The 72,089-nt window shown below is 47.8% G+C and overlaps 1 protein-coding gene across 1 annotated transcript; it reads right to left on the reverse strand.

The window, feature by feature from the left end:
* Positions 1-5,281: 5,281 nt before the first annotated feature.
* On the reverse strand, positions 5,282-56,082 carry LOC138365866 (protein apterous-like). Its single transcript, XM_069326480.1, has 4 exons — positions 55,853-56,082; positions 54,132-54,390; positions 31,143-31,348; positions 5,282-8,533 (listed from the first exon to the last, which is right to left on the reverse strand). Exons 1-4 carry the CDS (start codon positions 56,027-56,029, stop codon positions 8,318-8,320), a joined length of 858 nt encoding a protein of 285 aa, XP_069182581.1. The 5' UTR covers positions 56,030-56,082; the 3' UTR covers positions 5,282-8,317.
* Positions 56,083-72,089: the final 16,007 nt, after the last annotated feature.

Here is a 72,089-nt window from a genome sequence, read left to right on the forward strand (position 1 = left end):
GGTTAGTGATGTTCCTAATGAAAGTTCAAGCTAATAATTCCTATCCTTCGCCAGTTCGTCGGAGCCCAGACATTCACTTTCTCTCAGTATTTGTATCTGATACATTTTGGATGTACACGTCTTCGTTCCAAAACACACACACACACACACACACACACACACACACACACACACACACACACACACACACACACACACACACACACACACACACACACACTATGAAAGTAGGAATGAGCTACGAGGAAAGGCTAAAGGAGCTGAACCTCACGTCCCTGGAAAACAGAAGAGTAAGGGGAGACATGATAACCACCTACAAAATTCTTAGGGGAATTGACAGGGTGGACAAAGACAAACTCTTCAGCACGGGTGGAACACAAACAAGGGGGAAACAGGTGGAAACTTAGTACTCAGATGAGCCACAGAGACATTAGAAAGAATTTTTTCAGTGCCAGAGTAGTTAGTAAATGGAATGCACTAGGAAGTGATGTGGTGGAGGCTGACTCCATACACAGTTTCAAATATAGGTATGATAGAGTTCAATAGGCTCAGGAATCTGTACACCAGTTGATTGACGGTTGAGAGGCGGGACCAAAGAGACAAAGCTCAACCCCCGCAAGCACAACTAGGTGAGTACACACACACACACTCACTTCTGAAGCGTCAACACAATCAACTCAATTAGGTGAGTACACACATACACACACACACACACACACACACACACACACACACACACACACACACACACACACACACACACACACACACACACACACACACACACACACACTCTCACACACACACACTCACACACACACACACACACACACACAACACACACACACACACACACACACACACACACACACACACACACACACTCTCACACACACACTCACACACACACACACACACACACACACACTCTCACACACACACACACACACACACACAACACACACACACACACACACAACACACACACACACACAACACACACACACACACACACACACACACACACACACACACAACACACACACACATCTGGAGCGTCAACACAATCAGGAATATAGAGGCAAACTTTCTCGCCTCTTCACTTATCTTAAGCTAATGTATACACACACATATACCCCCCTCCCTCCCCCTGCCCTCAGCATACACTCCATGATCTCAGTACATATACAGAGGGCAAGAGTATTGGAAGTGAAATGGGTGGCAGAAAGTGAGAATGAGAAGAGATATTAAGGTGGGAAAGGGAGGAAAGAGAGAGAGAGAGAGAGAGAGAGAGAGAGAGAGAGAGAGAGAGAGAGAGAGAGAGAGAGAGAGAGAGAGAGAGAGAGACTGCATAGTAGTATAACACAATATATGAAGGATAGCATTTAACACCTTATGTCTCGCATGGTTTTCAAGACCAACTAGTCGAAACTCCTTAGCATCTCGGTATTACAGTCGGGTTCGTTTGCATATTTTGTGTGTGTACGTATTTTTATGTGTGTTTTATATAGGTAAAGGTTTCAGAGTATGTTATTTTAGGGATTTCTGAACACTTTTAAATAGGGATTTATGTGTATTTTATTGAGATACTTCTGAACTTATTTATGTCTGTGTATCTTATTTGGATATTTCTAAGGGAATTACATAGGTATTTGTCACCCTGCAAAGCTTGGTGAACCTAGCGGCAAGAATCTGCCCCCAACGACAGAGACATTATATATATATATATATATATATATATATATATATATATATATATATATATATATATATATATATATATATAATGTACATATATATGTACATATATGTAGTTCAAAATAATATTTGGGAATATTGTATACAGTACAGCTGCACAAGTTGTTGATTGTGTTGGAACTGAGGAAATATAATTGTTCATTTCAGGCACATCATCTCTCCTGCTCCTAGTAACTAGTGTACAAGTAGTTACTGCTGGTCACATGATGTACACAGGGTTACTGCTGGTCACATGATGTACACAAGGTTACTGCTGGTCACATGATGTACACAGGGTTACTGCTGGTCACATGATGTACACAAGGTTACTGCTGGTCACATGATGTACACAAGGTTACTGCTGGTCACATGATGTACACAAGGTTACTGCTGGTCACATGATGTACACAAGGTTACTGCTGGTCACATGATGTACACAAGGTTACTGCTGGTCACATGATGTACACAAGGTTACAGCAGGTCACATGATGTACACAGGGTTACTGTTGGTCACATGATGTACACAGGGTTACTGCTGGTCACATGATGTACACAAGGTTACAGCAGGTCACATGATGTACACAAGGTTACTGCTGGTCACATGATGTACACAAGGTTACAGCAGGTCACATGATGTACACAAGGTTACTGCTGGTCACATGATGTACACAAGGTTACTGCTGGTCACATGATGTACACAAGGTTACTGCTGGTCACATGATGTACACAAGGTTACTGCTGGTCACATGATGTACACAAGGTTACTGCTGGTCACATGATGTACACAAGGTTACTGCTGGTCACATGATGTACACAAGGTTACTGCTGGTCACATGATGTACACAGGGTTACAGCTGGTCACATGATGTACACAGGGTTACAGCTGGTCACATGATGTACACAAGGTTACAGCTGGTCACATGATGTACACAAGGTTACAGCTGGTCACATGATGTACACAGGGTTACTGTTGGTCACATGATGTACACAGGGTTACAGCTGGTCACATGATGTACACAAGGTTACAGCTGGTCACATGATGTACACAGGGTTACTGCTGGTCACATGATGTACACAGGGTTACAGCTGGTCACATGATGTACACTGAAGGAAGCACATCTTACAAAAATCAAAGAAACTCAAGGTAAAATTAGACGATTTATTGACTTTGAAAGATAGAGAATCATTTGTACAGATCAAGGGCAGAGACTTAAGTGAGTCATAGCAAGCAGTAATTAGAGACCGGTCTTATAAACTAGACAGTTGAAGATGCTCTTGGTAGATAGCTGATCTACTTTCTACAGGTGGCTCAAAGCAGATAGCTGATCTACTTTCTACAAGTCTCTTTGTAGATAGGTGATTTACTTTCTACAAGTGGCTCTTGGCAGACAGCTGATTTACTTTCTACAAGTGACTCTTGGTAGATAGCTGATCTACTTACAACAAGTGGCTCTCGGTAGATAACTGATCTGCTTTCTACAAGTAGCTCTTGGTAGGTAGATGATCTACTTTCTACAAGTGGCTCTTGGTAGATAGCGCATCAGCTTTCTACAAGTGGTTCTTGATAGATAGCTGATCCACTTTCTACAGGTGTGCCATAGACCAATACGCAGAACACAGTATGTTGTTCTACACCGAATTCCGAATTTCGTGAGTTAGTGTGTGTGTGGTGTGTGTATGTGTGTGTGTGTGGTGTGTGTGTGTGTGTGTGTGTGTGTGTGTGTGTGTGTGTGTGTGTGTGTGTGTGTGTGTGTGTGTGTGTGTGTTGAACAGCGGTTGGCATCCCTTGAGAACGTGTACATATGAGCGACTCTGTTGCTTCTTGTTGCACAAGGTTGGTAGAAGGATTCACATAGTGAAACAAAATTTTTGTTATCTCTGTCGACCTCCAGAGAGGAGACCTGCTGGGCTCGACAGGATTGGTGTGATTGGGGTATATGATGGTCAAATACAAAAAAAAAAATCGATTTTATGTTGACCAGACCACACACTAGAAGGTGAAGGGACGACGACGTTTCGGTCCCTCCTGCACCATTCTCAAGTCGATTGTGATCTACTTTTCACAATCTACTCGCCTGCATACCGATTTTATGTTGATTTATGTTCTCGGTTCCATGCAAAATATTTGATCCTGGTAAAAAAATCCTATTTAACTTACCTAGAAAATCTCGTGTTTAAATTACTGAAAATCTCAGATAAACGAGTGAGTATTCCAGGAAAGATGAGGTGATATTATAAAAAAGATTGAGCATCTAAGACCAGGAAACATGAGAGAGGAAGGAGGGATCGTTAACCTCCGGGTGATAACAGGGGAAACGATGCACTAATAAGAATATATTAATATTCATGATATAAGAGAGAGAGATCATTAGCGATTAAAAATAGATAATATACTGAACTCCTGTCTTCTAATAATTGTGGTTTTATTAACAACTAGTGCGTAAGTAACAGGTGAAAGAAATTAAGTATAAAACAAAAATGATGTTTTGTTAAAAAAATGGAAATATCCAGAATAGAACCTGTGTAATTCACCAGCTAGGCCTACCATGTTATATATATATATATATAAAAAATATATATATGATGATGCCCTAGCACTCAGGGTTGCCAACCGTTTGTTTACATCAGTTAATAAGTTATTCCGCCATGAATCAAAAAGTCCGCTTAATTGAACTCGCTAACAACAGCAAATAAGATCCACATACAAGCCAAAGAATCAGGGTGGGTCAGCTTTTTGCGCTCCATATAACCGGTTTTCCTCAGGGGGGGGGCAGGGGGGGGGGGACACCAACGAACATTTGGCCAACACCTTTTGTTTGGGCGAATATTTTCTTGCAATAAATTCTTATTGTTTACCGGGAATGAATTAGTTTCACTATCATTTACAGCTTTTTTTAAGACAGATTTTTTTTTTAATTTGTTTAGTAAATATTAAACAGGAATCATAACCAGCGCTAAATAACGACATTAAAACCAGTTATTAGATTCACAAAAAGTCAACGTGATTGTCACAAATATATATATATATATATATATATATATATATATATATATATATATATATATATATATATATATATATATATATATATATATATAAGCCTATACTTGCATAAACCACAAGTGAAGATTAATAATCTTTGGACAACACCCACCCAAAGGTGTTGTCCAAAGATTATTAATCTTCACTTGTGGTTTATGCAAGTATAGGCTTATAAGCTGGACACGAGTTCTCTCGCATTGACAGTGGCTTGACGAAAAATGCAGACTAACCTCACACTCATCTGGTGCCCTCGGGAAGTGGAGATATTTGAGATGTATATATATCTCGAAGTCTCTACTTCTTTTGTAGGGTCTGATGGTGTAGTGGGTTAAAGCATACTAGTTATGGCAGCTACTGGAAGGTAGTTGTGCTTTCTGGGTTCGAGTCCCACTGGTGGGTGTTGTCCAAAGATTATATATATATATATATATATATATATATATATATATATATATATATATATATATATATATATATATATATATATATATATATATAATATATATATATACTGTGTGCTTACAGTCAGAAGACACATCCAACATGGATGAAAACAGATCAGTTGGCATCGTTCATGCGAGTGGTGGCTGTATGACACCGCTGGAGGGATGATTACATACCGGCACTGGCGTGGTGGCTGTGTGTGTGTGTGTGTGTGTGTGTGTGTGTGTGTGTGTGTGTGTGTGTGTGTGTGTGTGTGTCATCAGTGGAGCTCAACAGTGTTCTAATACCAGTAAATGAATTGAGGGGTTGTACTACGCAAACCTGGCAGAGACCTGTCTAACACTGCAGGACTCGTCAACACCGTGTAGCTCCACCGAAATGAATGAGGCGTGAATGGACATGATGTAAATGGGGGGGGGGGTGTATGATATCTTTGGGGGGTGTATGTGTGTGGGGGGGGGGAGCATGGGTGAATGAGAGGGGGAGCATGGGTGAATAACATCTCTGGAGTTGATGGGGCGACATTTTGTGGCAGAGGGAACTGTATGACACCACAGGAGCCAGGGGGGGGGGAATATTGCTATGTCCTTTATCACTGTGCTGATAACTGAGCTCACCGGCCAGGACTGTTACGCGGATCTAGGGGTGGGAGGGTGAGGGCGTGGGAAGGGCTGGCGACGACACTACTGAATATCCTTTTTTTCAGTTGATAACTGTCACACCTCGCCGTTCAGATCGTAGTTGGTGCTGTTCACTACTCCGGCGAAGCCAGAAAGGTTTACCAATGACATACACGTGTTGCTGCAACACTTCCCAGCTCACCGGCGGGCTTAGTATATGCTAGCACAGCTAAACCAACCCGAAGCGACTGATAGTACTGTCCAGTTCAGTGACGTCTGAACGCCCAAGATAGCGTTGCGAGATTCACTGCTGACGGAGGCCTCAGCGTTCACGACAGAGAATGCGTTAGATGTAAAGGTGGGTGCTGAGCGCAGCGCCTCTCTTTGTGTTTACAGAGATCTGGACCTCAGAGACCAAAGTGTGTTTTGCAAGTGGGAGCATATGCAGAGGCAGCAGACTCTGAATAAGCCTGAAACCGAGAGAGAGCGTGGGAAGGCCTTGCGTTTAGAGGTCGCAGGCTAGGACAGCAGACCTACTAGGAACCGCTAGCAAAGGCAGCAGACCTACTAACAGCCGCTTGCTAGAGCAGCAGACTTACTAGGAGCCTCTAGCTGGGGCAGCACATATACTTGGACCCTCTAGCTGGGGGCAGCAGACATACTAGGAGCCGCTAACTAGGGCACAAAACCTAGAAGCCCCTGGCTAGGGTACCAGACCTAGAAGCCGCTAGCTAGGGCACCAGACCTAGGAGCCGCTAGCTAGGGTGACAGAGCTGGCAGATACTGATAGGGCACCAAACTTAGCTAACACTACTAGTTAGGGAAGAGGTGATGCAGAGATCGATAGCAAGAGCAACAGAACTATTAGCAGTCGCTAGCTAGAGCAAGAGACCTACTAGGAGCTGCTATCTAGAGCAACAGACCTACTAGGAGCTGCTATCTAGAGCAACAGACCTACTAGGAGCTGCTATCTAGAGCAACAGACCTACTAGGAGCTGCTATCTAGAGCAACAGACCTACTAGGAGCTGCTATCTAGCGCAACAGACCTACTAGGAGCTGCTATCTAGAGCAACAGACCTACTAGGAGGCTCTGGAGCAGGAAGGAAAAGAACTATCAGGGGGAAAGCACCAAGCCATTACAACTATATAGCACTTGGGAGGGGTCAGGATAAGGACTTGGGATGGGACGGGGGAAAAAGAATGGTGCCCAACCACTTGGACGGTCGGGGGACTGAACGCCGACCTGCATGAAGCGAGACCGTCACTCTACGGCCCAGCCCAAGTGGATGGGCGACCTCTGGAGCAACAGACTTACTAGTTGCCTCGAGCAACGGGCACCAGACCTACTGAGAGTCGCCAGATAGGGGCGGCAAACCTTGCAGAGATCACTAGCTGAGATGGACAGAACTATCACAGACCACAGGCTGGTTCAGCACTTCTAGCAGAGGCTGCTATCAGCTAGCACTAGCAAAACTGCTAGCAGAGGCCGCTATAACAGCTAGCACTCACAGGACTATTTAACATATATCCCCCCCCCCCACTTGTACGTTAAATCAATTTCGGGATGGGTGAAAAGAATCTTCTTTGAAGAACGTAGGAAAATGTTTAGCGTGACAAAGCGTGTTGACGCTCGTCGTATTAAATACTACGGTATGTTTAAACGCTGGAATCCCCCACCCAGGCCTGGGGCGGCCGGGCGGGCGTGAGAACTTCACAGGGAAGGTGCTACACTGGCGTACTTCAGCAATAAATAGACTGGCGATATAAAGAACTATGTATAGTGCGCGGCGCCGAAGTCAGCGTCCAGGACCCCGTAGGTCAGCACGACTGCGGCGCCATGCGGTGTTGCGGATTCACAATGTGTTCGTTAAAATCGTTTTGAACTCCATTAATCACAACTGGTGTTCAGAGTGCACTTTGTCCCCCCCCCCCCCCCACAACACTTAGGGGGCCAGACACCCTCAACACTGCCTAAGTCCGTCACTGTGAGTGTCTCCAGGGTGTTCAGGGCCCACCCCGGAACTAGAATAGTTCTTGGTATGTGTGCTTCCTGGCGCCGTCTCCCTGGTGCCCGTCTTCATCCTCCTCCTCCTCCTCCTGGTGGGGCTCCTCCTTGAGGGCGTGAGACTCGCCTCCTGGAGGAGAAGATGAGGCGCCGCCGTCGAAGAACATGTGGTCGTCTTGACTGGAGGACTGGTTGCCCACGCTGCATGTGTCGTCCTCTTCACTCATCACTGAGAACGACGACGACGAGTGCTCCCTGATGCCTGGGTGTCCCTCGCCGAAGAAAGAGCTGGCGGCCATCATGGCGTGTGAGAGGTGGTGTCCGGGCGGCGTGGACGACGAGGCGTGGTCTCCCAGGGCGTGTGGGCGTGGGGAGAGAGACTGCTGCAGGGAGAGGAGCGTGGGCGGCAGGAGCATGTGTGGGGGCGGCTGGTGCAGATGTGCGTCGCTCTCCGAGAGGGACAGGTGTCAGAACATCTGCTGGTATGCGATCTGCGAGCTGTTGGCCTCCTCGGGACTCATGGCGGAGGGCGGGACGGTGGGCGTGTCAGGGTACTCCCCCGCCGACCCCTCGCCCGGCCCGCCCTCGCCCAGGCCTCCGTCGCCGCCTCCCGCAGACAACGCCTTCGGGTCTTTAGAAACCATTTGTCGCCGCCATTTCGCTCGCGCATTTTGAAACCACACCTGAAAAGATGTAACAAATAATTAGGCATATTAAAATTTAGTCATTGCGTATTGTCACAACTCAAAAATTAAGTAAATAACATGAGTGTAAGAAGGAATATGTGAATAAATTTGTTTTTTAATAAAGTTTGCAAGAAAACCATCATTGCATTCATTAATTTATTATAAATTCACGAAACAATTTATTCTATTTGTTGTATGATGCTGGGGAAGACAAGAGGAGAGTAGAAGGTATGTGTAGTGTGTAGTGTGTAGTGTGTAGTGTGTAGTGTGGAGCATGAATAGCGGATCAGGACAAAGGTGGAGGCAGCTGTGTGGTGACGAGGAGTGGAGACATGATAATGGCGGACACGGGGACCACCAGGAGCCACTCAGCCAAGCACTAGGCTAAGACCAGTCAAGAGACTGTCACACACCGGCCTGGGGGACAGTCACCAACCAGTCACGGCTCAACTTGATGCTTGTCACCTACCAGTTTTGGGGACTATGACCAGGCCGGGGCCAGGCCGGGGACCAGGCCGGGACCAGGATGGGACCAGGCCAGGGCCAGGCCGGGACCAGGATGGGACCAGGATGACCGCACACAACCAACCCAAAACTTCGACGTTAACCTGAATCTCAAAATCAGTGGAGCGAATACTCCTTTCGCAGGGGCGCGGCCGTCCTCTCCTTCAACCCCAAGTAGCCACTCACATGCGCTCTTCCACGTCAAAATAAATGAGTTGTTTTCATTCCACGAGGCGTCCTCTCAAAAAACAACAATACTTCAGCGGCCGCTACTCGTCTCTGGGCAGTAAGCAAGTCTCGCCTCTGTGTCACCCGGCCCCTCGGCTCACTCTCCCAGGCGCTCCACGACCACCAAAGCGGGAGCCTTCCGACTCACTGGCTGTAAATAAGGGCGCATCCCTGAAGGCAGGGCGCAGGCAATATGGTTATTCTGCGCTCGAACACGAAGATTCTGTTTCCTGTGTGTGTTATTCATGTTGGTATTATCATCTTTGTTTCTTGCTTATTTAAGCACAAACTCTGCCCCCCCCCTCCCCCTCCCTCCCCCCCACCCCCCTTTCACAATATTCAAATGATGGGGGGTTACATGTACGTTGTACAGAGGCAGAATTAAGTTACGCAAAGGCAGTTATAAGGAATAAAGACGAGGCAGACTCAATTAGACCAATATATTGCGACAGAAAAACAAGTGAGGGGCGCGCACGCTGACGGCCGAGGACAGTTACGGGAGTCAATCCTTTACAAAAACTGCTCGAACCACATGTGCAGCCCAGACCTGTGGTGGTGGTGGTGGTGGTGGTGGTGGTGGTGGTGGTGGTGGTGGTGAGCCTCTCCTTACCACACAAACTCTCTTCTGTTTTTTCCCCCCTCGGTGTTTATACCCTATGAATTTATATTGTTGCGAAGACTGAGAAAACAATTGACGACGATTTGAAGTCTCCGGATCTGACTAGGGGAGGGCTAAAGAGGACTGTCTCCCTAGTTGTTCATTGGTCTCTTGTAAGGCAGTTACTCATAGGTAAAGGACGTGCGTGTGTGTGTGTCTGTGTGTGAGTACAATTTACACTTTGTTCAACATGTATAGAGGCTTTAAGTGTTCTAGGGGACAAATGTCCACACCACACCCTCCCCTCCCTTACACACGTGTGTGTGTGTGTATGTGTGTGTGTGTGTGTGTGAGAGGGAGAAATAATAAGTAAACTATGATAGGAGGAATATAGGTCGGGCGCCAGTAAATTAGACAAACGACTAATAGAAAGGCAGGGCCCAAGAGCTAACAACTCGATCCTGCAGGCACAAATAGTAAATACACACACAAAGACTCATTCCTCTCAATATTTGCCGATAATGATTAAATTATGAGAAGGATTAAGACAGGATAGCAAGATGCTATAGGATAACCTGGACAGATTGAATGAATGGTCCAACAAATGGCTACTAGAGTTTAACTCAAGCAAGTATAAAGTAATGAAGATAGGTGTAGGGAGCAGGAGACCAAACACAAGGTACCAGTTGAGATTTGAAATCCTTCAAGAGTTAGGAAGAGAGCGTGATATCAATCTAGGGATTGATATCACGCCAGGCCTGTCCCCTGTAGCCCACGTCAAAAGGATATCAGCGGCATATGCAAGGCTGACAAACATAAGAACTGCATTCAGAAACTTGTATACCTTAAATGTCGGACCAATACTGGAGTATGCGGTTCCAGTGTAGAGTCCATATCTAGTCAAACATAAAAAGTTCAGAGATAAGCCACCAGACTAGTCCCCGAACTGATAGGCATGAGCTACGAGGAAAGGCTATTGAAATTAACCCTCACGACATTGGAAGATAGAAGAATTAGGGGAGGCATGATCACCAACTTTAAAATTCTCAGAGGAATTGACGGGTAGATAAGACATTGTTTAGCACGGGGGGTACGCGAACAAAGGAGGAACACAGGTGGAAATTTAGTACCCAAATAAGGCACAGGGTCGTTAGAAAGAACTTATTCAGTGTCAAACTAGTTAACAAATGAAATGCATCAAGGAAGTGATGTGGTGGAGGCAGACTCCATACACAGTTGCAAATGCAATTATGAAAGAACCCAGTAGGTTCAGGAACCTGAACACCAGTTGACTGACAGTTGAGAGGCGGGACCAAAGAGCCGAAGCTCAACCCCCTACAAGCAGAACTAGGTGAGTACACAGACAATGGATCAAAAGACACTGCATAACCAGTCTGGACGTCAGGGTGTACCAACGTGTTGATGCTCCCCTCTCAAAGCATCCAATATCCAATGATAGCCCGCAATAAGCGCCATTATCCCTAACCAAACACGAGGGTGTTTAGGTCCCTGCTCGTCCTGAAGGGGCTCTGTCCACCGAGCCTGACAAATTCCAATGGGAGTCAAAAGAGTGGTGACAGTGGTGACGGTGGCCAGGCAGGAGGGGGAGGAGGAGGAGGAGAAAGGACCTGTCGAAGGGGAGAATGTCGAGAGGATAAAGATCAGAGTCATTTTTGTGTAAAGTTCACCGTTTTGCTTCATTGTGAGTTCATCAGTCGGTGGCGGTCTCTCTCTCTCTCCGATGTGACACACTTGGCCAGCTCTGCCCAAGCCCCTCTTCTCCACCACACACACGCATACTCACTCACTCACTCACTCACGCACACACACACACACACACACACACACACACACACACACACACACACACACACACACACACATCAATATATAGACAATAGTCTATATAATAGAGTCTATGTATTCATAGAGTCAATAGTCTAATCTATATACTTTAACAGATCAAGCCCAAACATATCTTTTGTTATAGTGAAGGATTGGGAAGCTCTGTGTTTGTGTTGAGTACACTGGCGCCACTATCACCTTCACCACTAGTTCACCATCAACGACGCTCTTCCCCCCCCCCCTCCCGTCTCCATAACTGACACCGTAATTGTCACCATCACAATCAACATCACTACCACCATCCTCACAACCACCACAACTATCGTCACCATCACTACCACCATCCTCACAACCCCTACGACCATCATCACCATCACTACCACCATCCTCACAACCACTACCACCATCGTCACCATCACCATAAAACCAACGCGTATGCCACATTCACATAAAATGGACTTGTTTTATCCCAAGCTATCCACTATCATTTGAACATAAACCAATTCTTCCCTTTAGCTTAAAACAAAATCATTTCAGCGCCTGCTATCCATAATGCTTTTTCCTCTGGTTGACTAATGGTTGCTTTGAAGTGGGCGCCATTAGTCAAGGGAGCGCTACACTCTCTGCTGCTGATATTTCTACCTACCAAAAGGCTCCCCCTCCAACAGGCTCCCCCTCCAACAGGCTCCCCCTCCAACAGGCTCCCCCTCCAACAGGCTCCCCCTCCAACAGGCTCCCCCTCCAACAGGCTCCCCCTCCAACAGTGTTAAAGAATTGAAATATTGGAACAAAATAAAAAGGCGCCGTAATATGGCAGTTGGTTGAGAAGTTTACTGGATTGCTCCCATTAATTATTTCATCCGGCTTCTTGGCTTGCTTAGATGTGCTTGCAGGGCAAAGCACTATGGCATCTAAGCACCCCTTTTTTTGCAGCTATTGGTCGTTTAGTCAAATGAGCTCCTTTATGTTTATCGTATTTGAGATTAAACCTGTGTGTTGAGGGGGCGGCATCGGACGCTCTGCCATATATATATATTTTTCGTTAATTCACGACTCTTGCAATGAAGTTTCCTTTCTGAAACTTTCGTGTTTCGTGTTCGTACCATTGTGGCAACATTAGGCTCCTCTCAGCTCAGGAAAGAGTCTTGTTGCATACATTTTCTAGTGCTTGATGGGGTTCAGGTGGGGTTCCATGCCGGGCCTGCATATTTGTCACATGCTGGCTCTTCTCATCTCTCCTCTCTCACACCTCTCCCCCTCTCCCCCAACAACTCTTTCCCCTCTCACCTCTTTTCCACCCCTCCATTTGTCTACCCTCCCCCCCCCCTCACTTCAAGCCGAGAAGAGGGCTTCAGGTAGGCCTTATGAGGCAGTAGGCAAGATGCACGCCTTGTGAAGTGGTGGTTAATATACACAAACCTGGTAATACTCATAATGAGGGGAGGTAAGAATATTAATGAAGGGGGGGGGGGGAGGGGGTAAGTTGTTGTTGTGAGGAGAGAGGGGAAGTGGTGGCGGAAGTGGCCGATTTTGTGAGGAGGGGGGAGAGTAGAAGAGAAGGAAGTGGTGGGGGAGGGTAGAGACCATAGAAGCGAGGGGTTGACACAATATTATTCGGAGAATTAGAGATTGAAATGAGAGGTTCAGGTTCATTGCAGTCATAGCGTAGAAATATGGTGGTACAAACGGTGGTGATGGTACAACTGGTGGTACTGCTAGATAAACTGAAAGAATGATCCAAGAAATGGTTGCTAGAGTTTAACTCAAATTAGTGCAAGTCAATGAAAATAGGTATAGGGAACGCCTAGCAGGAAATAGGGGATGAAATCTTTCAAGAATCGGGAGGAAAGACCTGAGAGGAAATGGGGTGATATCTCACCGAACCTCTCCTGAAGTCCACACCAAAAAGATATCAACAATGGCGTATACTAGGTTGGCGAAAATAAGAAATATCTTTAGAAATTTGTGTGAGGAATTATTCAGAACTTTGTATACCACATATATCAAACCAATCCTGGAGTATGCGGCTCCAGCATGGAGTTCATATCTGATCAAATACAAGACTAAATTAGAGAAAGTTCAGAGGTATGCCATCAGACTAGTCTCGGAGCTGTGAGGTATGAGTTACGAGGAGAGACTACAGGAATTAAACCTCACATCGTTGGAAGACCGAAAAGTTAGGGGAGATATGATTACCACACAAAATTTTCATATGAATTGATGGGAAAGATAAAGACAAAACTATTTAAAACTCGTGGTACTCGCACAAGTGGAAATAGGTGGAAATTGGGTATCCAAATGAGCCAAAGAGATGGTAGAAAAATTCAGTCAATGTAGTTAACTAATTGAATGCACTAGAAAGTGACGTGGTGGAGACAGACTCATTTTCAAATGCAGACATGATTGAGCCCAGCAGGCTCAGGAACTTGTGAACCAGCGGTTTGACAAATGAGAGGCAGGACCAAAGAGCCGAAGCTCAAGGCCCACAAGCACAATTAGATGAGTACATGTTCCTTTAATCCCTCTGCAATAATCCTAGCAAAAAAAGTAAAGAAACAAGGATAAAACAAACAGGACGAGAGAGCGCGGCCGCCATCACGGGCTCAGGAGAAGCCCGCCATAACAGTAAGGAAAAAGCCCGCGAAATCTGATCCTTTGATCCACGAACAAGTGGGACGAAAAAAGGCTTGCAGGAGAAGGTCGGGACGCGGGAGGCTGTCAGTTGCTGTCGAGAAAGTGAAAGGGATCTAGGGCCTGCACAGCCGCCTTTGCCAATACCGGGTTATGTTGTGGTGCTGGGGAAACTAGAGGGTCGAGGCGGGTACCGTGGCTCTACCCAACGTCTCTCAAGATCGCTGCAACTCGCGATATATTTTAGCGTCATTAATCTCTGATTTTGTATTGTTGCCGCCAGAGGCGGCTAGTTTATTGTGCACCCCATACTCATCCTGTGAGCGGTAGCGCAAAAAAAGTATTACAGAGGGCACAAAAAGTCTTTATCAGACCTCAACGGAGATTATTACATTAACAGTTTCATCTATTCTTCACATCTTATAATTATAATGACAGCTAGTTACAGAGAATGTTCAAGAGCTATGTATTTACAGTAAGTCATTATACATTAATGATAGGTCTTATCGCTAATACATAATTGAGCAATGCAGATATTACAGAGTCATAGGGGAGCTTCTGTTTATTATTAGTCTTCATAATACACTACCTGTTTCTTAATCTCATATATCGTTTATCTACTGGAAGCGAAATATGGATACAGTGCAAGGATTTCAGGAATTTTATCCTTAGTAATAAGATGGTTTGCCATTTCATACAGCGTGAGTTTGGATTTATCTCGAAATGGCCCAGATTTATTACAGTTCAGGATATAATGCTCTGCAAGCACAATTCAAAGGAATATAAGAGTTATTAACTGGATCACACACAGAGATCACACTAACGTGATGCATCAAATGAACAAAGGGATGCTCCCGGACGCAGGTTCGAATCCTCGTCACGGCCCTTGTGGATTTGTTCGTTTGTTTGTTTGTTTGTTTATTAACTGGACATCCACAATGCAAGCTGAATTGGTAGCACTCGAAATTATTGACAACACTGACGTAGACAGCTTAATTATTTCTGACTCCCTTTCTTTACAACGAGCAATAAACAGTTTGCAATCAAGTGATAACGTCCAATAATGTCAGAGGTTCGCAAAATCCGGGAAGTATACTGATTGATTGATGGGTTGATGAAGATTAAGCCACCCCTAGAGGTTGGCACGGGCATGAATAGCCCGTCAGTGGTGTACTGTGGCGTGTGGCGTGTCTTAAGGAGGTCAGGAGTCCGGGTCATGTTGTGGGGCAGACATTTTATGTGCATCAGAAAACGTTTTCAAAGGAGCCGCACCTTGATATAACGATTGGAAGGTTCTGTTCCTGAGTTGTTTTTCTTATGTGCGGGCGTCGTGTGTGTGTGTGTGTGTTGTTTGTGTGGATGGTGAGTCGTTTGTGTGTTTGGGACGTGTGTGTGTGTGTGTGTACACCTGTCTGTGATTCAGTGCACCTGCGCGCCTGTGCATCTGTGCCCTGAACTGCCGAACTGCGTGGAAATTAAACCAATAATTTTTGCTACACCATTTGTAGGCGGTGATTAGATTTTGGTACATCTCTGACAAGAGCAAGTTCCAGTTTACCGAGGAGCCAACCGGTTTTCTGAAGTGGACAAGGTTTACTACATCAAACTAACTGAAATTCGGCGTAACTATGTGTGTATTAAAATGCTCGGTAACCTTCCCAGGTCACGTTCAGTTACCTGTATCAAACACAGTGACGGAATTTTTCCAATTTAGTGTACTTGATAATATTTTGAAATTGACATTAGACTCAAATTTTAAGATACTAGAGGACGTTATTGTTTGATGAGGAGCATTAGTGGAGTATTCTCAGCGTGCGTGTGTGTGTGTGTGTGTGTGTGTGTGTGTGTGTGTGTGTGTGTGTGTGTGTGTGTGTGTGTGTGTGTGTGCGTGTGTGTGCGTGTGTGTGTGTGTGTGTGTGTGTGTGTGTGTGTGTGTGTGTGTGTGTGTGTGTGTGTGTGTGTGTGTGTGTGTGTGTGTGTGCACGCGCGTGTGTGCACCTCTCCCATGAGGGTGGGAGACGGGAAGCTTCAGACCTGGCCGACACATGTCTTCTGGGGGGGGGGGAGGGAGGTATCTCTATATATTTCCTAATTTTTAACCTTGGTTTCAGCCTACCACCGACATCTACCAACACTACCACCACCACCATTTATCACCACCACAATCTATCACCACCACCTCCCTACACCACCACCACCACTATCTACAGCACTACCATCTACCACCACCACCACAACCACCACCACCACAACAACAACAACCCACCATCAACGTACAACATTTCTGCCAACCTGAGCGAGTGCCAGCCAGGAGGCTCACGTGACGGGCAGGGCAATATGGCCCTCATGCTCTACTGCACTTGAAGCTAAAATCCCTTGACAAGTAGGCGGTGAGACTGTCCTCTCCGATCGCTATCAAGGAGTGAGACGTCACGAGAGAGAGAGAGAGAGAGAGAGAGAGAGAGAGAGAGAGAGAGAGAGAGAGAGAGAGAGAGAGAGAGAGTAATAATTATTTATAATACCAGGGGGACACTTACGCCGGTGTTTAGTCCGGGGATTTGTGGATTTAGGGGGCGCTTGTAAGGGGGCGTGTTTGTGTAGACCACAACGTTGGTGTGTGGGGGTGGTGGGGGACTTTGTGGGGTGAGTCTTGTGTACTCCCTGTGGTGGGGGACTTTGTGGGGTGAGTCGTGTGTACTCCCTGTGGTGGGGACTTTGTGGGGTGAGTCTTGTGTACTCCCTGTGGTGGGGGACTTTGTGGGGTGAGTCGTGTGTACTCCCTGTGGTGGGGACTTTGTGGGGTGAGTCTTGTGTACTCCCTGTGGTGGGGGACTTTGTGGGGCGAGTCTTGTGTACTCCCTGTGGTGGGGGACTTTGTGGGGCGAGTCTTGTGTACTCCCTGTGGTGGGGGACTTTGTGGGAGTGTACTCCCTGTGGTGGGGACTTTGTGGGGTGAGTCTTGTGTACTCCCTGTGGTGGGGACTTTGTGGGGCGAGTCTTGTGTACTCCCTGTGGAGGGGACTTTGTGGGGTGAGTCTTGTGTACTCCCTGTGGTGGGGACTTTGTGGGGTGAGTCGTGTGTACTCCCTGTGGTGGGGGACTTTGTGGGGTGAGTCTTGTGTACTCCCTGTGGTGGGGGACTTTCTACGTCATGTTCGCCTTGTATTTACTTTGGTAGGAATTAATCACATGTCTTTGGAAATAATATTAAGATCTTTTGCTTTGGTACCTTTTATCGGTAAAGTTACAGATAATACTCTACCCCGTAGGATCAGTAAAGTTGCCGATTAGGCCGTGAGAAGAAGCCAATGAGGAAATGTATAGGCTTAAGAAGCTCTCTGTTTCCCCGGTGGGAGTGGTGGGGTGGTGGTTGGGGAGGGAGGGGGGGGAGCACATGCCACACATACCTCAGAGTCATCTGGCGGCCACCGTGTGAAGTGTTGGCTTTGGCGCCCAAACCAATCACGTCAGATTTCGGGAGTTTTCCCATTACGGAACGTTTTCTGGCTAGAACATTACAACCACGCCACCGGCGGGGGAGGGAGTCAACCACGCCACCGGCGGGGGAGGGAGTCAACCACGCCACCGGCGGGGGAGGGAGTCAACCACGACACCGGCGGGGGAGGGAGTCTACCACGCCACCGGCGGGGGAGGGAGTCAACCACGCCACCGGCGGGGGAGGGAGTCAACCACGCCACCGGCGGGGGAGGGAGTCAACCACGCCACCGGCGGGGGAGGGAGTCAACCACGATATACTACGTGAACTCTATAACGCAGGTATACACTGCATTAAATCGCTGGTAAACTAGAACCCGACTGAGAAAAAACGAAACGGCCTGAGAGAGGGGAAAAGATTTATGGGTAATGTCCTCCCAAACATGTCGGAGGGTGAGTGTGGCACACCGCTGATGTCCCCTCTCTCCCCACGCCCCTACCCCTGTACCCCCCACGCCACCTTGTTTATTTTTCCGACTTGTGTTACTGTCTTTAAACGACACTGAGAGTCCGGGCGAGGTGGTGGAGGCTGTGTTGGGCGCCTAAACCTGCCGCCGCAACCCGTTCTCGCACTTGCTTATAGTCAATATTGGCTTATTTAATAAGTGCATATGTGACATACTAATTGATTGTGAATATTTTAGTTTACCTTGAAAAGCTTCATAGAAAACACCGATCTCACCTAACCTTCTTAGTATGTTAAGATAAGCATCTTATTGCTTCTTAATTACAATTATTACTTAACCTATACCGTTGATAGGTTAAGTAATAATTGTGAATAAGAAGCAATAAGATGCTTATCTTAACATACTAAGAAGGTTAGGTGAGGTCGGTGTTTTCTATGAAGCTTTTCAAGGTAAACTAAAATATTCACAATCAATTAGTATGTCACATATGCACTTATTAAATAAGCCAATATTGACAGTAAGCAAATGCGAGAACGGGTTGGCCCTCCACCATCCCTCACAACACGAACACACGTGTTCCAAAAAATTAGGAACGCTTGGTAGCTTGACTCGGTTACCTTATATCAAGACAGCACGGAGTTCAGGGACGGGGTTTCGATCCCACCGTATGACCTAAATATTTTCACTCACTGAATATCTAATGCTATTATTAGAAACATACAAATTAAAGACATTAATTCAGATTTAGAAGAACTAAGAAATGCCCAGAGACCTGAAAGCTGCAGTATTAAAAGTTATGACAAGTTTTGTAATAATAGGTATTTGTATGGTCAGCACAGTACCCGGACCAGGCAATGTGATGTAGTCATTGCGCGAATTCGCCTTGGCTATAGACACATCTGGCAGGTTAGTGAGGCTGAGCCACTGCCAGAATATTCAGATTGTAAACTCTGTGACAAACCTTTAATGCATTCACTAGAACACTATATTGATGAATGTGAAACCGTAAAAGGCTTCAGACCTCCTGGCCTATTGTACCACCAAATGTGTAACTATTTTATTGACTCAGGTGTTCTGGACGACATCCTAACAATTTATCCAAAATTTGCTTGTCCGTTTTAAAGAGTGAAGAACAATTTTACTTATATTACTTCTAAGCTGCATCACTTATAAACCCCTCCCTTCCCTTGTGTGGCAGTGCATAATAAAAATGTGCACATATTCATCTACATATTCATACATTAAAACATTGATTGTAACCATGATATATATGTGCTTCAGCCTACAGTTTAGACCTATAGTCTTGTGTATGACCCTCTGTCCTGCGTGACAGTGAATACCAGCATTATCCTCACTTTAATAAGACTTAATTGAAATCCTCAGATTAGGCAAAATTGTAATTAATTTTGTTAATAAAGATGTTAATAATAACCGAATCACGCTTTTGTGATATTAGTGCGCTCTAACCTAAGGACTCGGGGAAACTACTTTACAGTCACCGGTCACGCCTTGAGGAGAAGACCGACGAACTGATGAAGAAAAACAAAACTCCAACAAAAATCTCCGACGGTGATTACCTGTCCAAGAGGGAGTCAGACAGAAAGAGTGGAGGTAATCCGGTAATAAGAGCGTGTGTGAGTGCGCCCAAGAGTCGCTACCAGCCAGGGCAGCCGGATTACGTCCGGATTACTACATTTAAGGGTATAAGCCGACATTTATCATAGGCAGCGAGTTATTTAACATTGTCCAGCTTAGTTCCCCCTCCTGAGTGTGTCAGCTGGTGAACTGGAAATGTTGAGGCGAACACAAGAGGAAAAAGAGCTGTGAGAGAAATATAGCGGAGATAGTGAGGAACAAAGATGGAGTAGGGAGATAAAGATAAAGGTTATAGGAAGAAAAAATAGATAACAGGATCTATTTATCACCTTCCTCATCACAATCTATTTGAGAATGGTCCAGGACGGACCGAAACGTCGTCGTCGTCGTCCCTTCACCTTCTAGTGTGAGGTCTGGTCAACATAGATAACAGGAATACGTAAGATCATAATCATAAACTGCAGAAGGCCTATCACCCGCCTGGTATTTGGTAACACTGTTATCATCACCTAGGCCTAGAGACCTACAGGGAGAGGGAGTTCATGGGCCCCGGCTTTTAGCAAACCTTCGATTTTTTTTTTTAAGGTGGAATTGCAGAAGGGGGGGCGCTGCATGTTTTAGTGCTGGTCTAACATAGGTTAGTGCCTAGCATACTGAAATTAATCCCTATTCGGATGCTTGTGTGTGTGTGTGTGTGTGTGTGTGTGTGTGTGTTACACCCACCGAGCTCCCTCAGTGACCCCGGCGCCACCCCCCCCCCCGGAGCAAGGTCAACCAGAGCCAATAACTCCCAGCAGAGACAGTAAATTTTCCCTGGTGGTCAGAGGTCAGAGGTTCAAGGTCACGCCACGACCTGACAAACGAAAGACATTTGAGGGAAATGTTGTGTCACGCCGCGTTACTGGTGGGGGGGGGGGTCACTGGCACGAGGGGAGGGGGATGGAAGAGGGGAGGAGGAGGAGGAACGATAATAGGAGGGGCGGGGGGATTAGGGAACGAGGGGAAGAGGGAGAGGAACGAGAGGAGAGATAAAGACGGGAGGATCGAGTAACAGAGAGAGAAAGAGAGAGAGACAGAGAGAGAGAGAGAGAGAGAGAGACAGACAGACAGACAGACAGCAAGAGAGAGAGAGAGAGAGAGAGAGAGAGAGAGAGAGAGAGAGAGAGAGAGAGAGAGAGAGAGAGAGAGAGAGAGAGAGAGAGACAGACAGACAGAGAGAAAGAGAGACAGAGACAGAAAGAGAGAGAGAGAGAGACCTACAGATAAACACACATAAACTTTGAGGATGGGAGAAATTTCTCTGAAGACTTCTAATTAGAAACATATACATAGGGTTTAATTCGACATAAACTGGTTAACCGGCACTTTAGCCTTTCAAACATACGCTCGCCAGACTTAAGACTGATACCGTAAAGCTTGAGGTTGACTGATGAAGATGTAGGACTCCTGGTTAGTACCTAAGAATAGAAGGAAAGTCTTGTAACCGGTTCAGAGGGAGAGGGGAAGTGTTGTAACCGGTACAGTGAGCATAGAGAAGTGTTGTAACCTATTCAGAATAGAAAGGTTATGGATGGGAGTGGATAGTTGTAACATATAAAGAAGGCAGAGAACGGCAACTGGTCACTGGAGTGAAGAGTTGTATCGGGCCAAGAATCATTTGCAGACTTCATCCACATAATTCAACACGGTGTTGAAGGATTGCAACCAGTGGGAGATGTAGCCCCATCTCCCCCCCCTCTTCCCTCCGCCCCCCCCCCCCCCCACCCCACCGGTCGTCCCTACTAGAGAGGGGAATGTAGTCAACCCCCCCCCCTTTCTACTGTCTCTACTTGAGGGGATTGTAGTTCCATACCCCCTCCCTCCTGTTCTTACTAGAAGGAGTTGTTGTTCCATTCCCCAAGTTGTCCAGTAGTTACCGAGCTCAGCGATAAGAGAATCACACTTACAAAAATCTAGCCCAACAGAGGAAGGATACAGCCTGTATTGTGCTAAAGTTTCTAATAAAACTGCCAGATAACAGCTGTTATCATATATCAGCTCATCTGAAGCGTGTTCCTAGAAACAACTAATTTTTGGTGAGGCCTTTTATTTAATATTATATATAAATACAATTTAATGCTAAATAACAATCAAGTAAGGAACACGATGTTTCAGGAGCCAACTGTGTGTGTGTGGCTAAAGTCTTCGTCTGGTCACTTGTCTTCATTCACCGTGTATCTATACAAGTTGGGCAAACGGGTTCCAAATGCGAGACAATGAAGGAACGAATGATCGCCGGTGGAATGCAGTTCTTGAGAAAGGCATAGCCAACACGAGGCTCTTGATGGCTGAGCGCCTTGGGTTGTGAGTGCCAACTTCTGGTCGTCCAAGAAGTGGCAACAGATAAGGGGAAACCTGGAGAACATTTGCCTTGCCTCCGTCTCTCTCTCTCTCTCTCTCTCTCTCTCTCTCTCTCTCTCTCTCTCTCTCTCTCTCTCTCTCTCTCTCTCTCTCTCTCTCTCTCTCTCTCTCTCTCTGTGCACCTGTGTGGTGTCTACCAAGTGGTGAGAGGTGAAAAGATGAGCGGGTCAACACTCACCAAGGGGCAGCTACAGCACAGGGAGGTGAGCCTCCCTGTGCTGTAGCTGCCCCTGGTAAACAAACCATAACTCGGCTACTTAATGTTACCTGCGTCTCCAGTTTACATTTCCTGAGCTTTTCCAGTGTGTATATTTACTATTTGTGTCTGCAGACTCAAGTTATTAGCTCTTGGACCCCGCGCTTTTCTAACTAATCTATTTTTCCTCTTAAATCTACTACATATTTTTCTCTCTAACACGCCCGCGCGCGCACGCACGCGTGCACACACACACACACACACACACACACACACACACACACACACACACACACACACACACACACACACACACACACACACACGCACGCACACGCGCACACGCACATACAACCCCAGGAAGCAGCCCGTAGCAGGTATCTAACTCCCAGGGACCTATTTACTGCTAGGTGAACCGGGGAATCAGGGTGACAGAAACTGCCCATTTCTGCCTTCGCCGGGAATTGAACCCGGGCCATTAGAGGACTACTATCCCACAAGCGCTGTCCACTCAGCCGCAAGGCCCCTGTGTGTGTGTGTGTGTGTGTGTGTGTGTGTGTGTGTGTGTGTGTGTGTGTGTGTGTGTGTGTGTGTGTGTGTGTGTGTGTGTATGGAGACGGGGAACCCAACGGAGGCTACAAGACAGTTGGCGCAGCTTTCTAACTCTCATAAAAGTGAAAGCTATAAAATATAATTCGTCCTTTAAGTGTGTACCTTATGGGATGGTGAGGGAGGCAGGGAGAAGAAAGAGACAGATAGAGAGTTGAGAGAGAGAGAGAGAGAGAGAGAGAGAGAGAGAGAGAGAGAGAGAGAGAGAGAGAGAGAGAGAGAGAGAGAGAGAGAGAGACAGACAGACAGACAGACAGAGAGCAAAGGAAGGGGAGGCAAATTAGAGGGAAAGGGATTTTGGAGAGGAAGACTAGAAGAGGAGAGAATATCATACAAGAGAGGTTCAGGAGGAGGGGAGAGAGAGAGAGAGAGAGAGAGAGAGAGAGAGAGAGAGAGAGAGAGAGAGAGAGAGAGAGAGAGAGAGAGAGAGAGAGAGAGAAAGAGAGAGAGAGAGAGGGGGTTAGCAAAGACGGAGGGGAGGCATTACCGATAAATAAAAGTAAAAGCCTAATAAAAGAGGGGAGAGCAGGTAAGCGGAGAGGGGAAACACAAGAGGCCTGAGGGGAGTCAGAGAGGGCAGTAACGAGGCAACTAATTGGGCTAAAAGTCGGCATTAACGAGCGGCTGTGATCCCCCATAGCCGCCCCTGCTCTACTGCGGTAACTAACTCACGGCATTAACCAATAATAGCTGCCCGCGGTCACTCATTCACCCTCACCCACGGTCACTCATTCACCTACACCCACGGTCACTCACCTACACCCACGGTTACTCACTCACCTACACCCATGGTTACTCATTCACACACAACCACGGACACTCACCTACACCCATGGTTACTCACTCACCTGCACCCACGGTCACTCACTCACCCTCACCCACGGTCATTCACTCACCTACACCCATGGTTACTCATTCATCTACACTCACGGTCACTCATTCACTCACACCCACGGTCACTCACTCACCTACACCCATGGTCACTCACTCACCCTCATCCACGGTCACTCATTCACCTACACCCATGGTTACTCATTCACCCACACCCACGGTCACTCATTCACCTCACCCACGGTCACTCATTCACCCACAGCCACTCACCTACACTCACGGTCACTCACTCACCTACACTTATGGTCACTCACCTACACCCACAGCCACTCACCTACACCCTCAGCCACTCACCTACACCCTCAGCCACTCACCTACACCCACAGCCACTCACCTACACCCTCAGCCACTCACTTACACCCACAGCCACTCACCAACACCCTCAGCCACTCACCTACACCCTCGGCCACTCACCTACACCCACAGCCACTCACCTACACCCACAGCCACTCACCTACACCCACAGCCACTCACCTACACCCACAGCCACTCACCTACACCCACATCCACTCACCTACACCCACAGTCAGTCACTCACACCCACAGCCACTCACCTACACACACAGTCAGTCACTCACTCACACCCACAGCCACTCACCTACACCCACTACTGACTCACACCCACCGGTGAAAAAATGAGGGCCCTCAACTCATGACCTCAGAGTGCCACAGCTAATCACCGAGCTAGCTGGCACTAGATGAATGCACCCTGAGTATTCATTATACTCAGGGTGTATATTCACCCTGAGATTTCACATTATATTCATTCATTAATTATAATATTCATTATAATTCACATTATATTCCTTAACTGAGTATTCTGAGTTACTCGTTGAGTAACTCTCACGAATCAAAGATTTCCTCAATATTGTAAAATGTGGTCACTCACTCGACACACACACACACACACACACACACACACACACACACACACACACACACACACACACACACACACACACACACACACACACACTCACTCACTCGACACACACACTAACACACACAAACACACACACACACACACCAGTTGATTGACGGTTGAGAGGCGGGACCAAAGAGCCAGAGCTCAACCCCCGCAAGCACAATTAGGTGAGTACAATTAGGTGAGTACACACACACACACTCACACGCACACACACACACACACACACACACACACACACACACACACACACACACACACACACACACACAAATCTTCATAACAACAGAAGTTTTAATTTCATCCACAAGTTTTTATATCAATAAAAATTATCACTATTACTATTCTTATTGACATAAAAAAAATAAAAAAATATATAAAACAATACTGAGTGTATTATTATTATTAATATTATTATTATTATTGTTATTATATTTAATACAGTCACTTCAAGCTCATATTTAAACGACAGTATCTATAGTTACTTTAAAAAGATAAATTACTATAGGGAGCTGAAGGCACAAAATGAGGACTGTTGCAACTATATTAAAAATAACTGTTTTCTGCTGATGGTTTCGAAAATATACTGAAAAAAGGAGGATATACCCGACATGTATTATACCCCATTATACCCCCCTCCCCCCCCCCGGGGGTAAAATGGTGATGCTGTAACAACGAATCAACGTTGATTCTAGGTCGATATTGTTGATCCTGGGTCGATATTGTTGATCCTGGGTCGATATTGTTGATCCTGGGTCGATATTGTTGATCCTGGGTCGATATTGTTGATCCTGGGTCGATATTGTTGATCCTGGGTCGATATTGTTGATCCTGGGTCGATATTGTTGATCCTAGGTCGATATTGTTGATCCTGGGTCGATATTGTTGATCCTGGGTCGATATTGTTGATCCTGGGTCGATATTGTTGATCCTAGGTCGATAACGTTGATCCTAGGTCGATAACGTTGATCCTGGGTCGATTACGTTGATATCCTAACGTGTTGGGAGATCCTGCCTACGGCGGCGGTGTCGCCTGAGAGGCGCAAGTGTTGGGCTGGATTATGAGAACCATATATCCTGCTGTCTCTATGGCTACTCGTGATTCTCTTCCTCATTATCCAATCCCAATCCTCATCATTCTCCACATCTTCATTATCCGTGTCTTCGTTATCCAAATCCTAATTATTCCGATTTTTCTTCATCCAGTTTCTCATCATTATTATTAGCCTCATAATCTTCGTCAATGTTTGGTTCCTCATCTCTCTCTCTCTCTCTCTCTCTCTCTCTCTCTCTCCCCTGCGTGTTCACAGGTGAGGGAGGAGGGGTGAGGGATTACTCGACGCCCCAGGTAACGCAAATATAGGCCTATGATGAGCAGGCCTCTCGTATGCAAATACTGGGAATGAGATTAATGAGGAGGCCCGGCCGAATGGAGCTTTTATGATGCAGTAATTGGTTGTGTGTGTATATTTGATGTCCAATTACCAGAATGTCAAGGAACTTTATCTTCGTGGAGGGGTATTTCCCCCCCCCCCTCATTGTGTAATACACACACACACACACGCGTGCACACACGCACACACACACACACATACACACACGGGTTCTCCCTGCCAGACACCTGTGTCTCCCCTGCCTAGTACAGGTGTCTACCTACTAGATACTTGTCATTCCCTACCACTAACTACCCCCATCAGTACCTCACGCCCTCTCCCATCAGTTCCCCCCTTCCCCTCAGCCCCCCCTCCCTCCCCCTCCCCCTCAGTCCCCCCCCTCCCCCAACACCCCCCTTCCCCCCCCCCCCCCCAAACAACAGTAAGTCAGTGCGTCATCACTTACCAGACACTTACCTTTTTCCCAGGTGATTAATAGCGTTATTTCTGTGCGGTCCTGTGCAATAACTCATTACCGGGGGAGGGGGGGAGGGGAGGTGATGGATGGATGGAGGGGGGATAGATGTGTGTGGGGGGGGGGAGAGTCGGTTTAAGGAAGGGGGGGGCGGTTGTGACGGGAAGTGACGGTGAGAAAGGGGGGGGGGGAGCGAAATATGGGAGAGGGGGAGGGGGGGGGACTGGCATGGGAAGGAGGTATTACAGGGGGAAGGAAAACACAGGAAAGAGTACGTGGGAGAGAATACGAAGGAGGGAGAAGACACACACAGGGAGAGAAACATAGCTGAGAATGAGAGGAACAAAGAAGCGATTTGTTCTTTGAAGAAGAACACAAGAGTTCTGTCAATTGCGTCAACACACAAGAGCTGCATGTGTCACCCCACAAGAGCTGCATCAACTACAGTATCACCCACACAAGAGCTCCATCAACTACAGTATCACAGTATTGAAACCCTATCCAATGGCCGTCACAATGTACTGCAAGTCCTGTGTGTGTGTGTGATGTGCCACCAACACCTCTTGAAAACCAATAAATAACCTTAACCCTAGCGTTAACCAGTCGCCTCCGCCGCTCTCCCGCCACGGGGTGACATCAAGAAGACCATCTTGAGGCCCTCCGAATAACTTGCCGGCCGACCGTGGTGCCACAGCCACCACAAACACCTCCCCTCCTCGAGGTATTGGTAGTTAAGAGGAGACGTGGCCCCGGAGGCTATAAACTGGCATACAGACGAGTGCGAGGGCCATCACTCGCGAAAAATGCCTCAGGTTGGGCCGCTCCCGTCGCCTATTTGTCGTAAACCTTTGGTGCTTCACGCCAACATCGACTCGTATATCTGTCAAAAATCCCCGCGACTCATCCCTCAAGGCAGACTGGGGGGGGGGGGGGGGGGAGGAAATAGTCAGAACCTACGTAACTGCAAAATAAACGTTGATTCCGTAGGCAGCCCCGGAAGATAAGAGACTAGCCCGGCCTGTCTCAGTGGAGAGTAATGGGCAGCTGTGGACGGGCCGCGAGAGGCGTCGTAAAGCTGTGATACTTGGCGGGTCTACTGCCCTCCGCCTGCCTTTCTTACTATATATATATATATTCTTCACACACACACACACACTCTTCAGCATTAAGTAACTCAATGCCGAATTGTCAATGATTTCGGACCTCGTGGTATGAGGTAGGTGGAGCCACGTCCCCCCTGTTTGCTTCCGGATACTAGACAATATCTTTATAATCCGGTCAAATATTGGTAGTACAGTTTGGTGGAGTGGTCTCACAACCCACGGGGTGGGGGGGGGGATACTGGGGGTGAACATGGTGGGGGTGGGGGGATACTGGGGGTGAACATGGTGGGGGGGGGGGTTCTGTGTTGACCCGCACTCTGTAGCCCCTCAAATAGACCAGAGTTGCCGCACTCTTGCTCTGTACCGTAAGCGTGTTAAATAATATAATGAATATAATATAATGAATAATATAATAAATAATATAATATAATCCTCTCTCATTTGTCGCCCCTCCTCCTCCTCCTCTTTCTTCTCTTCCTCCTCCACCTTTAATTCCTTCTCCTCTTCCCCTCACCCGCTCCTCCTAGCTGCACCCCGCCCTCTCTTCAGACAATACAGGCAGACAAACATAGAAGCAATTCCCCTCATGTTTCCTCCCGCCACACCATATAAAATGCTTTCCCGCTCCTGTTGAACCCCCAAAACCCCTCTTCCTCTCCCCCCTTGTCTGAACCCCAGAATCTTCCTCTCTACCTCCTCCCCCCCATTCCCCCCTTCCCCCCTCCTCCTGGTTAACCAGGAGACACATCTCTCGCTAGTGTCTCCTGTACACGCCTGTTATCCATTTTTCTTCCTGTTATCTTGTTCACTTTCTTCCCCCTGTTTCGATCTTTTTGTCTCGTATATCTCTCTCTCTCTCTCTCTCTCCGTAGCGGGGCCCACTGATGCTTTCTCTCGCCAATTTCTTATCAAAAAGATTAGTCCTCGTGTCAGAATTGTTCGTTTAATGGTGGAGAGGGTATGGGAGGGGGTATGGAAAAAGGGAGGGGGAGGGGGGTATGGGGGGAGGGGGAGGGGGAGGGGGGTATGGGGGGAGGGAGAGGGGGAGGGGGGTATGGGGGAGGGGTGGGGTGTAGAGCAATAAGGGTACATGAATCAGTACTTGTCATGTGTTGAGTCCGTCTATACGGAGGCAGGTGTGTGCTGGGTGTCGCTTGTGCTGACAGGTGTGTGTGTGTGTGTGTTGGTGATGTATCGCGTTGGCAGGCCTGTACACTGTTGCTGGTGTGTTGGCAGGCCTGTACACTGTTGCTGGTGTGTTGGCAGGCCTGTACACTGTTGCTGGTGTGTTGGCAGGCCTGTAAACTGTTGCTGTTGTGTTGGCAGGCCTGTACACTGTTGCTGGTGTGTTGGCAGGCCTGTACACTGTTGCTGGTGTGTTGGCAGGCCTGTACACTGTTGCTGGTGTGTTGGCAGGCCTGTACACTGTTGCTGGTGTGTTGGCAGGCCTGTACACTGTTGCTGTTGTGTTGGCAGGCCTGTACACTGTTGCTGGTGTGTTGGCAGGCCTGTACACTGTTGCTGGTGTGTTGGCAGGCCTGTACACTGTTGCTGGTGTGTTGGCAGGCCTGTACACTGTTGCTGGTGTGTTGGCAGGCCTGTACACTGTTGCTGGTGTGTTGGCAGGCCTGTACACTGTTGCTGGTGTGTTGGCAGGCCTGTACACTGTTGCTGGTGTGTTGGCAGGCCTGTACACTGTTGCTGGTGTGTTGGCAGGCCTGTACACTGTTGCAGATGATTGATTGAACATCATTGATTGATCAATGATTGATTGGTCGATTGAACTAACCTAGAGTTTGTTTTCTACACAGGTGGGTACGGGAACAGATGACTGCTGACTCCTGTTAGGAGCCTGAGGGGTCTTTCCCATCCCATAGCTCATGGTAAGCCTTGCCCAATAGTTTCCCCCTGGAATACGACCCGCCAGTCGTCTAGGCAACCAGGTACCCCATTACTGCTGGGTGAACAGAGGCGTGCTGTTGAGCCCTGACGCCTAATCAATCCTGCCCCGCCAGGATACGAACCTATGCCAAATCGCTCGCGAAGCGCGAGGCGGGTGTGTTACCACTGCTTGCCGATCTGAGGTCGCTAGTAACTGATGGAGTTGCGTGAGTGTGCGTGCATGTGTGCGTGTACGCGCGAGGCTCTGTCTCAGATAACCTCAAGATCACTACACTGCCTCTTACTATTAGCCAGAGCGTCGCACAAGCCGGCCAATTATAGGCTGCCGATCTTGCAGAGCTGAGAGGAACACCGCTTTATGGCCTGCTGATGCGACGGCTCGCTTCGATAACAACTCAACTGCCAATTAATTAGTGTTCAAACAAATTAAAACAAAGACCACATCTGGGCCGGCCGACGTGGGAATGCATTCTCTTGACCACTTCGATAAATCGCTTCCAAATATCGCCCTTGAACTGATGCTCTGTCTTATCGAGGTGATTGGACAAGAAATACACACACACACACACACACACACACACACACACACACACACACACACACACACACACACACACACACACACACACACACACACGCACACACACACACACACACACACGCACACACACACACACATATGGCGTGTACTCCAACGTAGAAGCAGCCAGGAAGCCGTTCCCTTCACTATCACCCTCCAGACATGGCCACCACTGCCACCCTTCACTATCACCCTCCAGACATGGCCACCACTGCCACCCCTTTCACTATCACCCTCCAGACATGGCCGCCACTGCCACCCTTCACTATCACCCTCCAGACATGGCCACCACTGCCACCCCTTTCACTATCACCCTCCAGACATGGCCGCCACTGCCACCCTTCACTATCACCCTCCAGACATGGCCGCCACTGCCACCCTTCACTATCACCCTCCAGACATGGCCACCACTGCCACCCCTTTCACTATCACCCTCCAGACTTGGCCACCACTGCCACCCTTCACTATCACTCTCCAGACATGGCCTCCACTGCCACCCTTCACTATCACCCTCCAGACTTGGCCACCACTGCCACCCTTCACTATCACCCTCCAGACATGGCCGCCACTGCCACCCTTCACTATCACCCTCCAGATATGGCCGCCACTGCCACCCTTCACTATCACCCTCCAGACTTGGCCACCACTGCCACCCTTCACTAACACCCTCCAGACTTGGCCGCCACTGCCACCCTTCACTATCACCCTGCAGACATGGCCACCACTGCCACCCCCTTCACTATCACCCTCCAGACATGGCCGCCACTGCCACCCTTCACTATCACAACCCACGCCTCCTCACCCACACCACACTAGACAGACGAGAAGCACCCACATCGACGCCTTACCTGCAGCACACGTTTCGACAGGCCGGTCTTCTGCGACAGTTGCTTCAGGTCCTTGGCGTCGGGGTTGTGGTTGAGAGCGAAGTAGGATTTCATGATTCTCAGCTGGTTGTGTTTGAAGGATGTCCGGATCCTCTTGGTCCGTACCGACTGGCAAGGGGTTCCTAGAGGCCCGTAGGAACCCTCCAGGTCGTAGCCTCCGGGGATATCTGTAGGAGGAGGAGGAAGAGGACAGCTTGAAGTGTGGAATTATATGACGTTGTTCGATATATATTACAGCACATCACTAGAGAGCCTCAGGGTGTGTACTCGTTCAAATGGACTGGTAAGGGTGGGCGCTAGTCTCCTGTATTCTCACCTGGGGAAGCTTTGTGAGCTGTATTCACCTAGTTGTGCTTGCGGGGGTTGAGCTCTGCTCTTTCGGCCCGCCTTTCAACCGTCAATCAGTTAATTGTTACTAACTACTAATTTTTTATTTTTTTCTATCTCACACACACACACACACACACACACACACACACACACACACACACACACACACACACACACACACACACACACACACACACACAGGAAGCAGCCCGTAGCAGATATCTAACTCCCAGGTACCTATTTACTGCTAGGTAACAGGTGCATTAGGGTGAAGGAAACTCTGAGTGCTGTATGGTCCTGGAACCCACATGCTTCCCACCATGTTCAATGAGTTAATGAACAACTGTACCCAGTATGGCCCACGAGTGTTGCCGGGTAGTGGATGGTCCTGGAACCTGCGGGGGGAAGCACGTGGTTTTCGAGGACAATCCATAACTTTTAGGCAATCGATGGTGAAGTGGTATTACCACTGGGTAGCCAGTGGGGTGTCCCCTGGCCGTCTAAGGTTCGAATCCTTGAAGGGTCATATAGTTTTTTATATATATATATATACATATATATATATATATATAATATATAATATATATATATATATTTATATATTTATATATTTATATATATATATAATACAGTGTACCCCTGGAGGGTACTACTAACGTCACTCTCCCTTTAGGGTACTACTTAAAACAGACGTTGACATTAGTTAAGGTGGTTATTACTCTGGAGATAGAGAGAGCCGGGCAGAAGCCGAGCGCTGACAACGCCCCCGCTGCGGCCTTCACACGTGGAGGACGGGAGTGACTGTGGCCCTCGGGACAGGCGGGCAGCGGGGGACATTAAACCTCAGCAAATCCATCATAACCTGGCCGGAAAAGCTCGTCCGGTGGTCAAATCCCCGATGGCTCGATGGCCGGAAGTTCGATGGTAGTTCCATACCCCATTGATCGATAGCTAATATGTCCATACCCGATTGTAGCATACTTGATGGCTAAATAATCTATTTATATAAAAAATAGATTATTTATAATTCTATAATTCACTATAAGTCACTATAATTCCATTCATGGTGGTTCCATACACGATAGTTCCCCATTCCCCATCCCCTGAGGAGGGGGCCTGACGGCTGATTGAACATCGCTCGGGATTCGTACTCCTAAGGTTCCGGGTTTGATCGTCGGCGGAGGCGGAAAGAGTTGGGCAGAGTTTCTTTCACCCCACTGCCTCTGTTCACCTAGCAGTAAATAGGTACCTGGGAGTTAGACAACTGCTACGGGCTGCTTCCTGGGGATGTGTAACTAAAAGGAGGCCTGGTCGAGGAACGGGCCGCGGGGACGCTAAGCCCCGAAATCATCTCAAGATAAGATCCCAATGGTTCTATACCCGATGTTTTCACCCTGTGACTTCCATGCCCAATGGTTCAGTGCCAGGTCGCTCCACGCTCATTTGTTTGCCCTAACCTGGAATTCTTCAGCTTCCGTAACAGCTCAACCTGCTCATCGAGCTGCTACACCGTGTACTCACAGTACCTAACAAATGAAATGCACTGGGAAGTGATGTGGTGGAGGCAGACTCCATACACAGTCTAAAATGCCGCTATTCCAGAACCCAATAGGCTCTGGAACTTACACACCAGTCGATTGAGGTTTGGGAGGCGAAATCCAGTAGCCTTGGCTCATCCCCCGCCAATACACCTAGATGAGCACATTCATCGCTCTTCATCCAAGAAGAACTTAAACTCACTAATCTCCAATCCTCTTGAGCCATCGTGAGGTAAGGTGGTGGACGTGACAAAGATAACACAACACTCCACACTTGACTGAAGCAACGCCGGCAAATTTTCCCCGTGGGCAAATCTGTCTAAGAAACGTTGATGTGACATTGAATCAACGCTGATAACCTTTGTTGATTTAACGTTCCTGGAGCGTATTCTGCCCGCTGGGATAACATGACTGTATATATATATCCAGCCTTCTCAAATGAGCGCGTTATATGCCAGTGCAGTCAACCCATACTTGGCCAACCTAGCAATAATTCTTGAACATAATGACGCTTAAAAGACGCGTCTATGAGAGGTAAAGATATCATTTAGGACGGTCGAGGACGACGTGCCAGGGAACAAACTGTCCCCAGCGCACGTATAGCCAGTGTTCGCATGACGACCGTGGCTTCCAGGATGGAGACAAATAAGAGGATGTTCTACCACTTATTTAAGTACACTTGAGGGCAAATATAATACGAGAGAGGAACTCCTCGTACTTCACCATCCACATACTGCCTAGTTCTTGTACCACGTATAAACAGATATTAGTATATATATATATATATATATATATATATATATATATATATATATATATATATATATATATATATATATATATATATATTGGTGTATACTGGCAGCAGGTTTTCTTTCACACATGTTTCATTGAATATGACCTTATATTCTGTATTTATTATTTTCTGGTTTAGGGATATATATATATATATATATATATATATATATATATATATATATATATATATATATATATATATATATATATATAATTACACCAGCTCCAATATTCCTATTTTGCAGGAGATTGTAAACTGGAGCAATAAGTCAGGAAATAATTGTAAGGATGCGCAAGAGAGGCAAAAACACACACGCACCTTTATAATGAACACCTGGACAACGTGGGGCGTCATTAAGGTCTGGGAACAGCAACAGTTGCCACAAAACAAGGGGCCCCAGCACCTCGCCTGGCCGGGACCTGCAGCAGCTGCACACACACACACACACACACACACACACACACACACACACACACACACACACACACACACACACACACACACACACACACACACACACCCTCCCACGCTATCTCCCCCAGCATCTTCCTGCTTCACTAACGCCCCCCCACACCTGCGCCTACGCACCCACCACCTACGCCCACACATCCCCACCACCTACGCCCACACATCCCCACCACCTACGCCCACACATCCCCACCACCTACGCCCACACATCCCCACCACCTTCCACCAACAGTGTGTGTGTGGGGGGGGGGAGGGAAAGTTGCACTGTCTGCACTTCGAATGTTTGCGACGTTTCAAGTCACGTATTTGCAATTTTTGCAATCGAGTATATTCGCCGTTTTGCTGCCGCGATGTGTTAATTGATGCGTGTTCACAGTCGCTCGGGTTTTTGTGTGCTGAGCGACCCCACCTGCCGCAACTGTCTCGCATTCTGACACTTGCGGCTGCATGATCCACCAACCTCACTTTGTGAACACTTGTCTTCATGTTGTAGCCATACGTTCACTGGCTACTGTTGTTCCCATACCCTCACTAGCTACTGTTGTTGCCATACGTTCACTGGCTACTGTTGTTCCCATACCCTCACTAGCTACTGTTGTTGCCATACGTTCACTGGCTACTGTTGTTCCCATACCCTCACTAGCTACTGTTGTTGCCATACGTTCACTGGCTACTGTTGTTCCCATACCCTCACTAGCTACTGTTGTTGCCATACGTTCACTGGCTACTGTTGTTCCCATACCCTCACTAGCTACTGTTGTTGCCATACGTTCACTGGCTACTGTTGTTCCCATACCCTCACTAGCTACTGTTGTTGCCATACGTTCACTGGCTACTGTTGTTCCCATACCCTCACTAGCTACTGTTGTTGCCATACGTTCACTGGCTACTGTTGTTCCCATACCCTCACTAGCTACTGTTGTTGCCATACGTTCACTGGCTACTGTTGTTGCGATACGCTCACTAGCTGCTGTTGTTGCCATATGCTCACTCGCTACTGTTGTTGCCATACCCTCACTAGCTGCTGTTGTTGCCATATGCTCACTAGCTACTGTCGTTGCCATACGTTCACTGGCTACTGTCGTTGCCATACACTCACTGGCTACTGTTGTTGCCATACGCTCACTCGCTACTGTTGTTGCCATACCCTCACTAGCTGCTGTTGTTGCCATACCCTCACTGGCTACTGTTGTTGCCATGTGCTCACTAGCTACTGTCGTTGCCATACGTTCACTGGCTACTGTTGTTGCCATACGTTCCCTAGCTGCTGTTGTTGCCATACGTTCACTAGCTGCTGTTGTTGCCATACGTTCACTAGCTGCTGTTGTTGCCATACGTTCAATGGCTACTGTTGTTGCCATTCGTTCACTAGCTGCTGTTGTTGCCATACGTTCAATGGCTACTGTTGTTGTCATACGTTCACTGGCTACTGTTGTTGCCATACGTTCACTAGCTGCTGTTGTTGCCATATGCTCACTGGCTACTGTTGTTGCCATACGTTCACTAGCTACTGTTGTTGCCATACGTTCACTAGCTGCTGTTGTTGCAATACGTTCAATGGCTACTGTTGTTGCCATACGTTCACTAGCTACTGTTGTTGCCATACGTTCACTAGCTACTGTTGTTGCCATACGTTCACTAGCTACTGTTGTTGCCATACGTTCACTAGCTGCTGTTGTTGCCATACGTTCACTAGCTGCTGTTGTTGCCATACGTTCACTAGCTGCTGTTGTTGCCATACGTTCACTAGCTGCTGTTGTTGCCATACGTTCAATGGCTACTGTTGTTGCCATACGCTCACTCGCTACTGTTACTGTGGTACTCTCACTAGTCACTATTGTATTAGTGGTCACAAAATCATACATTACGGGTGTTATGGTTGTGGTGCAGATATCACCACATTCGTATGGTGATATCTTGTCGTTTTGTCGTATTGTTGAGAGATTGTGTTCCGTCATAGTACCGCTAATTATGTTGTATCACTTGTCACAAATAAAGTGTCTAAGGTGAACAGGAGCATCAGATGAAAGGGAAACTTATCAAACCGTTTCTGTTCCGCTCGGGTCCCTGGGTTGTGAGCCGAGGACGTAGGCCACTGCGCCACAGGGCATAGTATTTGCGCTACAAGGCCTCTTTTGAGGTCACGCTAGGTCCTCTTGTGAGGTCACGCTAGGTTCTAAGGAGAGGGTCCCAGCCACCGTCCCACTAACGGATCCCAGCCACCGTCCCACTGACGGATCCCAGCCACCTTCCCACTGACGGATCCCAGCCCCCGTCCCACTGACGGATCCCAGCCACCGTCCCACTGACGGATCCCAGCCCCCGTCCCACTGACGGGATCCCAGCCACCGTCCCACTGACGGATCCCAGCCCCCGTCCCACTGACGGGATCCCAGCCACCGTCCCACTGACGGATCCCAGCCACCGTCCCACTGACGGGTCCCAGCCACCGTCCCACTGACGGATCCCAGCCCCCACCTCACCACCACCACTATTCACCGCCGAAGCCTTTACATCAATTGTAACATCTCTTTTTCCTGGGCTGTCGAGCCGTGATCCCAAAGTCTCCCCCGGCCCCTAGTTTAAGACTATTATAGTATCACAAATAATGGGATCTATGCACACAAAATACAGTGGTCCCTTTCAGGCTGTTTCTGTTGTGCGGGTCTGTGAGGGGCGCGGCGGGGGGCGTGGGGGGGTAGGGTAGCAGGGGCCCACAATGGCGCCCCGGGGCACACCGACACTACAATATTCACACGAACTTTGAATTATTTTCCTTATCTTTATAGATTTTTTTGAAGCCAGTAGCAACGTTCCTTGACCTTCCACGCTCTCAGATCTCAACATATTTTAATTTGCACACAGAAGGGGTTAAAAAAAAAAACACACACACACACACGAAGGACAGGCGCAGGGGGGGGGAAGGGGGGAAGAAGCAAGGCTGTCTTGGCTGACAGGAACAGCTGCTAATTACAGGTTCACTGTAAACATTGCCTATTTACTTGTAACTCACTGATCCCATAATCCGTTATCATCTCCCGTGACGCGTCGCGGTAAGACACCTTCACCAACACCGATATTCTCTCCTCAGAAATCACCAATCCACACGGGTAATGTATCCACCAAATTCGCGCCTTATCTTTCACAAAGAAATAGTTGAAATGCCTGGAGCATGTACATACGTGGGTCAACACGCACTGAAGCCGGTTATACAAGCACGGCATGCGTGTCGGGGAGCAGCAGCAGCAAGCAGCATGGCCAGGAAGCAGGGAGCAGCTTCCCAGTAGCGCCCCAGCAAGCAGGGAGCAGCTTCCCAGTAGCGCCCCAGCAAGCAGGGAGCAGCTTCCCAGTAGCGCCCCAGCAAGCAGGGAGCAGCTTCCCAGTAGCGCCCCAGCAAGCAGGAAGCAGCTTCCCAGTAGCGCCCCAGCAAGCAGGGAGCAGCTTCCCAGTAGCGCCCCAGCAAGCAGGGAGCAGCTTCCCAGTAGCGCCCCAGCAAGCAGGGAGCAGCTTCCCAGTAGCGCCCCAGCAAGCAGGGAGCAGCTTCCCAGTAGCGCCCCAGCAAGCAGGGAGCAGCTTCCCAGTAGCGCCCCAGCAAGCAGGGAGCAGCTTCCCAGTAGCGCCCCAGCAAGCCAAGCAGCCGCCAGCTTTTCAATAGTCGCCGCGGATTTTTTGGTGACACGGGCGCGGCGGGGTGCCACGGGCGACACAGTAGCGCCGAGGCGCCCCGCTGCCTCGCCTTCTGCCTTTTCACTCTCATTCTGACCAGCTTTTTCCCAGAGAGTGAGAGAGAGAGAGGAGTGAATAAAAAGCTAAGTCTGGGCCGGCGACAATGCCTCTTGTGCCGCGCCTTCCTCGTTACAGATTTGTGGGTAGTCTCGTGGTGTGCTGCTGTCGGAGATTAGTGGCTTATTGCATGCTGTATGTGCTCGCTTGAGGCCATCAGCGAGGGCTGTCATGCGCTCAGGAAGGTGTGAGTGTGTGTGTGTGGCGGTACACAGAGAACGGGTGTTGCATGTAAGGTTCAATTAGCAGAGATGCGCGTTAATGATGGTGTGTGTGTGTGTGTGTGTGTGTGTGTGTGTGTGTGTGTGTGTGTGTGTGTGTGTGTGTGTGTGTGTGTGTGTGTGTGTGTGTGTGTGTGCTTGGCAACTCCTGACGTTACTAATGATGTGTGAAACTGACGGCCTGTGTAGTGGAGGTGACACAATCACCGCCGCCTCCATCAGTAGCGACGGTCGTCCCCCCCCCCTCTCCTTCCCTTCCCTCCCTCCCCTCCCTTCCCCCTCCTTGTGATCTTTTCACCCCCTCCTGTGTGTTGCCCTCACTCCCCCCTCCCCCACCCTGTGTGCTGCCCTCACCCCCTATGTGCTGCCCTCACTTCCCCCGGTGTGGTGTCCATACAGTGTGAACACTCCACACTCCACAATGAACACCCCCCCTAATGCACAGTTCATCACCCCTTAGCATAGGGAGGGGGGCTTCACTCCTCACCGTACGACTTTTCACCCCACCCCCTCCCCCCTCTCTCTCTCTTAAAGTCCGGGGGGAGGGGGGGGGGACACCCCTACTCTTGCCAGACGACTCACACGATTTCCCGACGAACAACTACACGAAATCAAATTCGTGCAGCACACTTGTGGCTCGTAGCACGCCACCGATTTGCATACATGACGTCTAGCGAATGTTTCATGCAACCCACGAGGCATTAAAGCTGTCCCTTTATTGCCTAATCTGCATATTTTTCAATCTTTGCTGCAAATGAAATCGTCCAGTTGTGTAATTTCTCATTCGTTTCATTTAATATGCCTTGTTAAGATAACATGTAAATGGGACTTTTAGCAGTTTGTGTACACGGTGTGACGGGTGTTATCGCCGCGACAATGACCGGCATATATTAATATGTGATGGAGCCTTTATTTCCTGTCACTATTATTTTGTATAATGGATATTATTCTGTATAATGGGGGGAGTGTGTCTTGTGTGGGGCTCCCACGTATGCATGCATATTGTCTTCTCTTACCACCCCGTGTGTGTGTGTGTGTGTATATATATATATATATATATATATATATATATATATATATATATATATATATATATATATATATATATATATATATATATATATATATATAAGTCCCTGGCCGTCTCCGGAGGATGGAGCAAGTCCCTGACCGTCTCCGGAGGATGGAGCAAGTCCCTGACCGTCTCCGGAGGATGGAACAAGTCCCTGACCGTCTCCGGAGGATGGAGCAAGTCCCTGACCGTCTCCGGAGGACGAAGCAAGTCCCTGACCGTCTCCGGAGGATGGAACAAGTCCCTGACCGTCTCCGGAGGATGGAACAAGTCCCTGACCGTCTCCGGAGGATGGAGCAAGTCCCTGACCGTCTCCGGAGGATGGAACAAGTCCCTGACCGTCTCCGGAGGATGGAGCAAGTCCCTGACCGTCTCCGGAGGATGGAACAAGTCCCTGACCGTCTCCGGAGGATGGAGCAAGTCCCTGACCGTCTCCGGAGGACGAAGCCAGTCCCTGACCGTCTCCGGAGGATGGAACAAGTCCCTGACCGTCTCCGGAGGACGAAGCAAGTCCCTGACCGTCTCCGGAGGATGGAACAAGTCCCTGGCCGTCTCCGGAGGATGGAACAAGTCCCTGACCGTCTCCGGAGGATGGAACAAGTCCCTGGCCGTCTCCGGAGGATGGAGCAAGTCCCTGACCGTCTCCGGAGGATGGAGCAAGTCCCTGACCGTCTCCGGAGGATGGAGCAAGTCCCTGGCCGTCTCCGGAGGATGGAGCAAGTCCCTGGCCGTCTCCGGAGGATGGAGCAAGTCCCTGACCGTCTCCGGAGGATGGAACAAGTCCCTGACCGTCTCCGGAGGATGGAGCAAGTCCCTGACCGTCTCCGGAGGATGGAACAAGTCCCTGACCGTCTCCGGAGGATGGAACACGTCCCTGGCCGTCTCCGGAGGATGGAGCAAGTCCCTGACCGTCTCCGGAGGATGGAATAAGTCCCTGACCGTCTCCGGAGGATGGAGCAAGTCCCTGACCGTCTCCGGAGGACGAAGCAAGTCCCTGGCCGTCTCCGGAGGATGGAACACGTCCCTGGCCGTCTCCGGAGGATGGAACACGTCCCTGGCCGTCTCCGGAGGATGGAGTGGGTCCCGGTGGGAAAGGGACTGATCCTCACGCCTGCGGGGAGATGCATAAAGCGATAAGGTCTCTTAACAAATTCTCCAAGATGGAGGATAAAGCCTTGTGGACCTCGCCTCAACGCCACTATATGCACCGCCTTCTTTCCTTCCCGTGAGACCTTCATCGTCCCGCAGGTCCTTGAGCCTCGTCGCTCCGGGGTGCGTGGGAGAGCCCCTTCAAGCTGCCCATGTAGAATAAACCTCTGGTGTAGACGAGAGAGGGAGGGGACGTCTTCTGGGTGAGGATTAAGAGGTGCTGTAGCTACGTCATTCTTGAAAAAGCCTCCGAGGTGGCGTCAGTAAGGACGAGGATTTCGGGGTGACCGAGGGAGACTATCGCCCCTCGAGCACGCTAAGTGAGGCACTTGTCCAATGATATTATCTCCCCCGACGGCCGGTGTTGTCAGGAGGGGCATATTGGCCGTGGTAAAAAGAGAAGATTGAATGAGGAGCTTCCAGTTACAGCCATCACGAGAGGCGTCGACTGGCCACACAGCTGATGGACTGTTTAACGTCTGGAGGCTCGCGGTGTTTATGTGGCTGGCCGCTCCACGCCTGGTGTTAAAACGTGGTCTGCTCCACGCCTGGTGTTAATACGTGGTCTGCTCCACGCCTGGTGTTAATACGTGGTCTGCTCCACGCCTGGTGTTAATACGTGGTCTGCTCCACGCCTGGTGTTAATACGTGGTCTGCTCCACGCCTGGTGTTAATACGTGGTCTGCTCCACGCCTGGTATTAATACGCAGTCTGCTCCACGCCTGGTGTTAATACGCAGTCTGCTCCACGCCTGGTGTTAATACGCAGTCTGCTCCACGCCCGGTGTTAATACGCAGTCTGCTCCACGCCTGGTGTTAACACGCAGTCTGCTCCACGCCCGGTGTTAATACGCAGTCTGCTCCACGCCCGGTGTTAATACGCAGTCTGCTCCACGCCTGGTGTTAATACGCAGTCTGCTCCACGCCTGGTGTTAATACGCAGTCTGCTCCACGCCCGGTGTTAATACGCAGTCTGCTCCACGCCCGGTGTTAATACGCAGTCTGCTCCACGCCCGGTGTTAATACGCGGTCTGCTCCACGCCTGGTGTTAATACGCAGTCTGCTCCACGCCTGGTGTTAATACGTGGTCTGCTCCACGCCTGGTGTTAATACGTGGTCTGCTCCACGCCTGGTGTTAATACGTGGTCTGCTCCACGCCTGGTGTTAATACGTGGTCTGCTCCACGCCTGGTGTTAATACGTGGTCTGCTCCACGCCTGGTGTTAATACGTGGTCTGCTCCACGCCTGGTGTTAATACGTGGTCTGCTCCACGCCTGGTGATAATACGTGGTCTGCTCCACGCCTGGTGTTAATACGTGGTCTGCTCCACGCCTGGTATTAATACGTGGTCTGCACCACGCCCGGTGTTAATACGTGGTCTGCTCCACGCCTGGCATTAATACGTAGTCTGCTCCACGCCTGGTATTAATACGTGGTCTGCACCACGCCTGGTATTAATACGTGGTCTGCTCCACGCCCGGTGTTAACACGCAGTCTGCTCCACGCCTGGTGTTAACACGCGGTCTGCTCCACGCCCGGTGTTAACACGCAGTCTGCTCCACGCCTGGTGTTAACACGTGGTCTGCTCCACGCCCGGTGTTAACACGCAGTCTGCTCCACGCCTGGTGTTAACACGCAGTCTGCTCCACGCCCGGTGTTAACACGCAGTCTGCTCCACGCCCGGTGTTAACACGTGGTCTGCTCCACGCCTGGTGTTAACACGCAGTCTGCTCCACGCCCGGTGTTAACACGCAGTCTGCTCCACGCCCGGTGTTAACACGCAGTCTGCTCCACGCCTGGTGTTAACACGCAGTCTGCTCCACGCCCGGTGTTAACACGTGGTCTGCTCCACGCCTGGTGTTAACACGCAGTCTGCTCCACGCCCGGTGTTAACACGCAGTCTGCTCCACGCCCGGTGTTAACACGCAGTCTGCTCCACGCCTGGTGTTAACATGCAGTCTGCTCCACGCCCGGTGTTAACACGCAGTCTGCTCCACGCCTGGTGTTAACACGCAGTCTGCTCCACGCCTGGTGTTAACACGCAGTCTGCTCCACGCCCGGTGTTAACACGCAGTCTGCTCCACGCCTGGTGTTAACACGCAGTCTGCTCCACGCCTGGTGTTCGTCTGAGACACGAACACTGGAGAAAACGTCCAAGACGTCACTCGTCTTCCTGTGTTTACTGGAGACTTCCTTCTGGCCGTAACAGCTTCTCGGCACACAGTAACACAACGTCATTTGCTCACTTCAGCGGACGCGGTCATCTTGAAAGTTCGATCAGCATCAGCAGTCGTCTTAATTTGTCGGTCAAATAAACTTTATTCCAAAGATCAGAGAGAAATTACCACTGCGTTAGCTGGTATGTTTACAAACATGTTAACTCTGCCCCCATGATATATAACCAACCATAAATCTAGAGTTGGAACCCGAGCGCAGGAATCGAAGCCCGTGAAGCCTCAAAGGCTTCAAGTGGGCTTCCAAGCCTGAACCCCCATGACTCCAGTATCTCGAGCTCTCAACAGAATATTGAGATCCATTCTGCTAACCACAAAACAAAATGTTTGAGTTTGTTTATGTTAAATGTAAATAACCGGCATTTCACGACAAAATCACTCCCAATATTTTTACCTCCTAAGAAGCAAGCAACTCCTTTACCTTCTCTCCCACCCCCCCTACCCCGCCCCCACCCCTTCTCGTCTCCTCCAGCGGCCCTTAAAAGACGCGGCAAAGCCCAGGGACCCTTGAAGACCCTGAAGTTCGTGCAGCGACCAGAGGGGCTGCTGAAGACGGGGCCCTCCTCCTCCTCTCAAACGACACTGTGGCCGAAAGCATAACAGTGGCTCGGGGAAAACAGTGCCGGGCCACATGGCAAACTGATCTCATAATCCCCATAAAAACCCACCGCAGTTCGACCGTCGTCAATTGGGATGGTTGGATCGGTGCTCCGGGCTGGCCGTGTCCTCCTCTTGGGGGCCCGGAGTTTCCGCTAGGGTGACCTCCGATAAATACACCATTGGACCCGCGGTGGGCCCTCCACGGCGCACCCGCCCGGAAAATCTTGATACTAGATATCTTTATTGAGGATTTTTACTTATGCAGATGTAGGGCAGCTTTTGTGTGGCTGAGTGCGTGCTTTTGTCCGGCACACCATAACAGTTCGTCTCCTCAAGGGGGACTCTTTTTTTTTTTTTTCTTTTTTAACTGCTTTATTTACCTTTTCTATTACCGCCTAACACGGTAAAAAAGACAAAACTGACTACTGACACTTAGCGAATGGTATTTGGCACTGTGTGTGTGTGTGTGTGTGTGTGTGTGTGTGTGTGTGTGTGTGTGTGTGTGTCTGTGTGTGTGTGCGTGTGTGTGTGTGTGTGTGTGTGTGTGTGTGTGTGTGTGTGTGTGTGTGTGTGTGTGTGCGCGCCTGTCCAGCATATATTCCCTAACGTTCCCAAACACAAATTTCATTGAACCTAAAACCGAAGCAAATTCAAATGTAAAATAGCCACATTTACACACACAGACAATAACACGAGATCAGACGCAGCTCAAATAAAAAACAACAACTAAAAGTTTTTAACATACAAGACTCTCACATTAAACATAAAATACTACAATAAATTCAAGTGGACGATACATTACATAAACTTACGATAAAAAATAAAACAGCGTGGTATAAAATCAAAATAAGTGAAAAAAACTTTAGGCCTACATGTGTCTGTATACCAGAATCACAGAATGGTTGCCTTGCTGGCTAGGCCTATGAAAAAAAAAGAAGACTCCATTCGGTGATAACATTCAGTCAGCTGTAGAGAGAATGCTGACTGGCCACCAGGTGCCTAAGTGCTTTAAATATGGAACAATTACACTTTACCTGTACCTTAGCCCCGTGCTGCTTATAACATTTTGTTCCAAGTAGCTGAATCTAGAATAACAACAAGAACAGTCTTTACCTGTTTCTGTGCACTCTCCCTGCCCTACGTAATCCCTATCCCACACCCTACCTACTCTCCTCCTATCCCATGTTCTCTCTCTCTTCCTATCCTACATACTCTCTCTCTCTCTCTCTCTCTTCCTGCCTCAAGGAAGAAAGTACCCCATGCAATCTTTCCAGGTCTCGAGTAGTCTCCTGTTCTCGTCCACTCTTCCCCCCCCCCCTCACCCCCTCCTCTCTCTCTCTGTCTCTCTCCCTCTCTCTCTTTCTTTCTCTCTCTCTCTCTCTCTCTCTCTCTCTCTCTCTCTCTCTCTCTCTCTCTCTCTCTCTCTCTCTCTCTCTCTCTCTCTCTCTCTCTCTCTCTCTCTCTCTCTCTCTCCCTCTCTCTCTCTCTCTCTCTCTCTCTCTCTCTCTCTCTCTCTCTCTCTCTCTCTCTCTCTCTCTCTCTCTCTCTCTCTCTCTCTCTCTCTCTCTCTCTCTCTTCCCCACCGGAGTGGAGTTGCGTGTTCTTCACTCAGTGTGAGGCGCAAGGCAGCCGTTTTGTTGGGCTCAAAATCGTCGGAGGACCGGGCCTAATACCCAATGACAGCCTCCCACTGGGTCCAGCCCAATCTTGTGCTGGGCTACCAGTACCGGGCTCCTGAAGTAGCAATACTGGGACTGTGGGCTACTGGGTTGGTCCTGAGCATCACGGAGCGTCCCTAATCTACTGTAGTACCGGACAAGTGGTGCAGGAGATGACTGGATACTGGAGTGATACCGAATGTTAAAAGCGGGAGGACGGAGTGATTCCAGCATTCCAGGCAAGTTCCATTAAGGAGGTGGGACATCAAAGACAATACAGGGGAAACAGGTGAAGCAGTTCTGGTGTACCGAAGACTCTTTGATTGTACAGCAGCTTAGGCTACACGCCCTCACCTCGTAAAGCAGAGACGTACGGAATCATAATGCTAGCATGTGGTAGGGTAGATAAGATGGGAGAGGAAGTGGCGAAGACGAGTCGGTTAAGGTAGTGGTGATTACAAAGGTTAAGTACCCTTAGCCTGTGAGGTGTTGATGCCTCACTAGGAAGGCCATAACAGGGATGACTGACAAGACGAAGGTCAAACCATCTGGGGAGGATGACCTTCCCAGATGGTCTAGATATGTCTTCACCCTTACCTCGTATTCCACCTCTTCCTCCTTGTTGTTGTACGCTTCTGAAGGTGTTTACTAAGAAGCCGTTATAACTTGTTGACAAACCTGCTCCAACGCTGACGCTAAACCCCCCCCCCCCTGGCCGTCACTTGTGTGTTACGTCACTCGTGGTTGTTACATTGACGTCACTCGTGGGTCGTCACACTGACCTAGTATTTGCACTTGTGTCTAGGTCAGGTGAGGCCGACCTCCCAGTAATAGCTCCAGCCTAGACCTGGTCAAGGGTTCCCTTAGTTCCTCGCCTCAGGCAGTGAGGGAGTGTGTGGATATCTTTCTAGCAGACTTAGACAGCTGATGGGATTATGTTAGAGCGAGAAGGGATTCTGTCACATCTCTCCAGCAATTAAGTGCTTAATTGCACACTAGTTTCTTTATCAGCTACCTCACCCTGTCAGGGTAAATGAGACAAATGTATGTGAATGCATGTGTGTGTGTATATATGTATGTGTATGTGTGTGTGTGTATGTATATGTATGGGTATAAAGCATATATGGAAGCTGATCAGAATTACATTTCACCTTTGTGAATGTACATTAATGACACTATGTAAAAGACACATCTAATACTTTATGTAGGGCGTACGTAAATCTGTATATCTTTGTATTTACGTATGTAGGTTAGCTTAGCATTTTAAAAGCACCGAATCACCTTCTGTGGTTGAGTGTTCAATAAACCCTTGAACTGTATGTTTAACACTTCTCTAACCCTGTCCATGGAGGACAGAAGAAAATGTATATATGCTGGTTAGCATTGTAAATGTGTGGCCACGTCTGTGGTAGAAAAATAATAATAAAAAAAAAAAAAAAAAAAAAAATCTCTCCAGCCTACTTTAACTAGCCGAGGAAGGCTAGCTGCTCGCTCTGGGTGTTAGAGCCAGAGCGTTGAATGTTCCCGCCGTAATTGAATAGGATATTGACTGCTCTTTGCGCATTTCTGCTCTACTACGAAATTGGTCGGCAGACTTACCCTCATAATCCTCCACACGATTGAGGATCTGTTCGATATGAGTTTAATTCCTTGTAGCCCAAGGTACAGGAGGATTAGGAACATCGTAGTGATTAGAGTTACATTAACTGATGATTCGGGGGCTTGTTAGCGTCTGAATGGGTACTTTGATGTTAGTTATCACATCAAATATTGTGATTTTCTGTGCGGGTTCGAAGGCTCTTTTGACAGCAAGCTTTTCGATCTGAATTGCGGATCTATCATTATTTACCAGAGCTGCCTGTACAACGGAAAGTTGTTTAGCCATAAACGGGGTGTTGGTTGATGCACGAGGATGTAGAGGTGTTCCCCAAGGCGGCTACTGTCTCCCACACTCATCTTCCAAGCCCGTTTACCCTCCAAGATGTTAACCTCACCTCCAACACACCCCGCGGGGGCTACTCCCCCGTCTCCGTCACCCCCTTCCCCCCCTGGGGCTGCTCCCCCGTCTCCGTCACCCCCTTCCCCCCCTGGGGCTGCTCCCTATCCTTCACCTCCTGTATTTACTCTCCTAACACCGACCTCCGCATGGTAAACACCTAACACTTCTGCACCTCGACGCTCCTCTCCATCTGAACCATCCCCCCCCCCCTAGACTTAACAAAGTCTTAACCCCCTTAGAGCCGGTCGGCCGAGCGGACAGCACGCTGGACTTGTGATCCTGTGGCCCTGGGTTCGATCCCAGGCGCCGGCGAGAAACAATGGGCAGAGTTTCTTTCACCCTATGCCCCTGTTACCTAGCAGTAAAATAGGTACCTGGGTGTTAGTCAGCTGTCACGGGCTGCTTCCTGGGGGTAGAGGCCTGGTTGAGGACCGGGCCGCGGGGACACTAAAATCCCCGAAATCATGTGAAGATAACCTCAAGATTGGCTCCAGAATATGCCTCAGTATTCCCCCACAGCATACACACACACACTCAAAAGCTTATCAGCTTGTCCTGGTCTATATATAAAACTGGTACTGAAGGTATGTACAGCAAGGTCATGCTGCCTGAGGCGTTGAGTGTGTGTGTGTAATTAACGGCCTTTATATACTGTACAAAATACTGTATATCAACAGTAACATGTTTCTGTGTATACTTTATCAAATAAAATATTGTATTATTATTATTATTATTATGATACACAATACATCCTGGCGCGACTCCTACAACCACCCTACCCCCCCTCCCCCTCCCTTCACCCCCTATCTTCCCCTCCTCCTCCTCCCTGTACCCCCATCTCTCCCCTCCCCCCCCAGCACCGTGCACGGTACCCCAAGCGTACCTCACCGTCGCTTGCACCCTCGCCCAGTCATTGTTGTCTGACGTCACTCCCTCATCAAGTCCAACAGTCAGGACCTGTCAAGTCCTGTCAGGTCTTGACTGTTTTCAAGAATGATGTTGAGTTTCTCGATATAAGCCCCGCTGGGCTCTGATAGTCACCGCTGGGCTCTGATAGACACCGCTGGGCTCTGATAGACACCGCTGGGCTCTGATAGACACCGCTGGGCTCTGATAGTCACCGCTGGGCTCTGATAGACACCGCTGGGCTCTGATAGTCACCGCTGGGCTCTGATAGACACCACTGGGCTCTGATAGACACCGCTGGGCTCTGATAGACACCGCTGGGCTCTGATAGACACCGCTGGGCTCTGATAGTCACCGCTGGGTTCTGATAGACACCGCTGGGCTCTGATAGTCACCGCTGGGCTCTGATAGACACCGCTGGGCTCTGATAGTCACCGCTGGGCTCTGATAGACACCACTGGGCTCTGATAGACACCGCTGGGCTCTGATAGACACCGCTGGGCTCTGATAGACACCGCTGGGCTCTGATAGACACCGCTGGGCTCTGATAGACACCGTTGGGCTCTGATAGACACCGCTGGGCTCTGATAGTCACGGCTGGGCTCTGATAGTCACCGCTGGGCTCTGATAGACACCGCTGGGCTCTGATAGTCACCGCTGGGCTCTGATAGACACCGCTGGGCTCTGTAACGCGTGGCTCCGATAGACACTGTTGGGCTTTGTTTAATTGTCGTTCTCGTCATACCCTGGTGGGACGTGTCGTACCCCGACTTGTGTAGACGTGTTGCTTCGTGCGTCAAGCAATCGTTGTCGGGACGTCGTCCGACACGGTGAGGGGGGGGGGGGGCGGCGGGCGAGGGCCTGGGGGAGCCTGGCCAAGGCGTGCCTATATACCCCTCTGACACACCTCCACCGTCGCCCATGACGGTCTAAGCCGTGGTAAACAATTGTCGCGGTGTTGTAACAAAAGGTTTATGGAGATAAATAACTCCAGGGCCTTCACTGCCCCTTTGTGTCCGCTTGACAGAGGTCAGGCAGGCAGGCAGGAAGGCAGGCAGGGCAGGCAGGCAGGCAGGCAGGAAGGCAGGCAGGCAGGCAGGCAGGCAGGCAGGCAGGCAGGCAGGCAGGCAGGCAGGCAGGCAAGCAAGCAGGCAGGCAGACAGGCAGACAGGCAGACAGGCAGACAGGCAGACAGGCAGGCAGGCAGACAGGCAGGCAGGCAGGCAGGGCAGGCAAGGCAGGCATCCAGGCAGCTCACAGTTGGTGCCTGAGGCAGGCACTGACTCTCATCATTTTCCCAACTTATTTTCCAATTGTCACTGGTCAATACCCCTCCCTCCACCCCCGAGCTGCTGCTCTTCCCCACACACGTCGTCTGTTGTGTCAACAAGACGGCTCCAAGATGTTTAATGTGTCCCCTTCACCACGTTCAAAAAATGTATCAACAATGTTCGCCGCTAGACAAGTTAAGAATGCCTCTTTCTCATCCCAAACAGTCTCCTGTCTCGCGGGATACAATCCTCCTCCACCAACAGTCTCATGGACCCAGGTCTTGCATCTGTCCCACGGAACGATAGATGACTGTCCTGTGGAGGTAGCTTGCCTCGCGCGCGCGCGCACACACACACACACACACACACGGGATCTGGCATTAGGCGGGATCCAAGAGGCAAAGCTCGATCCTGTAAGCACAAATAAGTGAGTACACACACACACACACACACACACACACACACACACACACACACACACACACACACACACACACACACACACACACATACACACACACACACCATAACTAGCGTTATACCATCCGCAGTAAAGATTATATTGCAGTCCCATGCATCTTGCGGCCTCGGCTCTTAAGTCAATACAAGGAAGCACTATTTCACAGAAAACGGGAAGATATCACCTAAAGCGGTGACTCTTATAATACCAGGCTCCACCCCCAACCCCCCACACGCCTGGGAGGAACAAGACATAGGTTTCTGAATGTCGTTCATATCACCAAACATTTTTACCTCCATCTTATATTATTTCATTCATGTGTGTCTACCAACCCCCCTCCCCCCGCAAGCACAATTAGGTTAGGTGAGTACAACTAGGTAAGTACACACACACACACACGGGATCTGGCATTAGGCGGGATCCAAGAGGCAAAGCTCGATCCTGTAAGCACAAATAAGTGAGTACACACACACACACACACACACACACACACACACACACACACACACACACACACACACACACACACACACACACACACACTCACACACTCAACAAGACAATAAACACCCACATCTCGCCACAAAAGCTGCCACTGGGCCGCCCCCTACACACACACACAAGAGACACACACACAAGTACTATCATCAGCTGCTCCACCGCCTTTCACGGGCCGCGGGGAGTAACAATGCTCACGATACTTTAATAATTCACCCGTGACTCCCAGATCGATACAAAACAGAGCAGCGACGGACAGGAGTGGCCAGGAGAGGCAGGGAGGGGGGGGGGGGGTCGGGGTGTGGGGTGGGGGGGGGGGGGGTCGGGGCCTTGGGGCGGGGGGGGTCGGGGCGTGGGGGGGGGTCGGGGCCTTGGGGGGGGATGAGATGGTCTGCCAAAACAAACAATGATAACAAGAAGCCTCCCCAGAGTGAAGGGTGGTAAATGTTGATGATAATGGCTTTGGAGAGGACACTCGAATGCACAGACGCACACGCATGCGCGTATATACATGCGTACGCACGCGCGCAAGCACGCCTGAAATTGAGGAAATGCACGATGGATTACAGCGGGATGACTTGGACACGCTGTAACCATCCTCAAGTCACAGTCGAATTGAGAATGGTCCAGGACGGACCGAAACGTCGTCGTCCCTTCACCTTCTAGTGTGTGGTCTGGTCAACAAAATGTAACCATGGTCTGGGAGGTGACTCCTGGAGTTCACTACAAGCGATTACAAGGTGCTGGAGAAAGAGCAGACTTGAGGAATTATTCGGAGGGTAAAAGACTCTCCAAGAGTTGAACTTCAAAGACCCGAAGGTAGAGCGGCGACCTCCGGACTCGCTGGATTGGCCAACCTCTTGACGTCATTCAGAAATCTGGACGAAAAAATCATTCAGAACAAAACGCACGTTAGACTAATGTTAGGATATGCATCGCCGGCATCCATGGAGGCCCCCATCTGGTCAAGCACATACCGAAGGAAGAGAAGCATCAGTCTTGTGCCATCAGACTGGTTCCAGAGCTGAGAGGCATGGTATCATGAGACGTATGGCACGGAGGCACGGATCGTCACGTCCCTGGCGGAGACATGGTAACAACGTAGACATTACTCAGACTACTGGACGAGGTGACAAGGACACGCTGATACAAACACAGCATCCTTCCCAGATGACCCACGAGCCTCTTAGAGAGAGCATCTTCAGTATCAGGACTGTGGGATAATGGAATGCACTAGGAAGGCGACTACTGGAAACCGCAACACTATAGATGCGGATTGAAAAACAGACAAAGCACACCAAAATCCTTATAAATAGCAAGCACATCAGTGTATTAAAATGTTAAAAGGCAAGATCTAAGGGCTGGAGCTCAGTCCCAACAGCCACAGCTGGCCAAGTACACCCACAGCCGCAGCAGAACATCTTAGGCAAAGACGGTCTAATCCTCGGTAGTTTGTTTCGGATTTTCTCCCATAAACTTCTTATAAAACTAGAAAACGGTCGCGCTAGAGACAGCGACAAGTATAACTCCAAATAAACCTTCCCCCGGCCACAAATACAAAGAAAATTCGCCATGTAGGGGCCAGTGAGGATGTGATTGGTGGGCTGGTGGTGGTGGTGGGCTGGTGGTGGTGGGCTGGTGGTGGTGGTGGGCTGGTGGTGGTGGGCTGGTGGTGGTGGTGGGCTGGTGGTGGTGGTGGGCTGGTGGTGGTGGGCTGGTGGTGGTGGTGGGCTGGTGGTGGTGGGCTGGTGGTGGTGGTGGGCTGGTGGTGGGGAAGGGGGTGGCCAGCGCGCGGGCCCGTCCCGCCCCACGCCCCCTCCCCCCCACAGTGTTTGCAGTGAACACACAATAACAATCAATATGTGCGGGGTGATGAGGCTGTTATCATTGTGTGAGTCCGGAACACAGGCATATGTCGCTCGAATTATACACTTGTGGCCATCAGCCCTGTCTTGTTATGGCCCGGGGGGGGGGGGGGTGAGATGGGGGGGAGCCACACCTCATGCCTGGGGGGAGGGGGGGGAGCCACACCTCATGCCTGGGGGGAGGGGGGGGAGCCACACCTCATGCCTGGGGGGAGGGGGGGGGAGCCACACCTCATGCCTGGGGGGAGGGGGGGGAGCCACACCTCATGCCTGGGGGGAGGGGGGGAGCCACACCTCATGCCTGGGGGGGGGGAGGAGCCACACCTCATGCCTGGGGGGAGGATCCTCTTAATTCTTAAGAGGAAGCAAATGAAACGCAAAGTAAATACACCAAAATAAAAATACGAAAACCTTTAATAAAACGCGAGAAACTTTACGAAAAGTTAAAAAAATTAAAACCAAACCGGAAAAACGTTTCTTAGAATGCCAAAAAAAAAAAAAACGTGTATGGAAACGTTTACACAACACAAGTGTTGAATGAAACGTTCGTAAATCTATATAAATAAAAATGGAAATGTTCGTTTGTTCATAGTCGATAATCTTCGAAAGTTCTTCACCAATTGCTTTGAAATTGTTACACAACGTTCCATTTGAATACGCGCGTGTTTTTATATGCTACTATATAGATGCCGCCCCTGTGAGAGGTAAAAACATGCGTTTTTAAAAAACAGCGCCATCTGTTGCACATTAGACTAACACATGCTATACTAATTATGTTACGATTCCATTTCAAAGTTTCGATTTCATTGATAAATTTAATTTTCATAGATTTCGATTTATTTTCATTTTGATTTAATTATTTTGTTTGACATTGCGTTGGAATTAAGCTGTGTTGTTTACCATACCGTTCACTTCGTGAGTATAGTTTATTTTCTTATTTTTTCATTGTTTTCATTTCTTTCTTTTTTTAACTGTTTTTCTTATATTTCAGTGATGGGGAAAATCTGGGGCCAGATTCACGCAGCTGTTACGCAAGTACTTACGAACGTGTACATCTTTGCTCAATCTTTGACGGTTTTGGTTACATTTATTAAACAATTTACAAGCATGAAACCTTGCCAATCAACTGTTGTTATTGTTATAAACAGCCTCCTGGTGTTTCGGAGCTCATTAACTGTTTAATAACTGTAAACAAAGCCATCAAAGATTGAGAAAAGATGTTCAGGTTCGTAAGTATTTGCGTAACTTCTTCGTGAATCTAGCCCCAGATCATTTGATGTTCCCAATTTTCTGATGGAAACATCAGATCATTTAATCATCAGACGAGGGAGTAGGGAATGGTAGAAAGGACGAGGGGACAGGAGTGAGGGATGGTGGGGACGAGGGGACAGGGGAATGGAGAATGGTGGGGAAGACAAGGAGACAGGGGAGGAGGGGATAGTGGGGAGGAGGAGTGGATGGGGGAAGGGGAGAGGGGGAATGGTGGGGAGGACTGGGAGACAGGGGAAGGATGCTGTGGCTCAGCAACAGCCACAGCAACGTGTGGCCGGGTACAGCTAGTACGAAAATAATGAGCTCAGCACACTTGAAGAATATAATTTAAAGAATGAGTAAAATAAGAGCTTCATATACATGTCAAGTACAAGTGCCACTAAACAGAAAGAATATGTTGGGCCTTCATAAAAACACACACACACACACACACACACACACACACACACACACACACACACACACACACACACACACACACACACACACACACACACACACACACACAAGCCTCGTAGGGCCTGGTGGATAGCGCGCAGGACTCGTAATTCTGTGGCGCGGGTTCGATTCCCGCACGAGGCAGAAACAAATGGGCAAAGTTTCTTTCACCCTAAGTGCCCCTGTTACCTAGCAGTAAATAGGTACCTGGGAGTTAGTCAGCTGTCACGGGCTGCTTCCTGGGGTGTGTGTGTGTGTGTGGTGTGGGGAAAAAAAAAGTAGTTAGTAAACAGTTGATTGACAGTTGAGAGGCGGGCCGAAGGAGCAAAGCTCAACCCCCGTAAAAACACAACTAGTAAACACACACACACAAACAAATTATCAACTCACTCATATTCGTGTCCATCGGCTCATCTTTCGGCTTCCGTTTTCTGGGCCGGCCCTTGTGGTGGGTGCCCACCCCGTTGTAGTACTGGATCTTGCCCCCGTGGTCCGGGGGCGGGAACCCCTGGAGCACCTCAGGGGGCAGGTGGGGGTGCACGCCGTGATGGGGGTGCGGATGGGGTACGGGGGGTAGAGGGCCGCCTGGTAGCGCCCCCGGGAGCATGCCCATGGGGGTGATGTACCCCCCTTCCAGCAGTGTTGACATCTGTGGACGGTGATACACAACGCGCTTATTATACCATACAGACAGTGTGAGTATTGTGGGTCATCGGAACATATATACAAAAATATATAATCCTAAGGGCCCGGGTTCGATTCCCGGATGTGGCAGAGACAAATGGGGCAGAGTTTCACTAGACGCCTTTGCTCACCTAGCAGTAAATAGGTACCTGGGAGTTAGACAGCTGCTACGGGCTGTTGGGTGTGTATGTGTGTGTGTGTGTGTGTAAGAGAAATATATGTAGTAGACATAATAGAGGAAAATTAAAATGGTTAGAGAGGCGGAGTCCAAGAGCTAATAGCTCGAGTCTGCAGATACAAATAGCAAATGCACAAACATTCACATTTCACCTCATTAATCTGCTTTATATTCCCATTACAGTATTCCAAGATAATGTGTCACGTTAAAATTACATTATATATACATATATATATATATATATATATATATATATATATATATATATATATATATATATATATATAATATATATATATAATATATATATAATATATATATATATATATATATATATATATATATATATATATATATATATATATATATATATATATATATTCACTTCCAGTTAACAGCATTTGAGGTAAATCTTTGTATATATAAGCTTACAAGGGTTTTTGTATATATGTATGTCCTAGTAGATAGTTTATGTACGTCTTCAAGTGTATGTGCGATGAAAATACTGTATATTTCCTGTGCATATATATCTGTATAACATCTACAGAGGGAAAGATGATACCAATTGTTGGTGTTGTTTTAGATTTAGCTACTCAGTAAAAAATGTCCATGTAGCACGGGCTATAGTGAGCCCGTAAGGATGGATACAAGAAGGATATTTTACAAATTATTCACCCAAGTAGGATGAAGTGAAATGAGGTGTTACACAGTCGATGTTGACTGGAGCAGTAAAGTGTGGCGTGTGTGATGAGGAAATTCTGTCTTGCTCTTGAGAATAGTGTGATGTGCAGACGATGAGTCACACTAACGTGGCTGAAGATATGATGACCAAATTACTCATTAGAAAATAGAGAAACAACGACGTTTCGGTCCGCCCTGGAACGAAGACTTACGGTCCAGGATCAAGCCTTACTACTTAGGTGTAGCTAAGCATAAGCTGGCTGTTGATAGATTTATTGATGAAGATTAAGCCACCCAAGAGGTGGCACGGGCATGAATAGCCCGTAAGTGGTAGATTTTTTGGGGGGGAGTGATTGGCTGTTGATAGTTGGGTGTCTTTTATATGTAGGGCCTCGACTATGTCTAATCTTCTAGTGTTGTCTGTCGAGTATTTCGATGTTGTTAGTCAGGATACCTCCCCATAATCTCTATTTTTACCCTTCCCTTCTTTACCTTCCCTACTCCCCCATCATTTCTGTCTTAGGCTTCCCTCCTGCATTCTGCCCCAGTGCCCCAGCCCGGGCCTTACCTGGTAGTGGTCCCTGCAGTAGATGAGAGGTCCGCTCATACCGAACTGGTCGCCCTTGGTGAGCTGAATGTTGCAGTGGGCGCAGGTGAAGCACTGGACGTGATACACGAACTCCCGCGCGCGCATCACCAACTCCGAACTGCCGATGGCCTGGGAGCAGCGCGCGCACCGTCGCATGCTGAACAGCCTGGGCAACGGGGCGAGAACAAGCGGGGTTAGTTGGCTCACCGACCTGTACAAGGGAACAACAGGACGGGTTAGTGTGCTCCATCTATACCTTTATCAGGGGAACAAAAGTTTTTAACTGACAAAATAGGCTAGGCACTAGAGATAACATGTTGACCAGACCACACACTAGAAAGTGAAGCGACGACGACTTGATTGTTGCCGCCGAAGGCGGCTAGTTTATTATGCACCCCATACTCATCCTGTGAGCGGTAGCGCAAAAGCATTACAGAGGGCACAAAAGGTCTTTATCAGACCTCATCTTAGATTATTACATAAACAATTTCTTCTATCCTTCACACGACGACGACGTTTCGGTCCGTCCTGGACCATTCTCAATCAACTTGAGAATAGTCCAGGACAGACCGACACGTCGTCGTCCCTTCACCTTCTAGTGTGTGGTCTGGTCAACATACTTTAGCCACGTTATTGTGACTCATCGCCTGCACTATAGAACATGTTGTAACTTAACTAGGGAACCTGTGCAAGAGTACACAATAGCCGGGGTTACCTTAGGAACCTTCATACGTGAGAAAAAAACTGATCTATGTTGACTCAGGGTCAGTACAAAGCACCATGACCTTGGCTGCCTCTGGCACACAAACAAGGGAACGTGGTGTCATAAACAAGGGAACGTGGTGTCATAAACAAGGGAACGTGGTGTCATAAACAAGGGAACGTGGTGTCATAAACAAGGGAACGTGGTGTCATAAACAAGGGAACGTGGTGTCATAAACAAGGGAACGTGGTGTCATAAACAAGGGAACGTGGTGTCATAAACAAGGGAACGTGGTGTCATAAACAAGGGAACGTGGTGTCATAAACAAGTAGGGAAGTTTCAGAAGGAAAAACAAGCGACAAATTGCCATTAAATAGGTCAAAGGTCACGAGACCAACCGACTGACGAGAGTGCGGCCTCTCGACACAAAAGGTTGAGAAACACACGACCACGTGAGACACTGTAAACATACATCTGCTTCCCCCTTTTCCCAGAGTATCTCACGAGACAAGCAATTTTATATCTTATTAATCCCCACATATAGATCCCCACCCATTTACATCTCCCCAATAACCTCCCCCTCCCCTACGTCTCCCCATTACCCCTACGACTTCCCATTACCCCTACGTCTTCCCATTACCCCTTCGTTGCCCTACAATCCATGACCCCCAGCTTACCCTCCAACCTCCCCCCCCCATATAGATGGCAAGTACAAAGTGGAATATATAAACAAAGAAGAAACTGAAAAAAAATTAAAAATATAAGCTCCAGAAGCTCCAAGACTTGTTATAGATTCAGCTACTCGGAACAAGTTCCAAGTAGCACGGGCTATGGTGAGCCCGTAAACAATCCACGACTATTGTCGGAGCTCCAGGACTATTGTCGGAGCTCCAGGACTACTGTCGGAGCTCCAGGACTACCGTCGGAGCTCCGGGACTACTGTCGGAGCTCCAGGACTACCGTCGGAGCTCCGGGACTACCGTCGGAGCTCCGGGACTACCGTCGGAGCTCCGGGACTACCGTCGGAGCTCCGGGACTACCGTCGGAGCTCCGGGACTACTGTCGGAGCTCCAGGACTACCGTCGGAGCTCCGGGACTACCGTCGGAGCTCCGGGACTACCGTCGGAGCTCCGGGACTACCGTCGGAGCTCCGGGACTACCGTCGGAGCTCCGGGACTACTGTCGGAGCTCCAGGACTACCGTCGGAGCTCCGGGACTACCGTCGGAGCTCCGGGACTACTGTCGGAGCTGCAGGACTACCGTCGGAGCTCCGGGACTACTGTCGGAGCTCCAGGACTACCGTCGGGTGTCAAGGCTACTGTCGTAGGTAGCGGTGCCTGGTAGCATCTTGTCCCCCACGTAGAAGGATAACTCCGCATTAAGATGTGCATATACAAAAGGTTCAGCATTCGTTCCAGCCAATCAAGGCGGAGCCAGGTGTCACGTGACCCCGCCTCCTATCACATGATTGGCCGATAACATCGTAGTGGCTCGCCCGGCTGCTTATACTTAATACAAGACTCCCAGAGTGGACGTAAAGTTCATGAATATTCCGTAAATTTTGGTTTGTTGTTAAGAGATATCGCTTACAGCCTCAGTAGGGATTATTGTTATTATCATGACGATAAGAAGTAATGATCTATAGTGACTAATGATAAAGTTATGAGTAGCAGTGCTCTTATAGCAGAGCTCTTATAGCAGAGCTCTTATCTTAGCACAACTGGCCCCCTTAATACTAGGAAGTCCCCCCCCCCCTCCTTTCCCTTGTGGTACTAAGTGGGGGGGGGGGAAGGTAGTAGCCCTGTGCTACTACAGGGGTCTACCCCTGTTTTATAGGGAGGGGGGGGGTAGGGTAGTCCCTGTGCTACAAGAGGGGTGTATCCTCATTTCAAACTTACTAAGGACATATAATCTGACAAGGAAATTGAATGATCAATTCTTGTCGGTGTGGGATAAATATATATATATATATATATATATATATATATATATATATATATATATATATATATATATATATATATATATATATATATATATATATATAACTGAAAACTCACACCCCAGAAGTGACTCGAACCCATACTCCCACAACTGGTATGTACAGGGACGCCTTAATCCGCTTGACCATCACGACCGGACATAAGGAAGTGATAGCCGAGGCTATATGAACCACTTCCCCGCCGGCACTCGGATGGTAATCTTGGGCATAGCATTTTATCAAATCACCTCATTCTTTGGGGCACACGTGAGGAACACAAATGTGTTCCTCACGTGTGCCCCAAAGAATGAGGTGATTTGATAAAATGCTATGCCCAAGATTACCATCCGAGTGCCGGCGGGGAAGTGGTTCATATAGCCTCGGCTATCACTTCCTTATGTCCGGTCGTGATGGTCAAGCGGATTAAGGCGTCCCTGTACATACCAGTTGTGGGAGTATGGGTTCGAGTCACTTCTGGGGTGTGAGTTTTCAGTTGTATATAGTCCTGGGGACCATTCAGGCTTGTTTGCATATATATATATATATATATATATATATATATATATATATATATATATATATATATATATATATATATATATATATATATATATATATATATATATGTATATATATAATATTTCAGAGCTAGGTGGACACGTCAGAGCCTTCACTCTCCTGGGGCCAGATTCACGAAGCAGTTACACAAGCACTTACGAACCTGTACCTCTTTTCTCAATCTTTGGCGGCTTTCTTTACAATTATTAAAGAGTTAATGAGCTCCGAAGCACCAGGAGGCTGTTTATAACAATAACAACAGTTGATTGGCAAGTTTTCATGATTGTTTAAACTGTTTAATAAATGTAACCAAAGCCGTCAAAGATTGATGAAAGATGTATACGTTCGTAAGTGCTTGCGTAACTGCTTCGTGAATCTGGCCCCTAGTCCTTATCGTTGGAGCGACGACAGAAGCTTACAAGAAGGAACTTATTGACAAGTATCGCCAGAAGTTACTGAATTAGCCTGGCTCTTTACCTGGGGTTTACCTGGGGAGGATTCCGAGAGTTCTACTCCCCTCCAAGCCCGGCCCTGGTGTACGTGGCCGTGCGGGCTACGAACAGCCTTATAGACCAGCCTGTCACCGAGGAAGATTGGTGAAACTTGTTCTTGAAACTCAAACTTGTTCACGGGTCATCCACAAGTAGTCCAGTGGTACTCCACGGGTACCAGTATTGTACTACACCACTACAGTAGTGGTGTAGTACAGTATCACTACAGCTATATATATATATATATATATATATATATATATATATATATATATATATATATATATATATATATATATATATATATATATATATATATATATATATATATACTCAAGTACAGGCGACTGGAAGGTCAATACCTCTTTGTTCCCATAGCGTCTGAGACGCATGGCCCCTGGGGCAAGAGTGCCTTGGGATTTCTCAAGGAATTGGGTTCCAAGCTCATTGACGTCACCAGAGACCCAAGGGCTTCCAGTTTTTTGTTTCAGCGTCTCAGTGTGGCGATCCAGAGGGGAAATGCTTGCTGCGTCCTCGGTTCCTGTCCTGAAGCGGAGAAGCTTCAAGAGATCCATAACCTTTAGGCATTTGTCTCGTATGTTTTGTACCTTTAAATACACAATAAAGCCCAAAAAAAAAAAAAAAAAAAAAAAAAGGAAGGGGGTGGTAGGAGAAAAGCACACAGAAACTGTATTGGAGGGGACCTACACTCCCTCCAATGCGTTATGTGTGGTTTCCTCCGAGGCTACGGGTCCCCCTTCTTCCAGCCAGAGATGGTACACACACACTATATATATATATATATATATATATATATATATATATATATATATATATATATATATATATATATATATATATATATATATAAAATATACGGCAGAAGCCGTTTTAAAATCTGAAGTAGTGTTTGCAGTGGTAATATAAGACAAAACAAGAGGACAGAAGAAAATGACACACAATAACAACATGTGAAATTCACCGAGAATAGTTGACCAGCGCGAAGTAGTCTGACATCCCTGTGGAACAAGACACTAGAACACAAGACGAAGACGACGGGAGAAGCGAAGAGAAGAGGAGAGAAGAGGACAGGAGAAGAGAAGAGGAGAGACGAGGATAGGAGAAGAGGAGAGGAGAGAAGAGGATAGGAGAAGAGGAGAGGAGAGAAGAGGACAGGAGACTCACCACCGCGACACCAATAGACGGGCGTCACAACCCGGGTCCGCCCGGGTCCGCGCGGGTCCGCCCGGTAGCAAGTGATAATCAGCGGACGGAGATAAAACAGGTTAGCGGCGGCCACCACCTGTCCTGCTGGTCTCTTGCCCGCCATCCATCTATCCTTTTTGTTCTAGCCCAGCCAACCCTCCTCCATTCAAGATCCTGGCCAGCCCTCCATCCCTGGTCCTAGCCGCCTAGCCAAGCACTAATATTACCAACACCAGCCGTAATCTAGCCAACAAAACCATCTATTTATTGTCACATCTTATTACGAAAACGGATAAAATGCTTTTTATCCGATATGTACGAACCGGAAGGCGTCTACATATCCTCCACTGATCGTATACATGCCCTCATGTATATAATAAAATTTTGTAATTAGCCTCAAAAGATTGTTATTTGCTTAGCTAAACGAACTAGAGGGACCGATTATGTGCCTCTGTAACCCTTTACACCACCGCCCACGGGATGGGTATGGGGCGCATAATAAAGAAAGAAATTGAAATTGAATGTATATAATCATACACACACAGTATACTCTCGGGAACACTGTCCCCAGAGAAAGAATCATAATCTATACACGGAGATTCTCTCAAATGTATAGCATAGAACAACTTTATATAGCGAGATATGCTGAAATGAAAAACTAATCCCAGTGAAGTCTAATCTGTCATGCAGTGATGACTAATCCCAATGATGACTAATCCCCCATGCAGTGATGACTAATCCCAATGATGACTAATCCCCCATGCAGTGATGACTAATCCCAATGATGACTAATCCCCCATGCAGTGATGACTAATCCCAGTGATGACTAATCCCCATGCAGTGATGACTAATCCCCATGCAGTGATGACTAATCCCCATGCAGTGATGACTAATCCCCCATGCAGTGATGACTAATCCCCCATGCAGTGATGACTAATCCCCATGCAGTGATGACTAATCCCCCATGCAGTGATGACTAATCCCCATGTAGTGATGACTAATCCCCATGCAGTGATGACTAATCCCCATGCAGTGATGACTAATCCCCTATGCAGTGATGACTAATCCCCATGCAGTGATGACTAATCCCCCATGCAGTGATGACTAATCCCCATGTAGTGATGACTAATCCCCATGCAGTGATGACTAATCCCCCATGCAGTGATGACTAATCCCCATGTAGTGATGACTAATCCCCATGTAGTGATGACTAATCCCCATGCAGTGATGACTAATCCCCCATGCAGTGATGACTAATCCCCCATGCAGTGATGACTAATCCCCATGTAGTGATGACTAATCCCCATGCAGTGATGACTAATCCCAATCACAAATAAATCACAGTGACGTGATATATCAAAGGAAAACCTTTTGAAACAAGGGGACTAACTCGAACCTGTTATTGTTGTTGCTGTTGTTGTTAAAGATTTGCTACCTGGACATAAAGTTCCAAGTAGCACGGGCTATGGTGAGCCCGTAGTTTAGCTCGAACCTGCGTTCTGGTGTATCCCAGACACCTGCCCTAACCGACTTGGCCATGATGGTCCAAACGTCAATCAACTCTGAACTCTAGTGAGAGTTTCTGGAGGTCCCGAACAGTTCTGGAGGGCTTAACCTCCACGCACGAGGCGCAAACATTCAATAAAGCGTTGTTCCCAGAGACGGTAGAGCGACGGTCTCGCTTCATGCAGGTCGGCGTTCAATCCCCGACCGTCCAAGTGATTGGGCATCATTCCTTTCCCCCCCCCCCCTCCCCCGTCCCATCCCAAATCCTTATCCTGACCCTTTTCCCAGTGCTATATAGCCGTTATGGCTTGGCGCTTTCCCCTGATAGTTCCCTTCCCCCTTCCCAGAGACATGTATATATATATATATATATATATATATATATATATATATATATATATATATATATATATATATATATATATATATGTGTGTGTGTGTGTGTGTGTGTATATCACGAAAATAAACACGTGAATAATATATATATATATATATATATATATATATATATATATATATATATATATATATATATATATATATATATATATATATATATATATATATATATTCCTTGATAAAGTGTGGGCAGTAATGTAAATAATAGGCTTCCCAGAGAGAGAGAGAAGGACAGGAACCAATAAAAATAAGAATATAAAGATAAAACGCGATAAGAGAGAGGGAGGAGCCAGAAAGGCACGATAAAGGAGTAGAGAGACGTCGAGCAAGATGCGATAAAGATTGGAGGAACCAGAAAGTCGTGATAAGTGTTGGGGGGGGGGCCATAGGGAGCAGGACCTGATAGTGGAAGGAGATTAAACGCTATAAAAATGGTAGCGTCAATGGAAACATGCCAAAGTAGCTGGGGACACGCGGGAAAACGAGCTGCGACGTCTAACAGCCTGGTTGACCAGGGATCAGATTCACGAAAGCACTTACGCAAGCACTTAAGAACGTGTACATCTTTCCTCAATCTTTGAAGGCTTTGGTTACATTTATTAAACAGTTTACAAGCATGAAAACTTCCCATTCAACTGTTGTTATTGTTATAAACAGCCTCCTGGTGCTTCCGAGCTCATTAACTGTTTAATAATTGGAAACAAAGCCGCCAAAGATTGAGAAAAGATGTACAGGTTCGTAAGTGTTTGCGTAAGTGCTTTCGTGAATCTGGCCCCAGACCACCAACCAGGAGAGCTGGTCGGAGCCGAGGGCCGTGAGGGGGACAAAAGTTCCTCGGAACCACCTTAAAGGAGAATGCCAGAGAGAGAGAGAGGAACTTACCTGATGAAATACTAAGACAACTTAATATTTACGGAAGATAGAACGAGGGAGTCAGAGAGCAGTCGACTTAGCTTAGATGAGTTTCGAGGTAACGCGATGACTTTCCGATTAAGGATGATGAGTAGGCGAGAATTTAAGCTGCTGAGTTTGTAAGTTAGCAAGATTACTCAGCGAGTCAGCGAGATGAGTTTGAAAGTTATGGAAGCGAGATAAAACTTCGAGGTAAACTCTATAATTGCGCGGCAAAACTTGTACAGCCACCCACAGAAACTTTCTTAATTAGCAAGATAATTATAGAACCAAATTAGGTGGAATGAACGAGGAATTTATTGAAATGAACGTGTTTACATGGGAAGAATTAAGCCTAAGATACAACTGTGTTCCTGCTAGAAAGATGCGCGACAGATGTTATGTTTTAGCAGATCCTGTTTAAGGAAACATGGCACAGTCCGGCACAGCTCGACTGTGTCGTGAAGAACCACCACCCTTTACATCATTGTTTTCTCTCTGTATGTCTATGTCTGTGTCAGTCTCTCTCTCTCTCTCTCTCTCTCTCTCTCTCTCTCTCTCTCTCTCTCTCTCTCTCTCTCTCTCTCTCTCTCTCTCTCTCAAAACCTCCCAGGACCACCAACTGCAATGTATACATTGTGTGAATTCAATACTTAATTGAATTCACACTGCTCACAGAGTTTGCAACTGGAGTGCTCAGGATTGGGAGATCCGTCACCTGTAGCCACCTGCCACAGGTAACGGTAACCCAACCTGATCCTGGCAACCACTGTGTCGCACAGTCTGGTGGACGTTTTGTGCTGCCCATTGATATAGGTTTCAGATCTGAACAAATCATAGCTTTTTATACTAGTACTTTCAGGTCGTTGGGAGTCAGTAATTTCTTTCCCATAAGACATGAGTGTTTGGACCAATACAGTTTTGACGGTAGAGATGAGGATACCTAGATCTAATTCAATTTCATCTTTTTACACGCTAATAGTTTTTTTTATTAATACATGAGGTACATCTGCATTTGTGCAGCTACCCTAGACTATATGAAGTGAAGTACAGTGTGTCAAAAAAGCTAACTAGGTGATGCTAAAATAGTATTTTTTTTTATTAAGATATGAGGTACATCTGCATTAGTGCAGCTACCCTAGACTATATGAAGTGGAGTACAGTGTGTCAAAAAAAGCTAACTAGGTGATGCTATAAAATCCCCATCACACAGGATGGTTAGTCATACAGAGACATGTGATAGGCGGTCTGCACTGGCAGACTCCGGATGCATTTTGAGGATATCAACAACACAAGATTGAATAAGGTAGCAGTGGTAATACAAGTCCCCATCTCGCAGGATGGTTAGTCATACAGGGCCATGTGTTTAATAGCCTGCACTGGCAAATTTTGGGTATACTGTGAGGATATCTTCAAGAATACGAGAGTGAATAAAGTAATTGCAAAGCTCCAGGTACCTCATGCCAACTGGTCTGAAAGGTCTAATAACTGGGCATTCAGTGATGTAGTGCGGGAGATCATGCCGTAGTTCCTGCTCACAGAGTTTGCAACTGGAGTGCTCAGGATTGGGAGACCCGTCACCTGCAGCCACCTGCCACAGGTAACGGTAACCCAACCTGATCCTTGCAACCACTGTGTCGCACAGTCTAGTGGACGTTTTGTGCTGTCCATAGATGTAGGTTTCAGATCTGAACAAATCATAGCTTTTTATACTAGTACTTTCAGGTCGTTGGGAGTCAGTAAGTTCTTTCCTATCAGATCTGAATGTTTGGACCAATACAGTTTTGACAGCAGAGATGGGGATACCTAGATCTAATTCAACTTCAAACTTGTTACACGCTAATTTGGCTGCAATGTCTGTCTCATTATGATGGGTTATATTTATGTGTGAAGGTATCCATACAAAGGAGATTCGAGACCCTTTACTCTGTGCATCAATTAGGTCAGTGTTCTCAAATAACCACCTCCAAGTCTACGGTAACCAGACGCCACATTTGAATTGATTGAATACAATTTAAAAATGCGTTTCAATAGAAAAAGAAAGAAATTACTCAATGACAAAGTGTGTGTGTGTGTGTGAGTGTGTGTGTGTGTGTGTGTGTGTGTGTGTGTGTGTGTGTGTGTGTGTGTGTGCGTGTGTGTGTGTGTGTGTGCGTGTGTGCAGCCTAAGAGACAAAACTCAATATATTGATTACCGCAACATCGAGCATAACTGAAGACCAGCAACAAGACGCTGATCCATGTTTGGAGGTCTCAGTGAGGCACTGAGGGAAGTTCTCACCTTGGACACCTTAAGACAGCTGTTGGTTGGAAGGTGTGTGGGAAGGTTGAGGGGGTGTCAGGATAACGTTCAGATATCCAGTAAAAGGGTGTCGAAGACAAGCACCACTAGTGACCAGTGATTGGTTGGCACTGGTGCCTTGGAGTGCCATCTAGCTGGGAGCCTAACCCCGTCTTCAACAGTGAGTTTTTTAGGAACATTGTAGTTACGGTACGCCAGACGAACCTACGTTCGGCGGACCGGACAACAGAAGTAGCTATCACTCTCCCGCTTCCCTCCTCTCCTGTCTCTCCTCACCTGTCCTTCGTCCCCTGTCCCTCCTCCCCCTGTCCCTCCTCGTCTCACCACCAAGCGCGCTGGTTGGGGTATTTCGTGGCATCGGTCCACAGCTCGTTAATCGCCGCGGGACCGTGTTCACAGATAACCATCGGGGCCACTTTGACATCAAATTGACCGAACTTAAGAAGGGGGAAAATGAACGACCATTTCCGTCAACTCTTCCACGTAAAAAAAGAAAGAATTCTTCCTTGTGATGTACGAGGACGCCAGGTTATACCACCCGTACGAGGACGTCGGGTTATACCACCCGTACGAGGACGCCAGGTTATACCACCCGTACGAGGACGCCAGGTTATACCACCCGTACGAGGACGTCAGGTTATACCACCCGTACGAGGACGTCGGGTTATACCACCCGTACGAGGACGCTAGGTTATACCACCCGTACGAGGACGTCGGGTTATACCACCCGTACGAGGACGTCAGGTTATACCACCCGTACGAGGACGTCGGGTTATACCACCCGTACGAGGACGCCAGGTTATACCACCCGTACGAGGACGTCGGGTTATACCACCCGTACGAGGACGTCAGGTTATACCACCCGTACGAGGACGTCGGGTTATACCACCCGTACGAGGACGTCAGGTTATACCACCCGTACGAGGACGTCAGGTTATACCACCCGTACGAGGACGTCAGGTTATACCACCCGTACGAGGACGTCAGGTTATACCACCCGTACGAGGACGTCAGGTTATACCACCCGTACGAGGACGTCAGGTTATACCACCCGTACGAGGACGCCAGGTTATACCACCCGTACGAGGACGTCAGGTTATACCACCCGTACGAGGACGCCAGGTTATACCACCCGTACGAGGACGTCAGGTTATACCACCCGTACGAGGACGCCAGATTATACCACCCGTACGAGGACGTCAGGTTATACCACCCGTACGAGGACGCCAGATTATATCACCCGTACGAGGACGTCAGGTTATACCACCCGTACGAGGACGTCAGGTTATACCACCCGTACGAGGACGTCAGGTTATACCACCCGTACGAGGACGTCAGGTTATACCACCAATCCCACGTCTTGGCCAGAATAACAACAACAACAACATTAGAGTACGATAACTTAGCTCGCGCAAGACAAGATAACATTCCAGTGTTATCCCGCGAGACACTAACGGATTCCTTAACAGGGGGAAAAAATCAATATAAAATTGGGACTAGATTTTAATGGTCTCAAATGTGGCCTTCAGTGCGGGTCAGAGCAGCAAGGTATACCATGGGCATAAGGGTTATCTTGAGGTTATTTTGAGATGATTTCGGGGCTTTTAGTGTCCCCGCGGCCCGGTCCTCGACCAGGCCTCCACCCCCAGGAAGCAGCCCGTGACAGCTGACTAACACCCCAGGTACCTATTTTACTGCTAGGTAACAGGGGCATAGGGTGAAAGAAACTCTGCCCATTGTTTCTCGCCGGCGCCTGGGATCGAATCCAGGACCACAGGATCACAAGTCTAGCGTGCTGTCCGCTCGGCCGACCGGCTCCCCAAGGGTACCAACAAGTCATAGCTAAAGACTAAAATGCGAGTCGGTTATCGCCACAGCGCCTGAACGGTAATGCAGATTTGAATGAAAATGAAACCACAACTTTGGGTAAATGTAAATTAAATATGACATTCAAATGCCTATCGCTTTTCTCGGGAGCTTTTGTAGGTCTCCTGGACGAGGGGAAACAGCCAAGCTAAAACCAAAAAAAAGCAATATCCCACCATCATTCACTACATATGGTATAAATTAGTGTTAAATGTTAGTGAATCTTGTAGCATACAAATCGTATACGGACAGTTTGGAAGATCAGCGACCCTTCCTTACCCTTCAATATATGTATATGCTTAAGAAGGCAGGTTTGGGTTCGAGCCTTCAATTAGTTATAATTATGCTGTTATAATTAACAGTAATAATGAATATTATTAATTATTATTAATAATTACCCCCCCTACTTAGTTGTAACTTTATAAGTAGTAGTGATTAGAGTGGATAATAAGTACAGTAGCAGCAGAACAAAAGTAGGAGAAGTAGCAGTAAATATTAGTAATAATATCCATACTTCCAGTAAGGATATCTGGAAGTATGGATATTCTACATCATCCACTTTACAGTACTGCATCCACCCTACATCACACTCAAGCTAACACGACACAAAACGCCAATCGGGATTAGCGAGAGATCGCAAGGATAGGATATAGCAAAAGGAAATATTAACCCCTATCCATCAAGCAGCAAAAGTTAACTCCATCCCCCCCTTCCCATCAAGCAGAAAAACGGTATCTCGTCATTTGCATATTATCACACTGATTAGGATGGAACAGCGACAGCGCTGGAGATGGGAGAGAGAGAGGTTAAGTGAGGCAGGTAAGTAGCGAGTGTGGTGGCTGGGGGACTCGCTAAGTGGAGCAGGGGCTCGCTAAGTGGTGCATGGGGGCCAGGAATGCATGATTGGTCGGGTTAATCAAAGATCCTGATCCATTAGCGAACCTGGTAAAGGTTTTACGATACTACGGCTTTGACCCACGAAAATGAGGAGGTATTTCTTGCATGCCTTCCCCCCTTTTTTTACCGGTGTCTGCGGCGATTGTTGCAATATTTCTACGATACTTTAGATATCGTCGGCGTCTCATTGATGCAATATTTCTACAATACTTTAGATATCGTAGGCGTCTCATTGATGTAATATTTCTACAATACTTTAGATATCGTCGGCGTCTCATTGACGTAATATTTCTACAATACTTTAGATATCGTCGGCGTCTCATTGATGTAATATTTCTACAATACTTTAGATATCGTCGGCGTCTCATTGATGCAATATTTCTACAATACTTTAGATATCGTCGGCGTCTCATTGACGTAATATTTCTACAATACTTTAGATATCGTCGGCGTCTCATTGATGTAATATTTCTACAATACTTTAGATATCGTCGGCGTCTCATTGATGCAATATTTCTACAATACTTTAGATATCGTCGGCGTCTCATTGATGCAATATTTCTACAATACTTTAGATATCGTCAGCGTCTTATTGTTCCATGTGTTTACAATAATTTAGATACCGTATTCGTCCTATTCTTCGCTGATTCCATTGTTAAATAAGGTTTGCTGAGTTAAATATGGTTCCTTGTAGAAAATATAGTCTTCTATGCAGCGAGTACAGAAGATAAGTGAGTGCTGACACAGAACAAGAGACAACAACAGAGAAACGATAGAAATCACTTGGTCATCGGGACTCGAACGCCGGCCATGTAAGATACAAGACCGGCGCTGTACCCTGCTTCGCAATCTTGACAACTCGTGTCTCAAAACACCAAGAAACTCTCGCTCTGGAGCGGGCAAAACGCTCCCAATCAAATCCAAAGCTTTGATCATCAATGGTTGTACATTTATAATTGAGGTTTCCATAACAGTAAAGTACATTAATTTCACTAAAGTTTAACACTAACAGCATAGCGCGTTGGTTTGATATAGTACTCTCACTACGGAACACCACAACACCTAGCTCTCTGTTGGGATGGGGAACCATCCACCACAACACCCGCCTGTTGCTGGGATGGGGAACCATCCACCACAACACCCGCCTGTTGCTGGGATACCTACCTTGAGGCTACCTTGAGGTGCTTCCGGGGCTTAGTGTCCCCGCGGCCCGGTCGTCGACCAGGCCTCCTGGTTGCTGGACTGATCAACCAGGCTGTTAGACGCGGCTGCTCGCAGCCTGACGTATGAGTCACAGCCTGGTTGATCAGGTATTCTTTGGAGGTGCTTATCCAGTTCTCTCTTGAACACTGTGAGGGGTTTGCCAGTTATGCCCCTTATGTGTAGTGGAAGCGTGTTGAACAGCCTCGGGCCTCTGATGTTGATAGAGTTCTCTCTCAGAGTACCTGTTGTACCTCTGCTTTTCAACGGGGGTATTCTGCACATCCTGCCATGTCTTCTGGTCTCATGTGGTGTTATTTCTGTGTGCAGGTTTGGGACCAGCCCCTCAATTATTTTCCACGTGTAAATTATTATGTATCTCTCCCGCCTGCGCTCAAGGGAGTACAGATTTAGGCTCTTTAGTCGGTCCCAGTAATTTAGATGTTTTACTGAGTGGATTCTAGCAGTAAAGGATCTCTGCACGCTCTCTAGGTCAGCAATTTCTCCAGCTTTGAAAGGGGCTGTCATTGTGCAGCAGTACTCCACTCTAGAGAGCACAAGCGTTTTGAAAAGTATCATCATCGGTATAGTATCTCTAGTGTGAAAAGTTCTTGTTATCCAACCTGTCATTTTTCTTGCAGTTGTGACGGCTACTTTATTGTGTTCTTTAAAGGTAAGGTCTTCCGACATGAGTACACCCAGGTCCTTTACATTGCCTTTTCGTTCTATGTTATGATTTGCCTGCGTTTTGTACGTGGTTTCTGTTTTTATATTTTCAATTTTTCCGTAGCGCATGAGCTGAAACTTATCCTCGTTGAATACCATATTATTTTCTGTAGCCCATAGAAAGACCTGATCTACATCTGATTGGAGGTTTGCCGTGTCCTCTATGTTGCCAACTCTCATGAAAATCCTAGTGTCATCTGCAAAGGATGATACAGTGCTATAGGTTGTGTTCTGGTCTATGTCCGATATGAGGATGAGAAAAAGTACTGGAGCAAGCACAGTACCCTGGGATGGGGAACCATCCACCACAACACCCGCCTGTTGCTGGGATGGGGAACCATCCACCACAACACCCGCCTGTTGCTGGGATGGGGAACTATCCACCACAACACCCCACCTGTCTCCATCCCTCTCATCAAAATACCGCCATCCCTCCTCACCCAATTACCCTAAAAGATCCCCACCAATGGAGGAACTTCCTATCCCCAAACCTCCCACCCTCCCCCCCCCTCTTCTGGAACGCCTCTCCCTCACACACACCTCATACATATCCGAGGGACACACATATGTAAATTACTGAGCTCACTTGAAGAGCGTCACTGAGCCACCATCTTGTCTGGACAGCTGCGAGAGAGATGTCCTTCCATATTCAGCCACTTCCTTCTCCCTCTATCCATCCCCCCCTAACCAGCCCTCTCACCATCCCCCTAACCGGCCCTCTCGCCATCCCCCCTAACCAGCCCTCTCGCTACACTTCATCAGGGCATCACCGCCTGGTTAACAGTTTTAGAAGAGACTGCCGGAGTGATAAACACTGGCTGAGAGAGGCTCCAGCGACAGATGGGACGCCAGGTGGCCCTCTGGTACGACCACGTCATCGTCGTCAGTCGTCAGTCGTCAATCGTCAGTCACCACCCCAACCACCCCACAAATCTACGATCCAACCAGCACTAGTGCTAGTATCACCAGCATTAGTACTAGCACCACCAGTACCAACATATTCCTTAAACGCAGACTCAAGTGTTTGATTATAAATGTCCGAAATTTGTGTTCTGTAGTTGTAAGAAAGAGAAACTAAAAAAAGCTTTAATGTACAACAGAAAAGTATTATATAAAACTGAATATAAGAGTTACTCAGCAAAAGGATGGAACATTATATATTTTTAAATATTATTTCGTATATTATAGAGGGAAAATGAGACCCGGGTACCCAGTCTAATATACATTATATATATCTATACAATTCAGAATACAAATTATGTATTATTTAAATGATACTGACCTATTTAAATACTTTCAACATTTTAATATTATCATCCATTATTACCACTAATTTACTATGATCAATTACTATTACTAAATACAGTATTATAAGCAATATTCCCCCCGTAATAAAATAAAAATCACAACGATTACGATTATTACGATTATATTTACGATTAATATATTACGATTATATTATGATATTAATATATTTACGATTATATATT

Source organism: Procambarus clarkii, chromosome 18 (genome assembly GCF_040958095.1).
Source record: "Procambarus clarkii isolate CNS0578487 chromosome 18, FALCON_Pclarkii_2.0, whole genome shotgun sequence".
In the NCBI taxonomy this organism is placed as follows: Eukaryota; Metazoa; Arthropoda; class Malacostraca; order Decapoda; family Cambaridae; genus Procambarus; species Procambarus clarkii.

Excerpts from the sequence above, each read along its gene's own strand:
- LOC138365866 (XM_069326480.1), bottom strand. The coding sequence starts at position 56,029 with ATGCGACGGTGCGCGCGCTGCTCCCAGGCCATCGGCAGTTCGGAGTTG. Across the intron at positions 54,391-55,852 it reads ACTGCAGGGACCACTACCAG|ATGTCAACACTGCTGGAAGG; the intron begins GTAAGGCCCGGG and ends CACCGTCCACAG. Across the intron at positions 8,534-31,142 it reads TGTCGAAACGTGTGCTGCAG|GTGTGGTTTCAAAATGCGCG; the intron begins GTAAGGCGTCGA and ends ACATCTTTTCAG.